This window comes from Trachemys scripta, chromosome 7, assembly GCF_013100865.1.
Source record: "Trachemys scripta elegans isolate TJP31775 chromosome 7, CAS_Tse_1.0, whole genome shotgun sequence".
In the NCBI taxonomy this organism is placed as follows: Eukaryota; Metazoa; Chordata; order Testudines; family Emydidae; genus Trachemys; species Trachemys scripta.
Window position 1 is genome coordinate 77,953,364 of NC_048304.1, and position 72,089 is coordinate 78,025,452.

A 72,089-nucleotide genomic window follows, 5' to 3' on the forward strand; every position below is an offset into this window, starting at 1 on the left:
TGACTGAGCAGGTGCAGAATGACCGTTTAATGTGCGTATGGCAGATTAAAAGCTCGCTGGCATTGCCTTTATGGCAGGTTAGACATAAATGAGGAAAATAGTCCCATAGTCATAGCAGCCTGTTGTATGCTGCATAATATTTGTGAGGCTAAGGGTGAAAACTTTCCCCAAGGGTGGAGTTGGGGGGAGGGAGGGGGCTCAAAATGGGATAGAGTCTAGGCACTTCTTTAAAGGGAATCGCTGCAAGCAACTGAGGACAAAATTGTAAATTCTGCCACCATTCTCCCCAGGCAAGGGTCATTGAAGCTGATATCTCACTCCTGAAGGTAAGCAAGGATGCATCTCCTGCATGCATGCAGCTTCAGACTGGGTCCCGATGCTGCTCGGCTGTGTGCTGCTTTGGCCCCTGCACAAGTGATTGCTGATTGGCGCGGGAAAACATCTTACAATGGGGAAAGGAGCAAAGCAATTCTGCCAACGGACCTTTGGCAGAGGATTGGCGAGTACCTCCAGGAAAGTCTCCTAGAGATCTCCCTGGAGGATTCCCGTGTGCATTAACACACTATTCTGTCCCACTCCATAGCCGTACAGGGCAATGTGAAGCATACGCAGATTCAGCTTCTCTTGTACATTTCTATCCCTTAACCTACTTCTAGCATATAACAAAGCAAAAGAAAACTCTACCTCATATAACCGAGCAGCATCAACTCAAAAAGATGGTTTACCAGAGCTCCCTTCTCCTGCATCATGCACTCTAAAGATGGAGTGCTGGAACTGGCTTGAACCCTCCTAGGTTGAGAAGAGATCCTAGCTTGCCGCGGTACTGGACAACCTGTCGCATCTCAGACTCCAACTTGACCTCCTCATCCTTGGAGCTTAGTCTGCTATCTCTAGCCCCCCAAGGTTTCTACAGAGCTCTTGACGGTGGAGGTGGGATCGCCGCTGACTATGGCCTCCAGCTCCTTATAGAAGTGGCAGGTCTTTGGCGCAGCACCAGAGTGACAGCTTGATTCCCTTGCCTTCTGGTACGCCTGCCTCAACTCCTTTATCTTCACACAGCACTGACGCGTGTAACGTTCGTAGCCCTTATCCAACATGCCATGAGATATCAGACCGTAGGTATCAAAGTTCCTATGGCTGGAGCAGAGTGGGGATTGCACGGCCTCCTCTCGCCAGAGAGCCAGCAGATCCAACAACTTAGGTGTGCTCCAACTGGAGAATGTTTGCTGCATGCATCCCCCACGGTCAGCTGGGAAGATGTGATGTGAGCTCTCCACGCCGAGCAAACAGGAAATGGAATTTCAAAAATTCTTGGGCCTTTAAAAGTGGAGGGGCAGATGCCTGTATACCTGGGTGCAGGGCAATTCAAACTGCTGACCAGAGCGGTCAGCATGGGCATTGTGGGACACCTCCTGACGGCCATTTACAACCGCATAACCAAGCGCAGTGACTACACTGACAGTTTGTTGATGTAACTTTGCTGCAAAAAGCTCTATGACTCATCAAGGTGGTTTTATTTTGTTGGCATAGCAGGAGAGTTTTGTTGGTGGAAGGAGCATTGTAGTGTGTACACTTCCACTACTTTGTCAACAAAACTATATAGTATAGACAAGGCCTTTTCCAGTGTAACTTATATCACTTAAGAAGCAATTTAAATTAAGCGGGGGGGGGGGGGGAAAGCTACTCTTACTCCAGAGTAAGAGTGTCTGCATAAAAAAATTATAACAATATAATTAAGCCAGTACACCTGGAAAAATCTCCTACATAGACAAGCCCTTAGAAGCAGCAGCAATAAGGGAACAGACTTGAGACAGAATGGACAAAGTTGGAAATGGCAAGAGCACACAGAAGTCTGACGTGGGGATATGTACCCCTCTTAATTAGATATTTATTCAATTTGTCAGCATATAAATTCACTAACTATACAGGAAAAGTAAATATCATTAATCCTTCCTGTCTTGGTAGCAACCTGGATTCTCCAACATTCTAAAGACTTTGGGTGAAATCCTCCTACTAATGTCACTGGGAGTTTTGCCACTAACTTCAATAGGATTTGCCCTCTTATATTTGGCAAAGACTGTCCCCTTGTGTTATGTGAAACATTTTGAATTCAGATTTTGTGTGCGTGGTGTCCTGGTGGAAGCAGTTATAGACTAAAGAGTGCTGCCACCAAAAATACAGTCTGAAAAACCTTGCATAATTAGCACAAAAAGCCCTTGATAATTCATGTAATGAATCAAACATGACAAAGTGTGCAATTTTAACTGGATAACTGCATGCCTTTGGGTTTTGTGGGGAGGAAAGATGAGTGCTTTGAACTTTCTGAGATGTGCAGGTATAAAATGATTATATACACCAGTAAGCTTCTAATTAATTTTATTGTAACTGACCCTCTCACAATATAAAAAGTCATTCTTTTTTTTAAATGCAAGAGTTTTTTAGGTCAGACTCAGATTGATTGATTTTTTAAGCCTGTCACTGTTTGTGGCTCTCTGCTTCGCTATCAACATTAGGTTATTTTCATTTTTCTTCTATTTGTCATTATTACTTCTCAGTTAATGACTGCATGCTGACTCACAAACTTCAAAATCATATCCAAAGTAGTAGTACTATTTTTAATTATTTGGAGTATAATTATTTCCTCTATTTAGGAATTAAGTCACTTCAATGTGAGCTGCTAGGTGCCTGGCACACCTCAAAATTAGGCCACCTAGACCCCTGGCCTGCTAATGGATAGACCCCCTATGACCGCACAGAGCTAGCTGCTAGGCTGAGGCCCTCCTCAAGTCCCTAAGAGCCAGATTCTGCAACAGGATCTGCACAGATGGATTCCTGTGCCCATGTGCAGTGGCGCTAGGGTGACCAGACGTCCCGATTTTATCAGGACTGTCCCGCATCCCGACCGACGTGCGGTCGGGACACTGGACAAACAAGCAATTTTGCCCTCCCTGGAGGGCTCTCGCCCCCCCCGCCCCCAACTCCACCCCGTCCTTCCCCCATTGGCTCCCTCCCCAAATCCCCGCCCTGGCCCCGCCTCTTACCTAAGCACGTGGCATTCCTCCTCCCTCTCAGGCTTGTTGCTGTAATAGCGGCAAGCCTGGAGGGAGGGGGTGGTGGCTGGCTTCCAGTTCCTGGAGCTGGTGAGTAGGGGCACCGGGCGGGCAGGGGGGCTGCTCCCCCAGGAGGGTGACGGGGGGGGCTCTGGACCCCGGCAGGGGAGGGGGGCTCTGGACCCACACGAGTGGCCATGTAAAGTTTATTGGCTCGGGGTGGACCCTGGCCGGCTCCTCGCCCCTATAAGGGGGTAGCGTCCACCCCTCCCCCCTTGTCCTGGCTCCTCAGCTGAGCCCCCCATCGCCCTCCTGGGGGAGCAGCCCCATTACCCCCCCCCCCNGCTGATAAACTTTATGTGCCCACTTGCGCGGCCCTGAGCCGCTCTCCCACGCCGCTGCCGGGGTTCGGAGCCCCGCACCTCTAGCTCCAGCGGCTCCTTCCCCGCAGGGTGGTGGGATATGCTGCATGTGCCCAGGGCCCTGAGGGCGGGCGGGGCCGCAGCACGGCCAGGGCCTGCTAATTCCCCCGGCACCTGCAAAACGGCTTTTTTTTTTTGCCCCCCCCGTTCCGATATTTCCTGTCAGTGATCTGGTTACCCTAAGTGGCGCCCTCAGCCATATGCATGCTACACCCCACCCTCAGCGTGTATACCATTGGCAGAAGGTGAGGGAAAGTGTCAATTTGCCCTGGATCCCCGATTTGAGTAGTGTTGCAACCTGGAGCACCAGGTCAGAACACTATTCCCTGAAATTTGGCTGGGTGGCTCCTCTATCATGACTTCTTGTGGTAATCCCTAGATGAGTGAGTAAAATTTTAAAATGCATTGTCTAACAGAACATGAACATGTTGCAACAAGCAGCAATGGCAATTAAATTATTAACTACAAATCAAGGTAATCAAAAGCTAAAGATATTTATTCTTCTTCTATTATTTATTTATAAATTATTGGAGAGAGGCATCTTCAAACAAGAAAAAGTTTCACCACCAGCACCAAAACCAAAACACCAAAGGAATAATATCCACGGGGGCGGAGGGAGAAATATTCTACTAATGATGATGTAGAGGGGCAGAAGGAATGTTAACAACCTTCCCCTTTTGACCTACACCAATAATAAGATCACAATGAAGCTTTGCAATGAAGAAGTCCATTAAAAACAATACAGGCCATACAAGGAAAGTATTCTGAATGGATAGCTTGTATGGACTTTTTCTTTTTAACTAGTTTGAGCCACAATTCAACTAGTTAGAGTAGTAGACTACATATATTATCTGTTCTTCATAGTATAACCATGTCATTATAATGGTATTTGACAAAGTTAAAAATTGAAGAAGGCACTTTCCTAGAAACTTATGGATACTCTTAACATTAAAAAGACACTCAAATGTTTAATCAGACTTTTCCATATAATAAAAATCAAACTTTGTAAACCACATTTTGCTCTTTTTGGTAAACATTCTATTAAAAAAATAAAATTAAAAAACCCACCACCAAAAATCAATTTACCAGTCATTATTTAACTGTTTCTCAAAAATCACTTCCTCTGGAGTCTTCAAACAGAAAGTTAATGAAGATCTGAAAACTACATTAGTCTTCAAAGAGCACAATATTTACCCTTCTACTTTCAAATGTTTATCTTGTAAGCTCTAACACCTGGATTTTTAACTACTGCAGGAAGCTGTAAGAGTAACAAACAAAAACACTGATCACAGTGGAAACAAAGCTCCCAAACCTGCCTCATCCTGCAAAAGGAGGTCAGACTAGATGATCACAATGATGTCTTCTGACTTTAAAACCTATGGAATTTGTTAGACACGTTTGCATAACTTTATTCACCTGAGTAAAGTTATGTGTGTAAGTGCTTGAAGAACCAACCCCAAATGGAGCAGTCATGACGACAACAAACAGCAGAATCCAAACAATTTTATGAAGATGGCAGGAAACACACAAAACTTTCAAGGAAATTGAGGGGTTGGATAATTGATGTTCCCCTGATTACAGGCTGCTAGCTGGATAAGCAGAAGGGGCTGCCAGAAGAAAATCACATTCCTTGAACAGAAGAATGAATCAATGGCTATAATTTACACTTTTTCAATCAAGCCCTTAGCAAGAGGCTATTAAAGAAAATTGGTAACCTCAAGAATAAGAGATAAATTACTGAATTAAATGCTAGTTAGCAAATGGGGCGGCAGAGAAAAGGAAGAATAAATGGATAATTCTCAGCTAAGAAAGAAGGCACAGTGGGGTGTCCCAAAGAACAGTACAGTTCAACATTTATTAACTGTCTGGAAGACAGTGGACAGCAAGGTGGAAAAGTTTATTAATGACAAAATTAGTCAACATAAGGATGGCGAAAGACTCAAGTGACCTAATGCATAAGAGAACAGATGGTCTTGTGGTTGAGGCACTGGACTGGGACTCAGAAATGTTCAATTCCCAGCCCTGCCACAGATATGTTGGGCAAGCCACATAGGCTCTGATCCTGCAAACATACACATGTTTAACTTTATACACATGAGCAAAGAACTGAGGTTTCAATCTCTCTTTGCCTCAATTCCCAATCTGTAAAATGGGGGCTTTGTTGCATCACAGAAGTATTATGACATCACTGGCAAACAAGGAAAGAGTCACAGGGAGGGCAGGTCCAGTTTTAGAAATATACTGGACTTTTTCCTGTCATGTTTATTAGGCCTCAAAGTTGGAACCCTGAGAATGCCTTGCTCTGGGAGACTGACCGCCAGGCCTCCAATTTCTCACTCAGTTATGAAAGTAGCTCATAGGGGCTTACCTGGCCTTCTTGCTCTCCTTTCAGAGACTTGCAAGGCTGGACTACCTTGGTTTATTGAAGAAACTGGGGCAACCCATACCCACTTCTCAGGGTTTGTGCCTACATGCTACACCATTTCCTCTTCCCTATAGCCAATACAGAAGGAGTTTCTGTCTGCTGCACTAGAAAGGACAATGAGGATTAACCTTGGAGAGGCTCTCCTATTTAAAACAATACAGTTTTTTCAATAAACAGTGAAGGATTAAATCCCTGAGTACTTTTGAGGAATTGGTAGCTGTATGATGTTGGTGGCAGATATACTGAACACCCTAGTTATTAAGGCACACTTCTATCTCTGACCTCCTTTATTCAATTACTTTTGTTGTGAGAAGGACAGCCATATCCCTACCTCACTGTTTGTGAAGTGCTCGGATATTACACCTGCAGGGGCCAGATGAGTAGACAAACAAAGGACCACCATACTATGCTGTCTTAATTTAGACTTATGCCCTCATGAGAGAAATAGTCATAGGGAGAGAGGAGCCAGGAGATCTCTCTTGCACAAAGCATATGATTAAATTTAAAAAAAAATGAAAAATGAAAAAAATGAAAAAAGAAAAAAAAAAAAAAATTAGAGCCATGCCCAACTTTTCCTGTTTCTAAAGAGCCTCAGTAAGCTCTCCTATACAGAAAAATATGAAACCACTTGCTTGTTTGGCAGATAAAAAGTAATTAAGTTCTGAACAAATTCTCAAATTTACTCGGGAAGAATCTCTAGAGATATATAAAGTTAATGATAAATCACTGCTATTGTTTCTGGTTTTGTCAAGTTAATTAACATTTCCCCATAGTACCATGATTTCTTAATATATGTTGTAATTCAATGAGTCTCCTCCAGAAGTCTATCTGCTTCTTTGATTCTTAGAGCGAAATAGCAATTGACTCACTTTTGATTTAGGTATTTACTGTTTTATTGTACTCTGAGGCTATAATTTAAAAGAGGACACTAAGGCTATTATGTCCAAAAGTTAACCTACACCTTTTTTCATACTACCAGTTTACAATGGCAGAATATTTTTTTCCTCTCTCTTCCCCATCATCCAAAATAAAATTAAATTGCAGTAGTGCCAACATCCTCTGCACAGGATGGGCAGTGCTTCTGTAAGCAAACTATGTACTCTGCTCCTTGAACTTAACCACAGCCCAAACATGATGTTCCAGAATATAGGAGGAGATGGGGGAGGGAGGAATTAAGTTTTGGATTACTCAGACCAACCCTGCCTTAAACTACTGTTAGATAAATATCTGCCATTTTGCTACTAGGCCAGCCCAGGTCATTACATAAAGGAGAGAGGTTGACTTTTGTGCTCCTCTGACCAACAAGCTCAGCACACTCATATGAGGATGGCTCTTATACAGTCTGGGCCTGACTGGCATCAATGATATTTTGGGGAGTGGTAAAAGCCAACATGTGCTATTGATCATGTCTTCAAAACCTAAGGTGTCTTATGATGCAAGTAAAGGAGTGTAAAAATTGAGTAGCTGTTCCCCCACGCAAAAATATTCCATGGGATGGAGAAAAAGAGAAAACAAATATTGTACTTTCATCTCAAACTGTTTTGAACATCTGAAGAACATATCAGTCTTCTGTTTGAAGGCCAGACTCATCTCAGCAAACAAATGACAGGCCAAAACTAACCTATAATTTTCCAATTTTGTTATGTCCATTCTTTAGCATGAAACACTCAGTTTGATTGTTTTCCAAATAACTTCCCCAGAACTGCAACTTCTTTATCAGGGATTCAACTCGCTCTTGCACATTGAAAACTGTTATATTGAGGCCTTGAAGAGACAAATTTAGGTCATTAATTCTTGAGAAAATATCTGCTAAATAAGCTAGGCTCTGGAGCCAGAAATTATTTTCCATACAGCTGGCAAGGTGGAAAGGGAGGCTGTTGGGGGGGGGGAAAAAAAAAAAAAAAAAAAAAAACCACTAGGATTTCCGTTCTAACCTCAAACAAGCACACAAGGATTTTACCCCTTGAGAGCCATCTAACTTCAGTATGAGTCAACACACAGTCGTGTATACTACCCATTTCTTCACAAAGTACATAAAATATTCTGGAATTTGTTGGCCATGATTTTATGAAATTCACCATTTTCACTGCATTGTCCAGCACTTCCTTCAGTCCCTCTGGCATGTGTTTTGTTGCAAGGGCTTGTCTATGGATGCTGCAATGAGTCCAAGAGACTTTTGATGCAACCTTTTTTGTTCAAGCTACAAATCCAGTATACTTCGCCGTCATTGATGTGGCCCCATCAGTGCAAATGCCTAGGCAACGAGACCAATCTATTTCCTTTTCTTGAAAATATGCATTAGTCAGATTGAAGATATCTTCTCCAGTTGTACGTTCTTCCAATAGTCGGCAAAACAACATGTCTTCTTCAACCATACCTTCATTCACATAATGTACAAATAGTAGCAAAATAGCTAGATTAGCTACATCAGTTGATTCAGCCAGCTGTACAGCATAATATGGACTATTTTTCACTCTATGTACAATTGTGGTCTCTACATTATTTGACATGTCATTAATTCTTTCGTGACAACGTATTATTGGACAAAGGTACCATATCAATCTTTTTTGCAGCCTTTTCTCCGAGCATGCAATGAACTACATCTTTTATACATGGACCAATCAAGCTCTCTGCTATGGTATGGGCTTCTGATGCTTTTGCTACTCGGTAGCTCACGTGGTATGATGCTTTAAGTGTATTTTCATTACCAGTTTTATATCGAAAGCAAATACTGATAATGTCACTTTTCTTCTCAGCTAATTTTCACTTGAAAAAATCAACAGGCTTGCCGAGTTGTGCAGGATGCCTAGTTTCTAAATGGTGCCGAAGTAGAGAAGGTTTGAGGCTGCTTTCAGAGTAACAGCCATGTTAGTCTGTATCCGCAAAAAGAAGAACAGGAGTACTTGTGGCACCTTAGAGACTAACTTAGAGGCTGCTGTTTGCTAGAACATCACCACAAATCACACACAGTGGTTTTGGATGTTCTTGATCACCAATGCATGTAAAGCCATATTTTATATAATCAGTGTCATATTTTCTTTTCTTTGTAAGTGACTTTCCAGGACCATCATGATCATTAGACTTAGATTTTCCACAGTGTGGACTTGAGGAAACACTAGCTGATTCCAGCATCTTTACACTTTCCTTTTTCAGCCACTTATCCATTGAACTGGTGTACAAAAGTTCTAATAAAAATAACAGAGAGAGACTGCTAACAACCAACAAACTAGAAACTGAAGCAAATCAGCACTCCAGAGAGAAGGACAATTTTTGAGACACCTTAACACTCCTACACTGGCTACAACATGCTTCTGGCTGGTTTGGCTCGCAAACAGCTTTTCTTCCGTCGAGGAAGGTGCCCTGGGAGGGACAAATTAGCTTGGACCACCCCCCTCGTTCAGCATAGCCCCCTGCTGACTACCCTGGATGCAAACTTCCCCTGCCTGACAAGGACAGGGATCTGAGCTGCCACCTGTACCCCGCATGGAGTGCTGGGGTTCTCCCTGGGGCTCGGGCTGTCTGCCCTGCAACTGGGTCCCAGCAGAGTCCTCTGGCTGCCATTAATGACATTTTTCTTGCAAACCCCCTGAAACGTTCTGCGAACCCCCAGGGGTTCGCAAGCCCCACTTTGGGAACCACTGCTTTAGAAGGATCACCAAAATTATCCCACATGCTTATACAATAATAAAATAATCTTTCCTTTTCCATCACAACAGGTTTATTAGCTGCATTTTGTTCCCGCTAACATTTGTTTGTAGCTTAAATGTACATTACTTTCAAAGATATAAGAAAATAGTCAACTGCCTGCACAGTTTGCTCATCCTGAATATATCTTAATTTGAAAACCAGTCTCCTCCCTACCAATTATTTCAGAAAGTCATCTAGCCTCTCCCATAAGAAATGCACAAGAGATTGTCCACACTGTCACTTCAATTTCGTATTCGTTAGTACCTTCCACTAAAAGAAGCTGCCACTAAAAGTTGTTCAGAAGTTCTAAAACAGAAGAATAATGCAAAACATTCAATTTTTGTTTCAGCATTGACATAAATAAGATGTATGAAAAACCTTAGGTCATTTAATACTACTAAATGTTGTTTGGTAGAAACTTTTCTTGCAAGTTCATACAATGCTATAAATCAGAATTAGATAAAATCAGTACCACGTGTAGATAAAATTATGATGCATACATCAGATGTTGTATGGAAATTCTGAGTAGCATCTCTCAACAGGCACAGTCCTAAGTATACCCTTAGGGAGTACCTGGCAAGAAATAATTGTCTGCATTTGTCAGCAACTACCGAAATATAAACGGAGATTATAGGAAGAACTATGCATACGTAATTGTAATTAATTTTAGTTCAATGTCATGGGGGATCAGAAGGAACTGCAGCCCTACAGTCTGAGTCTAGATTAGGTGTTTTTGTTCTGGAAATTAACAAAAATTTGCAAGATCAGAGTTGGCACCATTTGGGCAGAGAAGCAAACTGGAGGAGATTGAAGTGACCAGAGCATGGCTCCTGAAACTTTTTCCACTGCATGGAAAACATCTTAATACAAAAAGATTTTTATGGGATAGCCTATGGGAGAGGAGTTATCACTCAACAATTCCTCTCCATTCATAATCATAATACAGCTCTATGGTAGCTATAGCAGCTGCTTACATAGAATAGTAATATTAGAAAAATATTCAACGTATTTTAATGAAATTTAACACCTGGAATCATGAACCAACTGCACCAAGTCACTGGACAACAACAACAGGAAGTGCTCCAAGGACTAACAGAGGAGCCAGGACACAGTTGGGGAACTTCTGGACTATAACATTGCTACATGTATTTCACCTGATTAAGGTCTGCAGGATTGGGCCTTTTTCTGTAATAAAAAAAAAAAAAAAAAAAAGCCAAAAATACTGCACTTTTTCCTTCACAAATTAATTTCAAAAACTGAAAGCACCATTTGTAAAGAGTTTTATGTGAAATATACTGTACATCATGAATGACCACACTTTAGATAACATACAATGGTATACAAACAGTAATCTAGATCAAAATAATATAACGGATGGTCACAAGCGAGAAACAGTAATGTTACACTAGTGGATTACAAAGTTCAGAGAATAATTTGAAGGGCCAGGGGGGAGGGAGGGGGAAAAGAGAGATTGCCAGAGAACAGGAGACAAAAGGGACTTCCCAAAGGTGAGAAAAAACAGGTGGAGAAGATATCACCTAGAACAGTCCCTATGGAACTTTCGGTGGGAGAAAGATTGAGGCAAAGTTAGTGAAGAGACAAGGAAGAAAAAGAAAGGACAGTTCTCGTGGAAACCTGTATAGATCATACATTTCCCCCCCCCCCCCCCCCCCCCCCCGGGGATAGCTCAGTGGTTTGAGCATTGGCCTGCTAAACCCAGGGTTGAGAGTCCAATCCTTGAGGAGGCCACTTAGGGATCTGGGGCAAAATCAGTACTTGGTCCTGCTAGTGACGGCAGGGGCTGGACTCAATGACCTTTAGGGTCCCTTCCAGTTCTAGGAGATGGGATATCTCCATTAATTTATTTATTTTAATTGTGGGCCATACATTCCCATCTGTAAAATACATGTACAGATACTTTTAATAGAGGAATTGTCATTTCTTCTGAGTGTTCTGATGAGTACATAAATTACACTTTACTGTTCTTCATATCACCAGAATTCCTTGATGGAACTATAGTCCTTTAGTTCACATTGGCCTGTTCATTCAATATATCAAAAATAAAAACTTGCTATATTTCACAAAAATATACAAAGATTGTATATAAGCTACTACTGTTAAATCAATAATTTATCTTATATAACACACAAAATAGAGTTGAATTTATGACAATTTTTATATTACAAAATTACAGACTCCTCTCTTTCCCCACCCAGAGATATTTTTTTAAATCAAATTGCAAACAAAAGTACAGAAGTTTTTAGTTACACCTAACATTCACTATGGACCTTTTACAGATTTCAGGCAATCTACAAATTGGCTGAGGGCTGCACAATGTCCAGAGACCAGTATATAGGACAAAATGCACTATTGGTACTCACCTATCATAGTTCATTCCTTTTAAGGTTAACACTCACTTGAAACAATACCATCAAACATGAGTGCCACAAAAGAAATAAAAATATTTTATTCCTCCACTTTATTTTGAAAGAGATGCACTTTTGGAAACAAAAAAATTATCTTTTCAGAATACAATACTTGGTATTATAATGTGATAGGTAGCAACCAAAGCTGTTCTAATTGTGACTCTTAAAACCTCAAATACACATATAGCCCAGCCATACATGATTAATTGTATTTATTGGTGAGCTAATATAACTATGTTATATTCTCTCTCATACTGTGTAATAACCACTAAGAAAAGAATCCATTTTTTTGGTTCAGCAGCCTACAGGGTTCAAAGGATAAGTACATTTCTTAGAATAAACTTGGAGAGGTATTTGCAAATAAAGAAACAAATATTGATACCCAAGTAAATATCCTTTGAACTGCAAATTGTTGGACTAAGCAAAAGGGATAACACTGTCTTCATAAAAACTTATACCTAATAAATTAGTATTTGAAAGATATTCTTTGGAGATAAAAGATGTAAATAACATGGTCTGTGCCCATTAAACTGTGCCTAGAGACTCTTCTTGCATAGATCAGCACAGCAATGGTGTGTGGGTGATGCAAGGTTGTTCTGAAATCAAGAGGGTACGAGTCGAGCACTCTCTCTACATAGAGAGAGTGAATTTAGGAGGCTGGACTGTAGTTTGTGTCAAAAAAATCTTTCAGTAGTCCACTAAAAAGACCAACTCTTGTTCAAAACATGCCTCTTTTCTGACATCAGCCATCGTAAGTATGAAAGACATTCAGATCTGGGGACCCCCAACTTCTTGAAAGAAAGCAGAATATTTACAGTTAAGGGCCTGATTCAAAGCCCACTGAAGTTAGTGGAAAGACTCTCAGGGTATGTCTACACTACAATAAAATACCCGCAGCTGGCCCATGTCAACTGACTCAGACTCGTGGGGTGCGGATTGCAAGGCTTTAAAATTGCAGTGTAGAGGTCCAGGCTCAGGCTGGATCCTGGGCTCTGGGTCTCTGCGAAGGGAGAGGGTCCTGGAGCCCAAATCAGCTGACACAGGCCAGCTGCAGGTGTTTTATTGCAGAGGATACATACCCTCAATGATGTCAGTGGACTTTGGATCAATCCCTAAATACAGAGGCTTTATAAGAACTTGTGGGTGGGGAATCAAAGCCAGATTACCCCGCTTAGAGCAGTTCTGAGTGATGGTAACCTATGCCGGCTTTAGCATAGATTGGCCTCAGACACCTAGGTCCTTTGAAGCCCCAGTGCTCAGTAGTGCCCAAAAAATAAACAAACATTTTCCTCAAAGGTAGCTTGAGCCACAACCATTTCATTATAAAGTTTTAAAGCTGCCCACTTGATAATTACCTGAAACGTTAATTGTGTCCATATATCCTCAGGCAGACATTTGGAACTCTAAGTATTACTACCTTAGACACTGAAGATGCAATTAGATCCACTGTCTTGAAAGGGTTTAGTGCACTGGGACTCTGATTCAACAAAGTACATGCCTAGGATTAAGCATTCAAGTAGTCCCCATGCTTAAAGTTCAGCACACACATAAACACCTTACTGAATTGGGGCCTATTGAATCTGATTGTAGGATTGGAGCCTTAGTCTTAGCCCATTGATCTTCACAGGATAAAAATGATCATTTCATATTGATTTAACATGCAACATTTTAAAAAAAGAAAAAATATCATGAAAAATATGAGGCTCCACACTATATCCTAAAAGGAAATAGTTAGCATCAGGTCTTCAGATTGCAATTAACTATTTTAAGTATTAGCAAAATGTTGTTAAAGACCTGGATGACAATGATTAGGAAGATTATTCCTTTTTGCACAAACCCCCCCCCCCCCCCCACAAACAAACAAACAACACACAGAGGATAAAGTCTAAAGTTCTAATTAATCCAAGGTGGATAATCTTACAGTTTCGGTTTTAGTGGAAAGAGGCTTCAGAAGTTCTGGGCATGTTGCCAAAATTTTACATCTCCTTATCCCCACCCCCTCCCAATAGAAAAGTTTTGTTCAGCTAGTCAGTGTATAATACATAAAATATCCAGTACTGAAAATGAAAGTGTCTCTCCTAAGGGTAGGAGAGAAACAACAGTTAACAAGTAATACGCTATTTGTACCAGTTAAAAGAAATATCAGACCAAAAGGATAAGTTTCAGCTGACATGATGCAATACAGGCGAGTCTCATCTTATGCTGCAGTTACGTTCCGCTGTCAGCGCGTAAAGCAAAAATCACATATAGTCAAAATTACATTGAGTGTAATGGCGGGCGGAATCGCCCGCACTACAGGTACAGTATTTAAATTGTTATTTTTCTCTTTTTTTTTTTGGTTTTTGCCAACCGCGCAAAGCTGAATTCGCGCATGTTAAATGCGTGTAAGATGAGACTCGCCTGTATTTGTTAGAACAATAAGAAAAGTTCATCATGTTTCTGAAAAAATATGCAAGCCATATAAAAATTATAGTAATGCAGCAGTAAGATTTGGTGTAAGGAATTAGATCTGTGCACATCCAGTCAAGGAAATAAAGTCGCTGAGTAGAAAGGAGTTCCAGGGAGAAGTAGAACTGTCACTAATGTACTTGTGCACCTTTAGGCTGTGACTGCACTAGCATTTTTCTTCAAAATTTCCCACTGTGGCAGCTCCACCAGTGGTAGCAACAGTGAAAGCAATAGTATGGACTAGCTGCCTGTGTTTTAACTATCATCCTATTTAGCTCAGGGGTTCTCAAAACAAACTGTTTGGTGGCCTCAGAGTGTGGCCACCAACTCTTGCTGTGGCCGCACTAACAATTTTTCCTAAAATACTTAATTAACTTTAGGAAAAACCAATAAATATGCACATCTACATGTCCAAATCATAGTAATTTACTTATGTAGGGTTTTTTCAGACTCTGTAATAAAAATAATTTATAGTTGTCTCTATTCTTTACTGGACCTAAACAGAATAGAAACACAATTAAGGTTCTTTGCATGTTCTTGTCTTTTTTGTGGTTGTTGTTGCTTTTGCTTTTTTGGTTGTGCTTCCCCCCCTGCCCCCCAAGACTTGCTAGCTGGTAAGTCTTCTGCTATGAAAAGTGATATTTGTATATATATTAATATCACTTTTCACAGCAGACTTATTCAACCCCAGCAAGCCCTGGGACAAATTAAGCCCTGGATGGGGAGGTGGACAGGGAGGCAGTGGGGTCCAGGGATGATGGTGGGGGCAGTGAGCATAGGGTTGGAGCCTGGAGTCAGAGCCCACCATTGTGTGGATGAAGCCTGAAGCCCTGTGGCCAAAGCCTGCCTCCCCTACCCCCAGGAAAGTGGGGAATTCACCAGTTGCCTGCACCTCCAGCATTTGTGTCTCCGGAGGCGGGCAGGGCCCAACCGCTGCTGGCAGCCCTGGGAGAAAGGCCACTGCTTTGCGCCGCCCCCCCCCCATCACAGCCCAGATGGCTGTGGTGGCAAGAAAAGGCCCTGGCGGCCGCATTTGAGAAACAGTGACCTGGTCAGTACAGTTTAGATAACATGATGGAGGATGAACAGGAGTACTTGTGGCACCTTAGAGACTAACAAATTTATTAGAGCATAAGCTTTCGTGGACTACAGCCCACTTCACTACCAGTGGGGAGCGGCAGTGGTGTTAACAACAGATGGAAAGTATCTCTATTGTAGATTCAGACAGTCGGTTAATGTTTACATCCTGTAACCATGTTGTCTTTACTGTTTAAAAAATAAATAAAATAAATAAAGGCAACAACAAAAGAAACTAAATATTTGTTTAAAAACAAAAAAGCACATGTTGAAAAAGAGTTAGTTTACTGAAATGTAGTTTGTACGCTTAATACTGTAAATAACATATGACTGCTGTAACTGATATTTTCAAAAATGACTGTATTCTACTCTTATCATTAGAAAAGGGGTACAAGCATGATCAATCATCTTTGGACTCCATTCTTTCAAGCATAATTTGCACCAATATATTCAGGAATATAATTTTAAATTTAATCTTATGTACCTGAACACATTATAAATAAGATATCTAAAAATCTAAGGTGCATTGCCTATATATGCAGCAGAATTTTTTCCAAAATGAGGGGGGGGGGGGGAAATCGATCATTTTTGGAAGAAGTGAAGTCTAGTAGTTTAAAACTGGAATGGGAATAAGGGCTATTGGATTCTACTCCCAACTGTTGTGTGTATATTATAACAAAAAATGTCTATGTTCAAAAAACAGATGTTTATTATAGTATAATTTTTTTTTATAAATAAAATGCATCTGTGAACATCTAATTTCTTTATACTTCGGGTGGGAAAAGAAAGACTTCAATTATATTTCAATTGTTTTGTTTTAAATTTAAAAACCAAGTTCAAAAAGATTACAAAAATATGATTTGATACTGTATGAAAAATAGCCTCGACATATGGGGAACTCAACTCATTAGGAATGTAGGAGTCCTAAAAAGGAGAAGCTTTATGGTATTGCAAAACATGTACACCAGTGCACTCAGTTGTACTGTGTTAGTGCAGGTCTCCTTTCGATAAAGTGCAAGACTCCAAAAAAAGTCATTTTGAAGTAGTGCAGCCCACACTTTGAGAATGACCCTCTCCAGACCATCTCAGTTTATCACACTTTCCAGCTGTTTATTACCGTCAGGCGCCACAGACATATCGAAAAGCACCTTCCTCTCTCAGGATTACTCGCCATGCAAGTTAGGAGTAGAACACAGCACAGTCAGGTGCCACAAGTACTCCTGATCTTTTTACAGCACGGTCAGCATTTGATTTGAAAGAGAAACAAGCGTGAAGGAAAAGAGAAAGCCAGGATTTCCAAGCGCCTCCGTATTTCATTTTACTACAGTGTTCATTTTCTACAGCAGAGACACTAGTTCTTACACAGCAGCAAGTTCTTTTCTCACTTCACCCAGTGGCATCCAAGCCCCAGGCTCCAGTCAGTACCTTTCAGTCCCTAAGGCCGTTCATGATTCCCTGCATTTGCAGGTGTGAGCACCTTTGGCACACACCCGCCAGACCTGCGCTAACTACCCTCAGCGACTGCAACCGACCACCTCTCCCTTCGCGGATCACTTCGGAGTTACCCCCGTCCTGCCGGGACAACCGTGCTACCCCATTAGCTCAAATACCCCACTTCTGCTCGGCGACCCGGCTGGCCCTGCCAGCCAGGTGTGCGGCAGTCTCTCGGCCCCAGCAATGCCCCGAGCGGGGGGACGGGGACGCACGCCCAGAACAGAGCGAGAGGCGGGGAAGGGAGCGAAAAGGGGGGCCGCGAGCGATGGAAAGGCGCCAGGGGCGAGAAGGCAGCGGGCTCACCTGATCCACGCCTCCGCTCGCCCCGCCTGGGGGAGAGGAGGAGGCCATGTTGGGGGGGCTGCTAGGCGCTTTCCCCACCTCCCCTCCTGCTCAGCGTGGCTCCCACTTCGCAGTCCCTCGGACTCCGCCGCTGGCTCCCCAGGCTCAGGCTTTGCTGCCGCTGGGGCCGCGCCGCGAGCGAGAGCTGCCCCAGGTCACCGCCCCTGCGAGGCGAAGGGGGAGCGGCAGGGTCAGGTACCGCGGCCGCGTCGCCTGGGCCCGTCTCTCCTGCAGGGGTAGGCGCCCCCCGCGGTAAGTTTCCAGGCTCCCGAGCACGGGGCCGGCCCCGCCCCGCTTGCTGGAAGCTGGGCGCGGCTTGGCGCGCGGCGCAAAGGTGAAGCGCTCGGGGGAGGGAAAGGTGCGCGGCGCAGGAAGTTTGCGCGGGAGAGAGGCGCTGAGCAGAGGGGCGCAAACAGCAGCGCTGCCGCGGCCGGGCTGAGGCGGGAGCCAGACGCTCCTGGCGGAGGGAAGAGAGGGTGGCTCGATCGCATGTGCCCATTGCCAACCCAGCCGCAATGGATGGGAGAGGCAGAGAAGCGGGAAAGTTAGCAAAGGCTCGGGCTTCTTTGCTCAGTGGCCACTCAAAAGACAGTCCCAGCCCTGTAAGCTGCGGCGTGCTGTGGTACTGTTCCGAAGAGAGGCTTCAAAACAAAGCCCTGTACATTGCACAGCGCAGACCTGGCAGTAGGTCACCCAGCTCTGCCTACGGACAGACAGAAAGCAGCCCGAATCGGTGATGTGGAGGCCGCCGGCGTACAGTCAGGGGGTGGCAGTAGTTACACCTGGTCATTTGAAATGGAGACAATGTTTCAATTCTCTTTGTTGATTGTCACCCGAGGTAGAGTGGCTGTTCAGTCAAAAACAAAAGCACATGGAAATAAAACCCTGCTACAATGTACCAACTTTCTTTGCTGGATGGAGGGGGAAGGCACAGTCCACAAAAGCATCTGCTTAGTTAATAGAAGCTATTAAGGGCAATTTTTTAAGTGGACGGTTTTCCTTTTGTTGCTGCAAACTGACTACAAAATTTAATTTACAGTCCCCTTTTTTGCACCTGGAAAAGAGCTGCAAGTGAAAATCTGAGTTTTTTGCTTGGGATTACTGTATTATGAAAGCAAACCAGGCAGTTACAGGTGCAAGCATTCACAATTCTACCCATAGTTCTGTTTTCATGATGCAACTTTTGTGGGCACACCTTGAACCCATTTAAAAAAAAAATTTCCTTTGGGAAAATTTACTCCTTACTTTTTAATAGTGATTATTGATTTTCCACTATAAATAGTATGGTGATTAATACATTTTCTGTAAAAGAAAATTCAAGCTCACAGTGCTGGAAGAGTAATGTGAAAATATTTAATATATTCTAATGTATTGCTATCTAATCAGTAACCAGTGTTTATGTACAAAATTAGCTGATATTTGTTCATAATATGTATGATGTAGTCTGAGTCATGGTCTGGAAAAGTTTATCAAGATTAAAGGATATAAAGCACAAAGCATAGAATTACATACCGAAAGTGGTGCCTCTGTTTTAAAACATTCACTTAATTTGTTGTTGTTTTGAATGATTATGCTTTTAAAAGTTCCAAATAAGAGATTTTTAAATTAAACTCAGTAATGTATTGCATCATAATCAAATATATATAATAATGTACAAGTAGGGTATGACGATGCAAGGTATTGTAAAAGCTACAACTGAAAATAGTTGTGCTGTGGATTTGGATCTCTATCTTGTCTGTTGCATTTTCTTGTTCCTCCCAGAGACTTGGTTCTGGTGTTCCAATTCATTTCTGGGTTGTATTACAGGTTTGTTCCAAAGATTTTTAAGTTCTTTGGGATAGGCACCAACTTTTTCTTCTGTGTTTGTACAGTTCCTAGCACAGAAAGATCCTGATCCATGACTGACTCCTGTGTGTTCTGGTAATACAAGTAATTATTAAGAAGTATTAACAGTGATACAGAGTGTAAATAAACAGTTTACTTTATTAAGCACTAATTTACAGTGGAATTTTGTCACAAATAACCTAATTCAGTAGTCCTCCACCACCTTAGGCCAGAATCCTGAAGACATTTATGCATTAAGTCAGTGAAGCTACTGATGCATGTAAAGTTAAGCACTAAGTGGAAGTGGGTGTGGGAAACTGGGTTTTTTGGCTGCTTTCTTTTTAACTGCCGGTCCTGTCTACCCAGCCAAATGAACAGTATTGAACCGTAATGAATTATATAGGCTGTCTCTAGACTATAGAAATGAACCATTGGTAATTGACTGGTAGGGTTGCAATGGTAACAAACAGCACCAGTACAGTGCATCCACATGTACTAGACTAGAGTATACACTAGCACTCTAGTCCATCGCTTATTTTCAGTTGTGTAAGCTTGATATATTGTGGTCTCAGAGCTTGTCTACACTTACAGCATTGCAGCTGTGCCACTGTAGCGCTTAGTGAAGATGCTACCTACCCAGATGGGAGAGCTTCTCCTATCAGCATAGGTACTTCACCTCCCCAGAACAATGTTGACAAGAGAAGAGCTACCATCAACATAGTGCTGTCTATACCAGGAGTTCAGTCGGTATAACTGCATCACAAGTATCAGAGGGGTATCCATGTTAGTCTGTATCCACAAAAACGAGAAGTGGTTTTTTTTACCCACGAAAGCTTATGCCCAAATAAATCTGTTAGTCTTTAAGGTGCCATCGGACTTCTTGTTGTTTTTGCATCACAAGTGTGACTTTTCCACATACCTGAGCGACAAGTTCATAATGTAGACCAGGTCTCAGATTGTCAAATTAGTGTCTTTCCACCTCAAAAAAAAAAATCACTGTTAGTGTCTGTCTTTCATGAGCACCAAAATAATCTTACACACACACACACACACACACGTTTTTACCCCTATCGTACATGTATATCATTGGACAATAATATCACACTTAGGGAAAGAGGTGCAAAATGAAAGCATTCAGGATTTAGTTGTCTTATTTTCAGATTATGAAATAAAGTAACTTTATAATTTATTTATATAAATTAAAGAAGTTATAATCTCTTCAGATTTATAAGAAAAACCTGTTTCCATCTTACCTGCAGTGTTCATCGGGACTCTGCAATTTTTGTCAGATCCACATGTGCTAAACCAGCAATAAGTAGACCAGGGTATAAGTTTGCTTATATCCAAATCAGCTAAATAGATCCCATAGATTTTCATATCTCAGTTGGCTCATCTGGAAAAACATGCATCCATTCTTGGCAGCTGGAACTGTACCTTGGGGGAAGGAAAAGTTCACTTCCCTTATTTCAGTGAAGGAATATTTAACCCAGGCTATGCCAAACACTGTATGGGATTTATACATGCTATCATAGTGCATTTGATCCCACACAACATTGTCACACGGAGTGTGGTGTATAAACATAAGACAAGAAGTGATGAGCAGGTCAAAGAAGCAGGGAAAGCCAATCCTGCGATTATAGGAGCTATGCTGCACGGTTACTGAGTTATTCCTGCCTAAAAGAAGGAGAGGAGTTTATAGCTCAGCACTTTATTTAAAATATATATATATATATTGCACTTAACCCTATGTCCACCACATCTGCCCTTTAATTTTTACCCTGAACTCCCAAGAATAAGACCAGGTCTCTACTTAAAAGTTTTGCCAGCATAGCTATGTCAGTAGGGATGTGATTTTTTTTTACAACATAGCAATGCCAGCAAAAGCACTTGTGTAGAAGCCATTATGCTGGCAAAACTTCCATTGACCTCCATGGAGCCAAGATTTCACCCTTGAGATACAGATACATGAATAAACTAAGCAGGCAAAAACAACATTTCCTCTAATACACATTTAATTTATTTTAAATTAGGACTTTGTATGTAGTATTTTAATCAGTTTTAATTTACTTGTGTTATTGCCTGGCTTCTCCCTGGATTAGCCCGGTATATACTAGTGGTTTTCAAACTTTTGTACTGGTGTCCCCTTTCACATAGGAAGCCTCTGAGTACCCCCCATATAATAACCTCACGACCCCCAGTTTGAGAACCCCTGGTATATACTATAATCACAGTGTAATGTACAGTGTAGTATGTACAGTGAACTACTCAATGCTCTTTCTATCTGAAATTCAAATCGTTTGGGATAAGTTATAAAACATTATAAATTACATTTTAAATTTAAGGACATGGGACTAAAGTTGCTTCTTTCCAGCTTCCATCCTTTTTGCTTAATTTCATACCCTTTTCAGGAAATAGATTATTTTTTCTTGTTTTACTGGCAAGCTGTGAAAAAGCTAGTACAATACATGAAAAACAAAATTTGATATCAGGTACTGTCCCTTCATAGCCAGAGGCACTTCATAGGTTAAATTAAGCAATTAAGTGATACCTGAGCTATACATTAAAGAAACACCAGTACTTAACATGATATTGCTTTCCTAAAATGTAGGTTAGGCTCTGTCTACACTACAGTCTATGTCAGCAAAACTTCTGTCACTCAGGGGCATGAATATTCCCCATTCCCTCCCCCGTCCCAAGCAACATAATTTACACTGACATAAGCATACTTGTGCACAGCACTACATCAGCAGGAGAACTTCTCCTGGTTTTTTTATGCCAATGGGAGAGCTCTCTCCCATCAGCACAGAGCACCACACGTCTTCACCACACACGCTGCAGGAGCACAGCTGTATCAGTACAGCTACGATGCTGCACTGCAGTATGTATAGACATACAAAAATACAGTAGGAGAGACTTAGGGTATTATGACTTACTAACAGCAGTGTTCTTCTCTTTCTAACTTATTTTAAAGGGAAAAAGCAATTGGTTGTGTTTCTCTCCTGTTTTAAGTACAGTGAACACAATCTATTTTAAATACCCAAATTAGTATTCATAAATGAATCAAACTTGTTTAAACCACATCATTATTCAAAGAACAGAATACACTTCTCTTTACTTTACAGAGATGCCATTGCTGAGGAGAATATAATTAATATATAAAAGACAAGACTATATTGACTCTTGCAGCTGCCCTCTAGTCAGAAAATAAGAGAGTTGTTCAGAGGATTACATTGGATTCTTATCCACAGATACAACTCCCATACTATAATTTGGATATTGGTATTATGGGTTGGATCATGCATTCCTTGTGCACCCAAATTTTCAACTAAAGTTAATGGGAGTTTGATGTGCACAATTTTAGTATGTTACTATTTCCCATTTATGTAACCAAAATGGCAATTAATATTAAATTTCCAAGATGCTGCAAGAAATTTTACATATGTATTTCTGTTGAATTTAATGGAAGCAGCCAGTCTACCATCTTATGAAACACTTAGAAAATGGAATTAAACCTCTATTTCAAATCGTGGACCTGGTGTGAACAAGTTCAATGCTAGATCCTTTTACTATCCCTTCAGATACTTTTGACAGTGATGCAATCTTCTCTCAGTGTTACTATATTTACAGTTTGCTTATGGTAATACTCAGAGTGTGGTACTTTTCTGGCACTTTCCAGACAGAAAAGAGGGCATGGTTCCTGTCTTAAGGACCTCACAAGCTAAGTCTAGACAGACAAAGGTTAGGGGAAGTGAAACCAGACTAGCTTGGAAGGGGTGGCGTGGCAGGGAAAACAAGAATTCTGGTTCATGACAAAACCTGAGGATTAGGAGTTTGTTTTCATTCAGACTTGCTACATCGTATAGACCAAGACAAGCAGACACAAGAGATATTGACAACTGCTAGTACCTTGGGTATATTGCCACAAATGATTGCATCTGGCACATGCAATCCGTGTGGGGGGACGTCTTGGGGAGGACATGACGCAGTCTAGGCTCCTAGCCCTATTCTTAAAGATACCTGGCCAAAAGGAAGTCAAGAATGTCTGTGCATCATGTCCCAAATGCCAATTAATGGCCTCTAAGGGAATCTTGTGGGCTCCACTAATACCCCTCCCCTTGGTGGAGGCTACCTTTGAAGAAGTTGAAGTTACAGGCCCCCTAGAGAAGAGCACCTCTCGACTTCAGCATATACTAGTCATCATGGACTGTGCCACTAGATACTCAGAAGCTATACCACTCCAGTCTACAAATGCTAAGATCATCATTAACGAGCTGCTGAAGGTCTTTGTGCGGGTAGCGTTTTCCAAAGAGGTCCTGACGGACCAGGGGACAAATTTCACATCCTGGCTGATGAAAGAAATTTGGGAACTATTAAAAAAAAAAAAAACCAAAGCATTATGCGCATCCATATATGCTCTAGTAGAAAGATTCAGACACTCAGAGGATACTCAAGAGATTAATTGCCCAGGATCCCTGATACTGGGAACAACTATTCCCAGCCTTACTCTTTGCCATCACAGAGGTGCCCCAAGACTCAACAGGATTTTCGCACTTCAGACTGCTATATGGATGACAACCAATGGCCATGCTCGACCTAGTATGGAAAACCTGGGAAAGCCAAGCACAGAAAGCTGAAAACATATTGCAGTATGTTTTATAGTTATGCAAGAGACTGGAGGCTATGGGGGCATACACTAGAGAAAATCTCAAAGAAGCACAGGAATAATAATGATAACATAACAAAGGGGTGTGGATGCATGTCTTTCAGCCAGGCATCAGAGTCCCATTACTTCTTCCAAGCTTGGAATCAAAGTTAGTAGCCAAGTGGCAAGGCCCTTATGAGGCAGCAAAGAAAGTGGGGACTGTGGACTACTTGATCAAACAACCAAGGAAGAAAAACAAACCACAAATTTACCACATAAACTTATTGAAGCCCTGGAAAAAGCCAGGTAAAACCTTTTCATCACACCGAATCCTGAGGAACTGGTACTAGGACTCCAAGTTAATGACTGCCTAAAAGAAAGCCCAGTACCCCTTGGAAAACTTAAACCATAAGCAAAGGGAATGGGCACTCCAACTGGTGACCACTTTCCCACAAGTATTCTCAGCTCTCTGTAGGAAAGTGTTCTTGACTCAGTATCTCACTAACACAGAGCCCCGTAAGGTAACATGGGAAGGGCTCCGACCAATCCCCAACAAGTTGAGGGGGGCCATCGAGAAAGAGATCAAGACCATGTTAGAACTTAAGGTGATAGAAGAATTCTAGAGGGACTGGAGGAGACTTTGTGCTGGTCCCAAAGCCGGATGGCTCACAATGTTTGTGTGTCGATTTCAGAAAAATGAACTCAGTTTCTAAATTTGATGCCTACCCCATGCCACAAGCCATGCCATGAACTCCTAGACCAACTCGGAGAATCCCAATATATCACCACTTTGGATATGACAAAAGGGTGTTGGCCGATCCCCTTAACACTGTATTCCCAGGAGAAGACAGCTTTTTCTATGCCACTCAGCATATTTCATTTTAAGACCATGCACTTTGGGTTACATGGCGTGGCAGCCACTTTTCAACATTTGATTAACCGATTATTCCAATAGCACAATCAATATGCAGTTGCATGCTTGGACAGCATAGTTATCTATAACAAGGATTGAGATTCTCATCTAGCTACTGTTCTCCAGTCACAGAGAAGCTGGGTTAATGGCAAAGCCCGCTAAATCTGCAGTTGGAAAGGAAGAAGCCTGTTACCTAGATCACTGAGTTAATGGAGGACAAGTCCGCCCCTTAGTTCATGCTTTACAGGAATACAAGATCCCTATGACCAAAAGGCAGATGCGTGCCTTTCTAGGCTTAGCTGGCTATTACCACCAGTTCATACCTCATTTTGCCACCATATAATGTCCCTGCTAACTGATCTAACTAGGGACACCACCCTTAGGTGGGTGCTGTGAACACCCACCAGCAAAAGTGCCTTCAAAAACTCAAGGCCATACTTTGCAGACACACAGTGCTATATAGCTCAAATTTCAAAATGGAATTCAAACTACAAATAAACACATCGGAGGTAGTACTAGGGGCAGGGCCGGCTCTGGCTTTTTTGCCACCCCAGGCAAAAAAGCCTCCCGCCACCCCCCACCGGGGAGCACGGCAGGGGAGGACAGCGAGTCCAGCCGGGGCCCCGCTCTCCCCGGCCGGCCGGAGCGCCAGGAGGAGGGCGGCGAGCCTGGCCGTGGCCCCGCTCTCCCCAGGTGAGCGCCACCCCTCTCCAGGTGCTGCCCCAAGCACATGCTTGGTAGGCTGGTGCCTGGAGCCGGCCCTGACTAGGGGGTAGTCCTTTCTCAAGAGATAGATGGAGAAGAACACCTGACAGTATATAGCTGTAAACTCTTCTCCACAAGAAAATATACTCAGTGATAGAAAAAAAAAAAAAAGTACTTGGCTGCCAAATGGGCAATAAAGAACCTGCAGTACTACCTCCTAGGAAATGAGTTCATACTAGTTACTGATCATGCTCCCATGCGCTGACTAAATAAAATAAATAAAAGATAAATCCAAGGATCATGAGATGGTACCTGTTGCTATAGCCATATGCCTTTCAGATGCAGCACCGGACAGGAAGTTTGCATTACAGCCTGATTTTCTGTTCAGGGAAGTAGCCTACACCAGCCAAGGCTGGGCCTGGGCCTTGGCCTTGCAGGGGAGGATATGTAATGGGAGTCTTCAAACCCCATACTGAGACCTAGACAGTGGGGAGGAGAGTCTCTCCTATTTACGAGCTAGCAGCTTGATCACACCCCCATGCAGCTGCCAGAGCTGTCAATCATGGATGCAGGCACCCACAGCTGCAACCAATAGAGAAAACAAGACCTGCTATAAAGGGGAGAATACAGAGAAGGAAATGGAGACAGAAAGACCTGGGATAGCAAAGGGGTGATAGCCTAGTATAGGACTGTCTCCAAGAAAACAGCCAAGAGATTGCAAGTCCTAAAATTGAAGGACAGATAGACTTAACTGGAGAGGAGGGCACAGGAATTGAGCTGACTGAGAATAAACTTGGGAGGATCAGCCAGGAGAAGCAGAGACATCTCAAAAGATCACACAGAGAGATACTGGCAGACTCCCTCAGAATTTCACCTGTCGAAGATACTTTTGCAGTTTCAGGGAAGCCAACCCACCCCCACTCAATGCTATGGAGACAGGTGTGCCCTTCTCCCCAAAATGGTATTTAACAGTGAGTTAAAGCAATAATCTGACACCTTTATTCACATTGACATTAGCACAGAACTTGGAGTAACTGCTCTCCTCACACTCTCCCTATAGAGTAATGGGACAGAAGGTACTTGGCTTCCTGAGCAATACATTGACCTGACGACATCATGGTACTGGTGTATTTGAAGTGCAAGCACCAGGATGTGTCAGCAAACCTGCAAAGGAACTAGAAAATTGCAAACCCTGCTTGAAAATGAATTTCTCACTGAGGTTTCTAAGTAATAGAACTTTATATTTGAAAATAGTATTTTCAAGTTGCTGGTATTCCTTTAAAATGTTACAATATCCATAGTCGTCAGCCTTTGATAGTGTAATTTTAGAATTATCAACACTACCAATAGGCAAGTTGTGTACTTAGGAGTCTGAAGCCAGCTTCATCACCACTCAATATAAAAAACAAATGTAATTTTGTATTCATATTTATCATTTGTCTGTACTACCCTCTAGTGGAGTTCTGAACAACCTATCCAGAATGGCCTCATTTCCCTCAAAATAATTCTACTACAGAATAAATGACTATAATGTTCAGCTATGCTTTTGTTTGGAAAATAGACTATAGGTGTCCAGCTTTTTAGGTAAGGGCTCTGACACTACACTTATGGAATATTTCTGTGAATTCAGCACTCCTGGTGTCCTATACGAAGAACATGGCAACATTTGTCAAATTCATCCTTAATAATAATAGTTTTCACTTTTGTCGTCTTTCATCTGAGGATCTCAAAATACATTCTAAAAATAGTCTCATAACTACTCACTGAGGTATGTATTATACCCATTTTACAGATGGGTACTGTGACATTTCCCAGGGTACAATCTGGACAGATGGACAGCTGTGTCCCCTCAGTTCTCCAACTTGGGGTACCTTTTATGCTGCTTCACTCGTGAGAGCAACAACTCCTAACACTGCTCACATACAGCCTTTAGGAGTAATTTACATGCAAGCTATAATGTCTGAGCTAACCACTCCTGAATTACATACAGGATGACACCAGCAAACTCGCAGTCCCAGACCTTTCCCCCAGAAATCTGCATCCCGTACTGCCTAGCTCTCTCCTTCTGGACAATACAAGCTCATAGAAAGTCAGTCATTTCATTAATAGAAAATGAAATGCACAAACCCTGTTCCCTCAAATGGAGGTTCTCGAATACTTCAGTCCAAACACACTAGTTTAGATAAATCAATATGTGACGTCTGATTAAACTATAATTATGCAAACCATTGTTGCTATCACCGCTATATAATTGCAGCAAATCTTATAAAAAAAAATAGAACTTATGGCCAGAAAGGGTTAAACAGCTTACAGGCTAACTAACCCATAGCTGACCTTTAAAGACATGTGGAGAGATAATGGTTTGTGGTTTTGTGCATTTACATATGTATGGGTAGTGGTCAACAATGTAATCAAAAGTCCCTGTCTATGCTGTATTCTGATAATTCAGAGATCAAAAGAACATCCTAGCATTTAAATGAATTGTAATCACAGGATATCTCTGTATGCATCTCTCTTTGAAATGTATAGCGAATGGCGGAGGATCAGGCAATTGTCTTATATTAATTTGTATAGCTAAGTACTGGTGATAGACTGCCTAATGGATAAATTGCCTTCTGTTAATCTGAGTGAACAATTAACAAAGATGCTTAGGAAATGAGGTCCTATTGTTCCCTGAGGGACTCCAACTTGTAAAAGAAGACGTGAAATTGTACAAAAGATCCTTGGGTCCTGATCCTGTTTATCTCAGATCTGCTTAAGCTTCATCGGGGGAAGCTTGAGTCACAAGTTGAGATCCTAGTTCTGATTGGACCACCCTGAAATATAAACATTGGACTATAACCTATGAAATATTTCTGAAAGAACTGTTTGCAACTACAAAGCTTACCCTCTCTGCTATGAATCTGAACCTCAAGAATTGAACGCATGTCTGTATATATAGTGATCTTTTAGCCATACTATTTTCTTTTTTTTAAAAAGTGTTAGTTTAGTTAAGAATTGGCTGTATACATGTATTTGGGTAAGATCTGGAATATTCAATAACCTGGGAGGTAATGTGTTAGATCCTTTGGGATTGATAGAACCTTTTCTTTTATATGATTAAATGAAGATTTTCAGAAATCTTCATCATATTTGACTTGGGTACCAGAATGGAGGCCTGAGGCTGGGTTACTTTAAGGAAACCACGTTTCTGGGCAACCAGTGAGGTAATAAATAAGCTGTTTTATGCTGTCTTGGTAAAGCTAAGTATTGAAAATATTCACCAGGTTTGGAGATTATCTGCCCCATTCTTTGCAGTTCACTCTAATTGAGTGACTTCAGCTGGCCCCCCACTGGGACCCCGGTCACACAATAAAACAAGTTTATTAACTGCAGAAGGAAAGATTTTAAGGGGTTATAAGTAATAAGACATAAAAGTCAGAATTGGTTACAAAGAAAATGAAAAATAAGACTCAAATTAATACTTAACTTAGCTAGCTAAAATGAATTCAAAGCAAAGGTCTTTCTCACCCATATTCTTTCTGGAGTCTCTACCAGCTGGAAAGCCTCCCAGCTAGGACCTCTCCTCCAATTCAATGATGCTTCCTTTGTCTTTCAAACATTGTAACTGCCATTAAGGGAGAGAGGTGATTTGCGGGCCTCTTTTTCATTTTTATCTCTTTTCCTTCTCTTTGAGGATTATCTCCAGCTTGGGTTTATGTGACAGGAGGTCTGGGGAACCAGGAACCCCCAACAGTTTCATTGCTAATATGTAAAGTTCTCACTGAGACCTTTCTTCCTGCCAAAGAATGGCCATTTAACAGGTGATAATCCATGACAGTTCATTTGATTATGCCGACACCTGGTTGTGCCGTTTGTCTCTGAAAAACTGGTTTGTGCCTGTTTTCCTAAACTTGGATTATGTCTCAGTAAAGTCATACAGTAAAATCTTATAACTTTACATACAATGTTGCCATGCACATTTTACCAGGACAATAATGTTTAGCAGATTATGAGTTTTCAAATGATCACTCACAAGGCATACTTTGCACAAAATGTATCAGTCATGTAAAAAGGGTGAACATGGGGTACAGTCTGTCACAAGTACCTTTAGGGAATCAGTTAAAATAAATTTATCCCAAGGCCATATGTTGAATCGGTCGATAATAAAATCCATAAATCCTAACTACTACCCTATTGCTCTTGCTACATTCCCCACCACACAATATATTAAGATAACATAGGAACTAAATGATTTTAGTCTTGCACAGTTGTACAGCACCTTATTTAACTGTTATGTAGGCATAGGCTCTGACTCCATTGGAACTAAGTATGCCAGTGACCTTTTATACAGTCACATTATTTACTGTATCAACTTTAAAATTGTCTTAGTGAGTCCCAGCAGTATTTTATAAATCAGCACACTTGAAAGAAGAAATTACGAATTTATGTTTTGCAGGTATTAATATCTACATCTAAAAGGCTTACTTGATTAAAAAGAGCAACTGCAGCTACACAGCCTAGCTTAATCCCAATATGACTATATCTACCATACCATGCAAATAGCCTACTGTGTTATCTGAGCAGTTATCCATTTAACCATTTGCACTGCCTTATGGAAACTGATTGCACGTTTATTATGTCTTCACATTTAGATAAGGTATGGGTTAAAGGTTTTTGATCTGGGCACCTGACTTTGGTTTACTGCACACAATATTTTCACACTCCCTTACATTGTAGCACTATTTACACCACCAGCAAAGATGATTGGTGAAGTGAAACTGACTGACTGAAGTTCACTGAAATTACAGCAGGTGAGATGGAGATGGAGAAACTGAAAAATTTGTAGACCACAGTACTTTGCTTCATATTACACACTACAACCAAAAGTGTAGGACCTATAATTTTCCCAGTGGTTCAAGACGTGACTTTTTTGAAAGCAAGGACTAGATTCTCCATTGCTCTGCATCTTGTGTAGTAATTTCCACCAGTGCAAAATGGGCATAACATTATATACTCCGAATTATAGCATTTTATACCCACTTTTCACTGGTCTAAGTGACTACATCAAGTGAAGGGCAATGGAAAGAATCAAATTGTAATTTCTTGCAATACCCTAAAATAGTGATACTGTGTGGGGCAACTTCAAACTTACCAGATTATGAATTCAGCTGCATTAGCCAGCACTTAATTTGAGGTTATTCCCCTCCACTGTCCAAGGCACAAGATATCAGGATGTATCATTTCTTTTCCAAGATGAGCAGTCCCATTCTTTTTAATCTCTCCACATATGGAAGCTGTTCCATGCCCTTAATCATTTTTGTTGCCCTTCTCTGTACCTTTTCCAGTACATCTTTTTTGAGATGAGACAACCAGAATTGCATGCAGTATTCAAGGTGTGAGCGTATCAAGGATTTACATAATGGCATTATAATATTTTCTGTTGTATTATCTATCCCTTTCCTAATGGTTCCGAATATACTGTTAATTTTTTTTGGGGGGGGGGGGGGCTTGACTGCCACTGCACATTGAGCAGATGTATTTAGAGAACTATCCACAATGACTCCAAGATCTCTTTCTTGCATGATCACAGCTAATTTATTCCCCATCACTTTGTATGTATACTTGGGATGATATTTTCTTGTGTGCGTTATTTTGCATTAATCAACATTTCATCTGCCATTTTCTTGCCCAGGCACCTAGTGTTGTGAAACCCCTTTAACTCTTGGCAGTCTGCTTTGGACTTAACTATCTTTGGATCATCTAAAAACTTTGCCACCTCACTGTTTACCCCTTTTTCAGATCATTTATGAATATGTTGAACAGCACTGGTATCAGTATAGATCTTTCGGAGACCCTGATATTTCCTCTCTCCACTGTGAAAACTGACCATTTATTCCTATCCTTTGTTTCCTATCTTTTAACCAGTTACTGAACCATGAGAGGACCTTCCCACTTATCCTATGACTCTCTACTTGATTAAGAGGGTGAGGGACCTTGTGAAACACTTTCTGAGAGTCCAAATACACTATATCCCCTGGATCACCCTTGTCCACATTCTTGTTGACCCCCTCAAAGAATTCTAGTAGATTAGTGAGACATGATTTCCCTTTAAGAAAGCCATGTTGACTCTTCCAACATATCATGCTCATTTATGTGCCTGATCATTCAGTTCTTTACTATAGTTTCAACCAATTTGCCTGGTACTGAAGTTAAGCTTACCAGCCTGTAATTGGCAAGATTACCTCTGGAGCCTTTTTAAAAAAATTGGTGTCACATTAGCTATCTACCAGTAATACAGAGGTAAATTTAAGCAATAGGTTACATACCATAGTTAGTAGTTCTGTAATTTCATATTTGTGTTCCATCAGAACTCTTGGGTGATTATCATCTGCTCCTGGTGACCTATTACTGTTTAATTTATCAATTTGTTCCAAAACCTCCTCTATTGACATCTCAATCTGGGACTGTTCCTCAGATTTGTCACCTAAAAACAATGGTTCAGCTGTAGCAATCTCCCTCACATACTCTGCAGCAAAGACTAATGCAAAGAATTCATTTAGCTTCTCCACAAAAGCCTTGTTTTCCTTGAATGCTCCTTTAGCACCTTGATCAATGGGTGGCCCCACTGATTATTTGGCAATCCTGCTTCTGACATACTTAAATATTTTTTGCTGTTAGTTTGTGTGTCTTTTGCTAGTTGATCTTCACATTCTTTTTTGGCCTAATTTCTATTTTTACATGTGACAGGTGCCAGAATTTATGCTCCTTTCTATTTTCCTCAGTAGGATTTGACTTCCAATTTTGAAAGGATGTCTTTTTGTCTCTAACTACCTCTTTTATTCTGTTGTTTAGCCATGGTGGTGGGTTTTTTTAATCTTCTTATTGTTTATTTATTTATTATTTGGGTATGCATATAGTTTGACCCTCTATTGTGGTGTTTTTTTTAAAGTTTCCATGCACCTTCCAGGCACTTCACTCTTGTGACTGTTCCTTTTAATTTCCATTTAACTAGCCTCCTCATTTTTGTGTAGTTGCTCTTTTTGAAGTATAAATGCTACCATGGTGGGTCTCTTTGGTATTCCTCCCCTACAAAAATGTTAAACTTAATTATGGTTTAGCTATATTCAACCTCTTGGACCAGATCCTGTGATCCATTTAGGTCTAAACCTAGAATTGCCTCACCCCTTGTAGCAGAGAGGACTTGCAATTGCTGATATGGGGAGAGAGCACAATTTAAAGATTCTGGTGGTATGCAGTGTGGTTCAGGGCAGGTACTCAAGAGACAAAGGGGTCTGATTTCTAGAGGTACTTTTGATGTAATGTTTTACAATACTTTGTAATAGCAGATGGACACTATTCTAAAAGAAAGCTACTCCTGACATAGGGACCAACTGCCTCTCTACCTGGGAGAGGGGGGTGCTTAACCCACACTCTGCCCCAGACCTGCCTCAACTCCACCCCTTCCCCCAAGTCCAGTCCTTGCCTCTTCCTGCCCCTGCTCTGCTTCCTAGCCCTGCCCCCACTCCATCCCTTCTCCCAAAGCCCCACCCTACTGCCCCCTCCCCCAAGCATGCCCCGTTGCCACTCCTTCCCCTCCCTCCCAGCACCTCTTGCACACCACTGAACCAGCTGATCGCAGCATGCCGGAGGCGCTGGGAGGGAGGGGGAGGAGTTGATTGGCGGGGCCGCTGGCGGACAGGAGGCGCAGGGGGCAAGGGGGGAGCTTGGCTGCCAGTGGATGCTAACCACCCACAAATTTTTTTCCATGAGTACTCCAGCCCTGGAGGTTTACAACCAACTGTGAAACTTGGAAACTACCTCGTTGGCAGCACAAGTGTCAGACTTTAAGATCCAAGGGAAAGACTGCTGCAGCTGGTCCTGTTGAGATCCAGGAAGTGGGCGAGCTTCTGCCCGCCCACTGCTAAAGGACCTCCTCGCAGCCTAAGGGGAGGATCCACAGGTCCAGGATTCTAAATGACTGCAGGGGACAACTAAAGATATAACAGGAATGGAAGTAAGGGCTAATTGAAGGGAACCTGACGGGGACACCGAGCAGAGAACCCTGGACAGTGCCCACTGATCCTCGAAGCTGTCAAGAGAGCCAGCGGACACCGCCCAGAGGAACTCTGTCTGGATGCGTGAACGGACTGAGAAGCGGAAATAGGCCCCCACAGTTGCAGGAAACCCCATCAGCCAACCTCCTCTCCCTGGTTTTGTAGATGGCCATTTTGGCCAGGGCTAGGAGGAGGTTGACAAGGAGGTCCTGCGACTTTGTGAGGCCATGGATAGGGAGTCTAGATGAAAAGATGAAGGGAAAAGTGCAACCAAAAACGTAATAATATATCTAGGAGGAGCCGGAATCGGGGTTGTAACCTGGCGCACTCCAGATATACATGCGCCAGGGTCTCCCTCGTGCCACAAAAGGGGTAGGTGCCTGGGATGGGAGTGAACCGCGCCAAGTACACGCCCATGCTCACGGCTCCATGAAGGAGCCCCCAGCTGATGTTGCCAGTGGACCTTGGGACCAAGTTGGAATATAGGCTGGCCCACCGGGACTCCTCACCCTCCAGAGGTGGCAGGAGGTTCCGCCACTTCGTGCCGGGGCAGGACACGAGGGTGAGGACATGAAGAGTGTGGAGCCCGAGAATGTACAAATGTTTTCTTGGCGCAGTCTGGAAGCAAACTGGCTGTAATTCATGCAGCTGGCTCAAAGTAAAGCGGTGGGATGAGTGGGTAGGTCCACGGGGCAGGGACCCGATGAAAAGGTCCAGAGGGTCTGGGGTGTAGGGTGGTGGAGCATGCCCTCCCGCAGGACCTGGTCGAGGAAAGCCCGAGCAGTAGGCGGTAAAGCAGCCCTAACCTCCTGAAGTACACGCCGGGAAGTATGAGGGCTGGAGAGCCCCATGCGCCAAGCAAACATCAAGGGATCCAGCCAGTCTCCCCAGTCATAGTCCAGGAGGTCTCAGACTCTGGTGACTTCTGCCAGGACCAACCTCTGGCACACCGAGGGCGACTCCGCCACGTGCACATGGAGCTGGGGGTTGTGTAGCAGGGGCTCCACGAGGAGATCCACCCTCAGTGGCCACCACGGACCTGGTCACAGAGAGCAGTTTCCAGGTCATGAGGAGGTCCTGGTAGAAGACTGGCAGCTCAGACAGGTCTCGTTGAAGACCTCTTGGATGGAGATAAAGGAGCTGCCAGTTGTATCGGAGCCCTCGGAAGCAGCACAGGAAAGCGTGCGCCAGTATGCTCCACGCCGGACTACTTGCACCATAAAGGAGCCTCTGCAGGGCCTGGAAGCGAAAGACGTGGACCTGAGTGCGCAGACACTTCAGGCTCTGTCCTCCCTCCTCCAGGGGCAGGTGGAAGACCCCTGCAGAGACCCAGTGCACTCCTACCCAGAAGAACTCCAGAATCAACGTCCGGAGGTTGGCCAGGAAGCCTGGGGCCGGGACCAGGGTGTTGAGCTGGTGCCAGAGCATGGACAGGAATAGCTGATTGAACACCAGTGCCCTCCCTCAGAGGGAGAGGTACCAGAGTAGTCCTGTCCATCTCCGGAGCCACTCTGCCACCCTACCCTCTAAACCTTGCCAGTTCTCTAGCGGAGATGGATGCGTGGCAGAAAGGTAAGTAAACACCAAGATAGAGCAGCGGACCTGTGCGCCACCAGATGGCCTGAAGCATGGGTGGGAAGGAGCTCGCCTACCACCCATCCCTGACCACCAGGCCAGAGCTCTTGCCCCAGCTCACCCAGGTCAAAGAGGCTACCGAGTAGATGGCTTGGCAAGTCTCCACCCATGCCAGGTCACCTGGGTCCTGGACCATGAGAAGCACGTCAGCAGCGTACGCTGACAGGACCTGCTGCAGCTCTGGCTCTCACAGCACCAACCCCGTCAGTCTCCAGCGCAGCTGGTGTCAGGGATTGCTCTGGGCAGGTAAGGAAGCCAGTGCCTGGGGAGACATGTGAAAAAGGGAGAGAGCTGCTGCACCTGAGTTGCTTTCTGGGGCAGGCAGGCGGGGAGCGGCTGTTGAGTAATGTGGCGAGCTCAGCACTAGCTGTGTTATACAGAGCATGGGGGACAGGAGCTGTAGGAACTGGCAGTAAAAGCGTAGAGTGAGCTGCATGCATGAGGGTTAAGGAGAGGCTGTAGCTGTGAGGGAACCACTCTGAGCCTGCAGGCAGCTGGGCCAAAGCCAGCTGTATGTGGGAACCAGATGTGAGCTGCACTCCTACAGCCAGCTATGTACTGGGGGGAAGGGCAGGAGCCATCTGTGTGCAGGGAAGATGGGAATGATAGGGTGACCAGATGAGAGGAAGAAAATGTCGGGACACATGGGGGGGAAGAAAAAAAAAAAAAAAGCAAAATGTCACAAAATATCGGGACAAATTGCATCCCAACCAAGCATGGGTCGGGACGCAGGGCAAACGCCTAAATGAGGAGCTTGGCGCTGAGGGCTCGCACCAGCTATGTGCATGTGGGAGGGGGCAGGAGCCAACAGCAGGCAGGGGAGGTGAGTGGGAGAGAGGTGCTGTGGATGCTGACCAGAGCAGCAAGTGAGCCTGGAGCCCAGCTGCCAAATGCCCTACCCCACCCAGGGGGAGCTCCACAGCAGGTCTGCCCAGCCCAGGCCTGTGTGAGGAGGGGAGAAGTTGTCTATACATTTCATATAGCAGCCAGCTGGGGAGGAGTCAGATGTCTCCAGTGGATATAAACCTTGGCAGAAATTGCAGGGGGTGGACATTACCCACCCCACAAGTCACTTCTGCCTTTTAGGTTCCAAGACTATCTGCGGCAAGAAGCAGTCATTAATGGTGTTTAGAAATTTAATCTCTGCATCCTGTCCTGAGGTCACATGTTCCCAGACAATGTGGAGATAGTTGAAATGCACCATTGTTATTGGGTTTTCTGTTTTTCTAGCCTCTCTAAGCTTTCTGAGCATTTTACAGCATGATGACCCTTGCAGCTCCTTCTGACCTTATGGTTCTATGATTCTATGTGCCAAAGGATGGTCTCAAGGAACGCACATAGATGGGTGCATCAGTATAAACAGTCTGCAAGCATTTTACTGAGTGACAATATTGTCCAACTTTAGGGATGCTGCAAAGATCACAGATTGGGAGGTGTCAGATCCTGCACTGATGAGCATGATAGAGGAAAGGATCCAGGGAATATAGCTGGCATCTCCATTACTAATTTGTTGCATTTATCTGGCCTATGACTGAAAATTTTAATTTCACAAAAATTACAAAAAGTATAAGGCAGATTGATAATGTCTCATTGAAACACCCAGGAAAATCCTTCATCCCAGAAGGAGCAGACTTTAAAGACTCTTTTTAAATAAAGCCCAAAGCAAAGAGCCTTGGCACCTGTAAATACTGGTGGAAGTACCAATAAGACTTTCTTGAGTATTGAAAGGACCCGCCCACGTTACAATACCTGCTCCTTGCCTTTGTATTAGAAATCAGTAGGACGCTCAAAAGCATTTTCAGGTTGACGAGCCCAGCCGCGCTTCTTCCCGGAGACCGCCTTTCAGCTTGTGTTTGGCGCCTGCCCAGGGGTGCCTGGTGATTGGCCGCTTTGAATATCTCGGCGCGACGCTATTGGTGGAGCGGGGGCGGCTTGGCGCGGTTAGTTCGAATCGACCCCGCACAGGCGCTTGCAGCGTCCTCTTTCCGAGCCTCGCTGTGTGGGGTTGTTCCTGCAGCAAGGGAGGGAGGTGAGTGACTGAGCGAGCGGCTGCTCGAGCCGGGGCCCGCTGCGTGAGGTGAGGTGCAGGGTCGGGTGGAGGTGCGGGGCCGGGGGCCGGGCCGGGGGGGGGGGGGGGGTGGGGCGGGGGGGGGGGGGTGGGGGGGCGGGCGCCTCTCCGCCTGCTGAGCCCTCTGGGCAGAGGGGGCTTGCAGGAGAGAGGGGGTTTCTAGCCGGGAAACGGGCAGGAATCCGGGGGATCGGTCCCCCCGTGCTGAGCGGGGGATGGGCAGTGGGTGAGGAAAGGGCCCCGGCCCCACCGGCAGGATGGCGGGCTGGAGAGCCGGTGGCTGGCGCTGGGCCGCGCAAGGGCGAAGGGAATCGCCTCCCTTTATTTCCGTGCAAGCAGCGAAAGAGCCGGTGGCGGCTGCTAGGGCGATGGGCACTGGCAGCTGTCTGGCAAGGGCAGCCTCTGTGTCCTCCTGTTTCACCGCGTGCCTCTGGTAGCTCTGCAGCGTCCGGCCTGCCCGGGGCTAATGGCAGAGGGAACTGTTAATAAGATTAGGAGTAAATTGCACCTCCGTTTCATAGGTTAAATGCACCCATATTAACGAAATGTAGCGGTAGGGATGTGTTTAAAATTTTAAAATCCACTCTTTCTTTTGAAAGACGCTAAATCCCTGGCCTTACTTGTAACCACATCCGGCCAACGAGGCACGGATATTTTGAACAAAAAAATTAAGCTCTCTAGCTCATACCATGCGAAGGTAAACAAACACCACAATCGCTGACAAATACACCAGACACTAAGTGGAGCACCCTAAAACTAACACACTTCTGTCTGAACTCCCTGCTAGTAGATAAAAAGTAATGACCAAATACTGTTAATTGACAGAGATTAGAAAGGGGAAATACTTTAGTTTGTCTTCTTTGAGCATTTGTTTATAGTCAGCTTCACTCTTTCCCTGCTCCTAGAAAGCTTCCTGTGTGTGGTGTGTTTTTCTAATACAACAGCACAGAAGAGCAAGAGTTAAATTAGGAAAATGTAAATAAAACCATAAACTGGCATTAGGATTCCTGGGCAGACATAGCATCGGAATGACTGCTTTAAACTGTCAGATTGATAGTGCATCTTCAAACACTTTCAGTTTTTATAATCTAACTAGTAACATTATTTAAAAACACTATATGAATGTTAATGTGGTAACTTTGTATAAAAACACTGTAGGAATTCATGGTATATAGACACAGGATGGAAAGGCCTCTGCCCCAAAGAGTTTTTCTTTTACTGTGTTCTCATGTGTTTGTAGTAAAATTGTCTTTGGGCAGTATTACTTACTTTTTAAACCCACCACCATCACCTGAATTAAAGAGTTGGGTGATCAGGTTACCAACCTCATAGCCACCCCAAGACATTCTAATAAAAAAAAAAAAAAGTCTTCCTCTAGAAGACTTCAGAGAATGAGGCTGTCAAACTATGTAGAAATTTATTTGAGAGCCCTTGAAATAACTTGTGTTAAGGATGTACTATTACCACATCCGTGTGAAAAAAAATCTTCATTTCATTGTTGTAGTAAAGTTGTTTGAACAGTACTCACTCATGAGCCTGATTCTCCTTCCCCATCTACAGATTTAACTGTTTACTTCATTATAAAATTGTATCAGAGTAAATCAAGTACAGTAACTCCTTGCTTAACGTTGTAGTTATGTTCCTGAAAAATGCGACTTTAAGCAAAACGATGTTAAGCAAATCCAATTTCCCCATAAGAATTACTGTAAATAGGTGGGGTTAGGTTCCAGGGAAATTTTTTTCACCAGACAAAAAGCTATATATTCTATAGATATACACACAGTATAAGTGTTAACAATTTAATACTGTTCAGAGCTATGATGATTGTGAAGCTTGATTGAGGTGGTGAAGTTAGAGGGTGGAAGAGGGAGGGATAGTTCTAGGGAATGCCCTAAATGTTGAACTAGCACTCCGCTGAGCCCTCAAGGGTTAACACATTGTTGTTAATGTAGCCTCTCATCAAGGCAGCAGGATCAGGAGGGAGGGGAGACAGCATAGCAGACAGAGAGACACACACCTTGTGTGTGGGAGAGAGAGAGATGCACACTGCCCCTTTAAGTAAGCTGACCCACTCTTAAGTGCATTGTCTTTTTAAGTGGATCAGGAAGTTGAGACAGCAGCTGCTGCCCCAAGCTCTCTCTGTCCATGTCCCCTCCTTGCTCTATATGGAGAAAGGGTAAGCAGGGTGCAGGAGCAGGGGGGAGGGGACACCCCGACATTAGCCCTCCTGCTTTGCCCCCTGCACAGCAAGCAGGAGTCTCTGGGAGCAGCTCCAAGGCAGGGGGCAGGAGCAGCACATGGCAGTCGGGGGAGGGACAGCTGAACTGCTGATTGAGAGCTTGCTGGGCGGCACTAGGCAACTTAGGGGAGCAGGGAGCTGCAATGGGCTGCCCTTCCTACAAGCAGTGGACAAAGCAGGTGGCTTCCAAACAATGTTAGAAGGGAGTATTGCGCAATTTTAAATGAGCATGTTCCCTAATTGATCAGCAACAAAACAACGTTAACCGGGATGACTTTAAGTGAGGAGTTACTGTAAATGCCAATAATGATACATTAAATCCTTTCCAAACTTAATGTCTCTGCTTAGCAGTGTCAAATGAAATGGTTTGAGAAGTTGTACAGAAAATTACACGTGACATCCTCATCATGTGTTTAAACTCATCCCAGTATCCTTCCCCCTCTACCTTCACCTTAGTCTAGGATAGTAGTGGTGCTTGAGGTTTTTACTGTTGTGACACGTTCTTTTCAAAACAAATATGTTCAGGGCCTTACTTTACTGTGTATTAGAGAAAATATTCATATATCTCTATTGAGTAAATGTCAGATTATTAAAGTATAGAAGTACAAGTTCTTTACTGTGAGTGAATTGGATGAGTTTGGGAAAGAAGGAGACAGGACCATTGGGTGAGTGCATTGTGGGGAGCAGTCTTGGGGCAGCCTCTCCTATGCTTCCCATTATTCCCTCTTCACTCCCAAATCTGTTTCACTCTCCTCCCTACTGTTGAGGTTCCTGCCTCCTTCCTGTTCATTGTTTGTTCCTCCTGCTGGTGTCCAACCATTTCACTGCCCTTGGTGGTAGCACTGTAAAGTGCTGTCAAATGCAAAGCAAAAAAAAAAAAGAGAAAAAATTGACCACCACCCCCCCACTAACTATTTACATACAAAAACTGCAATTTTTCTTTTTTGAGGGCGTCTCTGACTATTTCCATTTGTGGTGTAAGCCTGCCCTCATATCAGCAATCAAAAGAAACTAAGGGTACGTCCAGACTACCCACCGAATCGGCAGGTAGTAATCAATCTATCGGGGATCGATATATTGCGTCTAGACGAGACGCGATATATCAATCCCCGAACGCACTCCCGTTGACTCCGGAACTCCACCAGGGGGAGCGGAGTCTATGGGGGAGCCGCAGCTGTCGATCCCGCGCTGTGAGGACCTGAGGTAAGTCGAAATAAGATAACATCAACTTCAGCTACACTATTCCCGTAGCTGAAGTTGCGTATCTTACATCGACCCCTCCCTTCTGCCCCCAGTGTAGACCATCCCTATGGGGTGGTTGGGGAGCCACTCTCCCATTTATATCTTCTGACCATGATATGAGAGGAAGGGTGACTGACCCCTGTGGACATAACTAGAAAATTCCCAACTCACAGCTCTCAAGTGTGAATGTGCAGAGGCAACACTCAAAGAACTATAGTTGTTTAACAGTAACTTCTTGTCTCGAGATCACTGCATCCCTGTTATGCACCTCCACCACCTATCCTAAAGCCTTACGCTGTTGTGAGTGGTTGGAACCCTGAATAAACACTGGTTGGGGGTTTTTTGCTTTGTTGTGGAGGTGTGAATAGTAAGGGAAATGTCTTCCCTGCTACTTTGTCATAACTGAGTTGGATGAATCCAAGTTTAAGCAGGATACAAAGCTCATGTGCACATTCAGAACCTTCCCAAACTAATATAATGTCTCACTATATAATGTATATTGGTGTCCTGGGACAAGCCATATATTCAATGGCCCCTTTGTATTCTGCTTTAGGATAGCAGCTACTTACCTCTGGTTTTGTTGTCTCTTCCCCCTTCTCCCCCCCTCCCACCTCCCCATTTCAAGGTTAGTCCTAACAAATAGCAATGGATGACTACACAAAGATAGAGAAGATTGGTGAAGGTGAGTAGCACTTTTTTGATGATCCTTTGCACTATGTAATTTGACTTATCAATTTGTTAAACACTGAAGGAAGCTTATTCTGCTGCTATGTAAAGTCTTAGTACGCTTAAGCTCCTGGATGAGTCTGTATAGATCTACAAAGTGAGATCTGACAAGATGACTCTGTGGCTCATCAAAATGAGTGCACAGGTGCATTCAAGCATCTTGGTATGGTGCCAATGGAGTAAGTGCAACCTCCTACCTGTGGTGTCAGTTGCCTGCATTCATGTTGAGGATTATCTCTGCGCATCTCCGATTGTATTCCACTCCTAACCCTTAGAGTGGGAGAATAGACTGTAGGCTTTGATGTCTGCCTCTACAGTTCAAGACCTTTTGGCTCCCTTAAAATTTGATGCACTGGTTGTCCCACAGATTGTGCTGTGGCATAAAAGCAGTTGTGTCCTGTTTACATTCTCTTCTGGGGGCACATGTAGAAGAAAAGTAGTATCAGTTTCTGTGATATCCTGGCTCTGGACTACATCCTGCCCATGGAAGTGGTATGATCTGATATCTTTCATTTAACTATGAAGACGCTAAGTCAATGGCACTGCTGTGCAGAAGTAACGTTAGTCTCTTGTAATGCACGCACAAAGCATGTTACTGTGGAAGAAGATCGCTTTTGTGCTATGTATTGAATTCCTCTGTGCAGGTATTATCCACATTCTTTGTGCTTTAATTAAAGTTAGTTTACGCAGTTAGGGATCACTTTATAAAGTAGAAGATTATGTAGTCTTTCCATAAACTCCAGATTTTATGTAGACTTGAGATTTTGCACCAAGTTCTTTGGCCTAATGAGACTTTGCAACAAATTGTCTCGGGCTTTATGAGAGAGAATGGCTAAACCTAGAGTCTATTCACTTTTATAAATCTGCTTGTTATGGGAAATCACTGTTGTAAAACACTTACATACTGTACTGTATGAAGTTATATGCCTTCTGAAGTATTACAGGTATACAAAGATCTTTAAAAAAAAATATGGGTTTGTTTTCCTGTTAAAGAACTTTAATCTTTCGTGTGTATCAGCTCAATTTAAAAAGCAAAGAACTAAAAATGCTTCAAGAAAAGTACGAAAACAGGCCACCTTTTAACAATATCTCTTTGTACAACTTTCATTTTAGTGTAACAAAGCTAACTTTATCATGAACTAAAGTACAAAAATCCCAGTTTAAAACAAACTAGCTTCCTTAAAATTTAAATACTCTCTATATGGCTCAGAATTCGACTTGTGGAAGTAATCCCAAAGTTTTAATCTGGCTTTCCCAGCTGCCCAAACATTAATGGCACTATCCATTTCTGGCATGCAGCACATAAAACATCACTGATAGCGTAGATACAGAAAATGAATAAAATGAAATACTAACCTTATCCAGATTGAAGTGTCTGGTTTCACTGCAGTGATTCTTTATATAGAACAAAGCTTTGTTTCATCTGAAATGACTAAACATGACTTGATCTGTTCTTAAAAGTTCACAGTGTGGTTTAGTGTATGCCAACTTTTTTTTTTTTTTTTGGTCAGGTACCTATGGTGTTGTATATAAGGGTCGACACAAATCCACAGGCCAGGTGGTTGCCATGAAGAAAATTCGACTAGAAAGTGAGGAAGAAGGTGTTCCCAGTACAGCAATCAGGGAAATTTCTTTACTAAAAGAGCTACACCATCCCAATATAGTCTGGTATGCATGCAATATTCTCAGATTTAAGCCAATTTCTCTGTTGGGAAGGACTCCCTCTCTCTTCCCATGTCAAATATGATTACTAAACACTCTAGTGAAAGAGGAGGGTCTTGCTTTTGCTTCAGACTGAATTTCTCATAGCTACAAATCTTCCATACAGCCCCCGATAATTTTTTTTCCTCTGCATGTCCTTATTACTTAGTGTCTTTCTGCTCTTCTTCCCTCTCCCTCCTCCACCCACCACTTTGGGAATCTTCCAAGATTCTCATTTGTCACTTTGGAATCTCTACAGCATAGCTATCCTTTTTCCAGCTGAAGAGAAATGGAAATCAACTAGATGAAATTCAATATGGACAAGTGTAAAGTATTTCACATAAGAAGGAAAACTCAAATGCACAACTACAAAACAGGGAATAACTGGCTAAATGGTAGTACTGCTGCCAAGGATCTAGGGGTTATAGTGGATCACAGATTGAACAAGTCAACTATATGATGCAGTTGCAAAAAAGGCTAATATTCTGGGGTGTATTAACAGGAGTGTCATATGTAAGACACAGGACGTAATTGTCCTGCTTTACTTGGCACTGGGGAAGCCTCAGCTGGAATATTACGCCCAGTTCTTGGTGCCACATTTTAGGAAAGATGTGGACAAATTGGAAAGAGTCTAGAGAAGAGCAACAAAAAATTATAAAAGGTTTAGAAAATCGGACCTATAAAGAAAAGTTAAAATTAGGCATTTTTTTTTCCTTTGGGTGGGGAACTGAATGGGAACCTGAAATCTTCAAATATGGTAAGGGTTGTTACAAACATGATAGTGATCAATTGTTCTCCATGCCTACTGAAAGTAGGACAAGAAGTAATTGGCTTAATCTTCATCAAGGGAGACTTTTAGGTTTGGTATTAGGAAAAAGTTTTATAACTATTAGTATAGTTAAGCACTGGAATAGGCTTCCAAGGGAGACCCATGGAATCCCCATCATTGGAGGTTTCTAAGAATAGGTTAGACAAACACCTGTCAGGGTGTTTGGTCCTACTTCAGTGCAAAGTGCTGAACTAGATGAACTTTTGAGGTCCCAACCCTACATTTCTATGATTTTATGGCTCCCTTCTGGAATCCGTTTATGCTGCCTTTCTTCAGTGAGCCATGAGGATCACCTGCTACTTCAAAACTGCAAGTAACTTACCTAACCCTAGTGACTGACCACTAACGTGGTTTTGCTTGAGTCCTGGCTGTCTGAAGGGTTTGCTTTGTTTTTGCAGCAGATATTCTAGCATATATAGCTGTTTGATGGTGCACTTTCAAAATTAGTACAAATCTGAGAGTTGTAATTAAAATATTGGATATTGGAAATCTTTGAATTTATAGTAGAATTGCTTGACCTTAGTAAACCATTTAATATATTTTGCCTCTAAAATATTCACTTATTCCTCATAGGGTATACAGATCCTATTTGGCTTAACTGGGGCTTTAGTTGATAGATATGCTCACCAGTTAAGATTAACGATGTCTTTTTGTCTTGTGTGTGGGTTCAAATCACAATCCACATTGTGTGTTCTTATTTTTGAAGAGGAGCATAAAAAACGCTAAATTAAAAGTTCTATTTTAGGTTCTAATCTTTCATCGAGCTGTCTTTTGGAGCCCCACTGAAATAGGAGTCTGTTTCTGTAGAGCTCAGGGAGATTGGGCCCATAATATAGTAATTTAGGCATTGATCAAACTCCTACAGAAGTAATTGTCTTCAGTGAAAGTTGGATAGGGCCTTTACTTATTTTCAAAAGTTGCACTATCTACTACCTTGTTTCTCATTTTTAAAAAGAGAGACACTCAAAGGACAGGGATCTGCTTCTCTCTGCTTCCCAGAATCTTTTTCTGGATGACGTTAGAGCACTATTTTCTCCTGCCTAGAAGACTGAATTCTTAATTTCATGTTGGCCTGGCACTACCAGTTTCATTAATAATTTCACATGTGTCTGATCTCCCAAACTGCACTGAATCTCATTGCTTGAGACTGCAGAGAGGCTAAATAACCCTGATTTGTGCCAGCTCAGATGAAAGCCAAGTGACTTTGTGACAATGTGGAGGAAAAGCCTCAGAGCTTGGAATTGCTTAGCATTTCCCCAGCTGAGATTCTTGGAAAAGTGCTTGAGAAGTAATGTCAGCTTGCATCTGTGTAAGGCGTTCAGGGGAGGTATAGTAGTGAGTTAATGTATCATAGATATATTTTTCATTAGTCTTCAGGATGTGCTTATGCAAGATTCAAGACTGTACCTCATCTTTGAATTCCTTTCTATGGATCTCAAAAAATATTTGGACTCTATTCCATCTGGCCAGTATGTAGATTCCATGCTTGTTAAGGTAAGGAGTCAATATAGTAACTGTCACTATAAACTTCCTCTTGTATTTTAAAGATATATATGGAAAGAGCACATTATCTGTCGTTTGTTTCTTTGTTTTTTGTTTAAATAATACTTCAAACTACATGACTGCTTTTGATGTTTCTTTCCTTTCACTCCTGAGGAGGGGAGACTCGGGAACAATTTGCTGGTATCATTAAGGAGTGGACCTTCTGAATCTTAAATCTGACACTTTGTCTAGTGTACTGTCAAATTTTTTTAGATGTATTTCAAAGCATAAAAATGACTTAGTTCTAATACAAGCATTTTAATAATAAACCTCTCTTACATCTCTTTTTTGCCTTGATCATAACAATGTTGCCTTCATGAAGAGAATTTTGTAAAGTTTACTTACTGTTTTCAACGTTATGGCTCTTAACTGACCATTTCTATAGTGTGTCAACTCTAGTGGCAGATCTGACATTAGCAAATATGCAGAACAGTAGTTTGCAGTAAAGGTAATTTAAAAATTTTCCCTTCTCTTATTTCACTCCTACAGAGTTACCTGTATCAAATCTTGCAAGGTATTGTATTCTGTCATTCAAGAAGGGTTCTGCACAGAGATTTAAAGCCTCAAAACTTGTTAATAGATGATAAAGGAGTAATTAAATTAGCAGATTTTGGACTGGCCCGAGCCTTTGGGATCCCTGTCCGGGTATATACACATGAGGTAAGTGAATTGCAATGGCTTTTTTTCCATAACTGACACAACTAAGGCTTGTAGGCACTGTGATAATAAATAACTCACATTCCAGTTCATGAATCGTTTCTTTGAGGAAATGCTAACTACTAATATGAAGTAGCTAAAAAGATACTGTCAACTAAGAAAATCATTATTCTGAAAACTTTATCTTAAAATTACATTTCAAAAAGATTACTATAACAGTGAGACTACTTTTTCAATTTCAATTTGTGCATTTGACAGTGGTAGCTTCACTGTAGTCATGTCTCTTTTTTACTCTGATAGATACGTTTTGGTAAGTGTGACAACAGTGTGGTTGTAATACCACAAATGGTGGGAGTGAGGGATGAATCTTGAGAGTAGGTGGTACTATAACTTTTAAACTTACTTTTTCAAGTTTATTATGTCCACTTACCCTGAGGTGCTCTGAACCTACAACACCTAAAAAAAATCAATGGGATTCTGCCACGGATCACAACGAACATACAGAGTTTGACTGTTTCTGTCAAAATGCTAACAAAAATACTTAAATCTGTTTGTTCCTTGCTGATAAACATGCAAATATATCCACTCCTCAAAGAGACCAGGATGTAATTATTGCAGATATTGATTTATTTGGAATAGCACTAAGTTCCACTTGTTGTAGTTTAGTTGGCAACAGTTCTGGTTATATTTTATTAAAAATTAATATATTTGGAACAATTTTCCCTCTGGAAGATGAGGAGCCATACTTTTGTACAACAAGCTGTAAGATTTAATGCAACTATAAATTACAAATAAGAATTTCCTTGTGCAATAGGTAGTGACACTGTGGTATAGATCTCCAGAGGTGTTGCTAGGATCTGCTCGTTATTCAACTCCTGTAGATATCTGGAGCATTGGTACCATATTTGCTGAAATTGCAACTAAGAAACCACTCTTTCATGGAGACTCTGAAATTGATCAACTCTTCAGAATCTTCAGGTATTTAACACTAAATCTTTAAAATCTTTGCTAAATACATAGCGCAAAGAATGCTTTATGAAGCTATACTCTGCACTAACATTCTAATAATGCATTACAATTGCTCGAATACAAATTATCAGCTCATTGCTTATTCTTGTGTAGAGCTTTAGGGACACCCAACAATGAGGTGTGGCCCGAAGTGGAATCCTTGCAAGACTATAAGAACACATTCCCCAAGTGGAAACCTGGCAGTCTGGCGTCTCATGTCAAAAACTTAGATGAAGATGGACTAGATTTACTCTCTGTAAGTGGCTTTTTCTTCAAAGTTTTTTCTTAAGGAGGCTATTGGGGGTTAAAAGTACCTGGTGTCTTCTAAGGTATCTAAAACCAACTTAATCCAGCTGGGTACAACTATAATGCAAAGGTGCTCAAACTCTGCAATAATAAGGGACATGCAGGCAGCTTGCTAGGAGTTTAGTGTGCCTAATTAGCACACTTTGCTATTCATCAAGGAAGCAGAATGGATAGCAAACTTTGGTCTCTGGACTATTAAAATAATCTCTTGATCTCACCTTCATAGCTATCGGTAAGCAGGAGGGCAGCCAGAGCTTGTTTTATATTAGTGACTCAGAGACAACTTAAACCTGACGTTTTAAATACTTCCGGGTTGTACATTGAATTCCTAGTTTCTTGGCCAAATTACAGTTTGTTATAGCATTCTATTTATCTTGAGTCATCCTTTAGCTTGCACTTTTCTGAATAAGATCTATTGAGTGTTTTGTTTGCACCCTTACCTCTGGGCCAAAAGATTCAGCTTCTCTGCCATGTTTGGACTTGTTCAGTTCTTTACACAACAAGAGGAATTCATAGCCACCTTGTGTTCTGATCTTGCAAATTATGCTGGGGCCACCCTGCTCATTACTTGGATGGTAATCAGGTGTGTTTAACGAGCGATGTACCTGCTGATGGAACTTTTAAAGTTATATTGAACCAATATTTGGTTTGTGGAATTGTACTGCTGGAATTACGGCTTTTTTTTTTTTTTTTTTCCTTAAGGAAACTTCAAAACCATTTGTACATTTCGAAACCAATTCCTCAGTCTGTCATACTTAAAACTGCAAGCCCAACCCTTCCCCATCCTTTACAATCTGTAAAAGACTGGCTTATTCTCTTGGGGAGAATGGGGGGAAGACTCCTGCCTTTTTCTACTTTTTCATATGGAAAATATCAGGTTCTCATTTGCCTCTTTGGAGGGCCTTAGCAAAATCTTTAGAAATCAATAATGATGTAACCTAGGATTCTTGGACAATTTTAGTAAACTTGGCATCCTTTATTCTCTTAGTGGGGATGAAAGGCTGCAGCTCAGGTTGCAGCCCTGTGTGATGTAACTATTCATAGCCTCCTGGGATTTTTCTCCCCCTAACAAAGAAGGGAGGGAAGACCTGCATTTCAAATGGCGGGGGAGGGAACCAAGTGCCAACTTTTTCCTGAAGCTTGAGACATTGATCTTAATACCTCTGTGGAACAGTAAAGGTGAAACAAACTTTGTTTCACGGGACTTGGCAGTGGTAGTGTGTAGTTCTCCTACAAATCCCTACTATAGATTCGCTGCACCAGTATAGCTTAAATTGATATGAAGTCCTTGGTCTTCCCTCACTTTTTTTTTTAGGATGACCTGTGAGCACAAAAACATTAAATGAAAGAGCAAGGGTGATGAATCTTTAACAAGGGCTTCCTTTCTCTGTAATGTCATTAGTAATAGAGATTTTTAAAATCTCTCTTGTGTGATCGGTATTTAACTAATTCTGCAATCATCAGTCTTCCAGCTTAGAGTACTCAGACTTCTAATGTAAAACAAGCAGAACATAATAATGGAGGGGCAGCCAGTCCAAATTTGAGTGAGTGGCGTTGTGACTTGGCGCATGGGGTCGCAGCACTCTTTGATGCCAGGATTGAAAAATACTGCCCTGAAAACTTAGTGGATATTAATGTATGTGTTAAAAGGTTTCCTAGCCTATACACCAGGGGTAGGCAACCTATGGCACACGTGCCGAAGGCAGCACGCAAGCTGATTTTCAGTGCACTCACACTGCCTGGGTCCTGGCCACTGGTCTGGGGGGCTCTGCATTTTAATGTAATTTTAAATGCAGCTTCTTAAACATTTTGAAACCTTATTTACTTTACACACAACAATAGTTTAGTTATATATTATAGACTTGTAGAAAGAGACCTTCTAAAAAGGTTAAAATATATTACTGGCACAAGAAATCTTAAATTAGAGTGAATAAATAAACATTTGGCACACCACTTCTGAAAGGTTGCCAACCCCTGCTATACACAGTTAGACAGCAGGATCAAAGCACCTCCCCCACAAAAAGCAAATACAGTACAGCACTGTATTAAATGTAAACTACTAAATAAAGACAAAAGATTTGACCAGGTAAGGAAACTATTTCTGTACTTGTTTCATTTAAATTAACCTGGATAAAAGCAGCATTTTTCTTCTGCATAGTAAAGTTTCAAAGAGGTATTAAGTCAATGTTCAGTTATAAACTTTTGAAAGAACAACAATAACATTTTGTTCAGAGTTATGAACAACCTCCATTCCCAAGGTGTCTGTAACTCTGAGGTTACTCTGTAGATGTTTTTTTCCCATAAGTGCATCAACTCCCAAAATTAACTAATATAGGTTGTCAGTGTTCATTAGAAAACCCTATTTTCAGAGATGTAACTGAGCTGTAACATGTTGTTTAGGGCTAAAACATGATACACAAGTTCTAAAGCCAGAAGCAATATTTACATTTCTATTTTATAGAACTGTTTTTAGCCAAATGAAGTTCAGGGCTTGGAAATTCAAAGTGGGAGACCTCCCAATAGAGACAATGATTACATTTTAAAAATATTCAAGGACTTGCTGTCTTGAAGTGGGTACCTTGACCCTCCATTATCCGTCTGTCCGTCTTCCAGAATCTGAATGGACTCTTTTGAAGGCAATACTCCTTGTCTTCCTTGGTAACATGGGGAGAGAGAGAGAAGTTGGGAGGGCAGTGGTAGGTGGAGCTTTGGGATTTCCCTATCAAAAGCATACCTTTTAACTGAAAAGAGGATACAGCAAAGGAAAGACCCATGCCCTGCATAGGCTTATCTTAGTTTTGGGACTGGCATACTACAAAGTAGTCCAGTTGAGTTTAAGTTTTTATCTAACTTGAATGGTTCCTTATGTGGCCTAGAAGGCCCTTGAATGCCATCGTAACTAAAATGCTTCCTTTTCTCATTAGTACTAAAACTTGGGGGGGGAGACTGTATACGCTGTATGTAACATCTGTGCTGAATCTTTAATCTTTGTTCTATTGGAGAAAAACCTTGCCATTTTCTCAGTCTTAAGCTGTTTACAAAAAATCCCTCGTTTGTCTTAACCCCATCTACACTGAACACACTTGCATACCTCTCAAACTGAGTTTCACATTGTATTTGCGCATATGAGTGAGCAGTTAAGAGTATTTTATATGTATTAGCTCAAACATTGACTGTCAACTTCACATCTGTTTAAGAATACTGAATTTAGGGAAACAAACTTGGACTATTCTGCCTATTAATGCACTTCTTAAAAAGCGTGGAATTCTTGATAACATCCTGCAGGGTGTAATGCTGCATTATCAGGAAACTAAATCTAAGGCAAAGGCTGCCATGAGGTACCCAGAGTTACTTTTAAAACCATGCTTAATGCAAATAGGTGAACTACCAAACCTAGTGGCTTGGTTACTAAACCAGAGGGCAAATGAATGCATTTGTCTCATATTTTGAAAGTTCTAAGAAGTGCTGTATTTAAGATGTAGGTTGAAATACCTTTTAAACTGAAGCTTTCTAGTCAAAGTGAGCTTGGAAGTCCTTGCATATAGGAGAACTCCTCTTTCTATTTTATTAAAGTATTGGCAGATAAAGTTCAACCATGCTTTACAAATAACTAAGTTCATTTACATTTCATAACTAAACTATTTTTATCCCCAGAAAATGTTAATTTATGATCCTGCAAAAAGAATCTCTGGCAAAATGGCCTTGAACCATCCATACTTTGATGACTTGGACAAATCCAATCTTCCAGCCAATCAGATTAAGAAATTCTAATTCACCATTGGACTAAATCCACCTGAGTGGTCTGAACAAAATAATTAATCGTGACCTTTTTTTACTATTGAGTCTGTCTAATTTTTTTTTGTTTTTTGTATGTCTGTCCTTTCTGCTCTAAAACTGCAGCTGTATTTAGCGTGTCCTGGTTTAAATATTACTTAAATGTAAATAAATATTAACCTATTATTAGTGCTGAATTTAAATACAATGCAAATCTTGCTGCTATTAATGCAGTTCACTATTTCTATAAATAAAGCTTTAAATCCCCCACTCTTTTGCTGGATTCTTTCTGAACCACAGATGGGGGAGTACCCAAATGTGAAATCTCAAGATATTACAATTCCGTTGCTTTGCTCCTCATTCGTTACTAATGAGGTAATACCCCCACGTAAGGAATTCAGAGGTAGGCCAGTGCTGTTGCTGGAGACTCTAGGACCAAACTGCCCTTCAGCTAAGGCAACAAGATTTTCTGCCTCCAGTAGTGTAATTTCTTCTGACCATTTTGTTTTAAAACCTTAATTTTTATTTGGTTTTGGGCAGTTGTAACTTCTCCCCTTGCTTTGGGTAGATAACAATGTGGTGATTTCAACCATATGGATGTGGTGCTGCAGGACCTCTCTGTCAGACTCCTCTTTCCCCACTCTGGTAATGCAAAGTTGTCCTACAAGCACCTGGCTTAAATCTCAGCCATATTCCCTATGTGTGGCAATATTTACAAGCTCTACAGAAAGAGAATTATGACTAGCATGTTCCCAGCCAACCCTCCCACTGCCAGGATACAGAGCTCAGTCAGACTAGCATGTCAGATTTCCACCCTAGCCCGAAGAGCCAAGACTCCAATACAAAAAAGCCTGATCAGGAGCTTCTGAGGTTTCAGGGGGAAAGTCTCTGAAGATGAGAAATCTATCTATCTATCCAATGAGGGGCTCCATTCCCTCCCTGGACTGGAGAGGGAAATCCCAGATTCTTTAGTTTAAGGGACACACACACACACAGACACACACGAAACTGAAGTGGGTCCCAAACCCCAGACTCTGGGACCAAAAAGGCAAAAGGAATTAGTATTGTAAATGAACACATGGAGTGAAAAATAAGATATTGAACCCCTTCTCCTTTGCCTCTTCCCCCTGGGGAGTTCTGGACCTTTCCTCCTATACAGAGGTTCCCGCAGTGTTTGTATCCAAGGGCTTGTCTTCTCTACCGCATTACATTGGCACAGCTGTATCAATGCACTAAGAAGCGTTGTGCTGATGGGAGAGCACACTCCAGTTGGCTTAATTACTCCACCTCAAGGAAAAGTGGAAGTTGTGTTGGCGGGAGAGCATCTCCTGCTGACATAACATGTAGACACCGCTTCAAGTCAATCTAACTTGCATCACTCAGGGGAGTGACTTTTTTTTCATACCCCTGAGCGATGTAAGTTAAATCGACTTAACTGGTACTGTAGACAAGTCCAGAGTTACTGCCCTTCCATAAGCCTTCACTCCTGTGCAAGCCTGCCTCAGCTTGCAGGTGCAGTCTAATTGGGATTGTGCTTGTCTGGCTTTCAGCCCAAAGACCCTTACTCTGGCAGGGAAAGGGTCTCTGATTCTGAAAGATGAGGAGGGGTCTCCATTTCACCACTCTCCTGCTCCAAAGGCTGGCTCCGCATTAAAGCCTTAAGAGCACTTCAGGAAGACTGACCAGAACAGGTACATGAAGATTCCACTCATGAAGCTGCATCCTCAAGGGATTACAGCGAGGTAAGTGAGAAATTCCTTCATATGTTCAAAATGATTCTAATCTACTGAGTAAAGCCCCAAGTGATATTAGGTTGCTCCTCTAGTACAGGGTTGGGCAAACTACAGCCCACGGGCTGGAAGCCACAGCATGGCCCCCCTCCGGGGCTCCAGCCCAGGAGCAAGGTCAGGGGCCACTCTACGCAGCATGGCCCCCCTCTGGCTCCTACGCACTCCAATGGGAACTGCAGGGGCGCTAACTGCAGGGGGGGGGGCTGCCTGCGGACAGGGCAGTGCACCGCAGAGCTACCTGGCCATGCTTCTGCGTAGCAACCAGAGAAGGGACGTGCTGCTGCTTTCGGGAGCCGCTTGAGGTAAGCACCACTCAGAGCCTGCACCCCTGATTCCCCTCCTGCCCTCCAAACCCCTTGATTCCCAGCCCAGAGCACCCTCCTGCACCCCAAACCTCCAGCCCCACCACAGAGCCTGCACTCCAATCCCAATTTTGTGAGCATTCATGGCCCGCCATATAATTTCTATTCCTAGATGTGGTCCTTGGGCCAAAAAGTTTGCCCACTCCTGCTCTAGTACTTGCATGCTAGCTGGTGGAGGGGTGGGGGTGGGGGTGGGGGAGGCAGGTAGCCTTTCATTCTCCTGGAGACCTCTAGCAAGCTACTGCCACAGTCAAGGTGTGTACCAGTACCCCTTCTCTGTGTGGTCCCCAGGCCAGGCTGTATAGTGTATTAACTCCCTTTTGTAAACAGCCAGAGGAAGAAGTACTATGCACGCATCTCCCAGAATCCTACAGACTTTTCTAGGACAGAATGTTAGTCAGTGGCTTGCAAGGAAGTAATTATATGCTCCCTTTCAAGCATTATTGGATACATGTTTTCCCATCAGTGCCTCCTTTTGAGGGAGTCATAAGATCCAAATGAGGATATCTGATTAAACCAAATGTTAAACTAAAATGTTCATATAAAACCCAATTTAATCCTGGTGCAGCAGTAACTTCCAGTGAAAGATGGTCTCCTTCAGAAGGTGACTTCCTTCCAAAAGACCCAGTGATGACAGTACAAGCCAATGTCAAAGCCTCTGCTATAGCCTTTCAGACCAAATGTTATTCATATAGTTTCAGTCTACACTTAATATTTAAATTGACCCCAGCTCTGTCGCTCAGGGATGTAAAAAAATTCACACCACATGCACTGTAGTTCATCTGACCTAATCCCTGGTGTAAATGGGGCTAAGTTGCCAAAAGAATTTTTCCATTGGTCTAGCTACCATTGCTTGGATTATCTACATCCATGGGAAAACCCCTTCCATCAACATAAAAAGTATCTACACTCCAATGCTACAGCAGCAGAGTTGCTGCATAGACATGCCCATATTTAGCAAGGACAGCCTACTTTGTGGCAAAGGAGTAGTTCCTTATTCTTGGTTGGAGGCAGATGTCTTGGGTTCTGTGTTGGTCAGACCCTTGATGTGATTTGTGACTAACAATAGGGTCTAACTTGGCTAAAAGGAAACAATGGTACACTCAAGAATGTTTATCCTAAATGGACGCGTAATGCATCCATTCTTACGTGTGAGGAGCTGTTGGTGTGAAACATTTGAAAAAGCCTCAACCCTCACCGCCAAAGCCAGCATAACAATTCAGGGATATCCAGGAAGGGACTATCCCTCTGGACCAGAGGAGACTAAGGAAATCTCAATAATTTTTTCTTCAAACCAAGAAGATTCTTAGTACAAGAAAGACAAAAAGCATTTTGGTATAAGAGCTTGCAATTTCTGTACAAGACTCTTTCTTCTCTGCACCCATCTCAAGTGGCTGGGAATAGTCACAGCACGGCACATTGTCCATGCATAGACAACATGCTAATCAGTACCCAGTCAAAAGAAAGAGAACATAACTTGAGAGATGCTGTAAGGATTTATATACTGTTCAAAATCAGAGAGCTTTTGATTCCAATTGCTCACAAGAAGTCAAAAACAGACAGAACTGTGACTATAATTTTACCATAATGGTAACAATTTAAAGCTCCAAAATTTAATTGCATCAATCATTTCTTGAGTGATTCCCAGTAGCCAGTTATCTCCAAGGGCAAGGAGTGCTGGTGCCATGCATCAGCTTTCATCCCCGTGTGGGGTTTTTAAAATGCACCTGAAGGAATTCCTTGAGTTCACAGAGCCATACACATGATGCAATGCAAAATTACAGGTCATTCTCAGATCACATCTGAATGCCCTTTTGTGGGCAGGTAAATACAAACAACCCAACTTTCACTCTTGCATATTTCCAATGGAAGCAAGCGTATTTAGGCAACACATTTTGAAAATCTCATTGTACACATCCTTTTAATTCAGTGGTTCTCAAACTTTTGTACTGGTGCCCCCTTTCACATAGCAAGCCTCTGAGTATGAAACCCTCTCCCCCTTTATAAATTAAGAACACTTTTTTTATATATTTCACACCATTATAAATACTGGAGGCAAAGCGGGCTTTGGGGTGGAGGCTGACAGCTCATGACCCCCTGAGGGGTCTGGACCCCCAGTTTGAGACCCCCTGTTTTAGTTCATTTTTACACTTCTATCAGAGTGTTTCTTTAAAAAAAAGCACCAAAGCATAACTCACAAACTTGGCATTAGGGGAGCAGAACACTGGTCCAGTGAGTCCAGTATCTTCTCTATGGCAATGACCAGTAGCAGTTGCATCAGTGGAAGGTGCAACAAACTAGGTAGTAGACAATTATGGCACTCAGAGGAAGTCTTCTTATCATTGAGGCATGATTATCTTGTATCCCTTCCAAAGTCTCGGAGTAACCAGAGATCAAAGGTCCTTAGCAATGCAAATAATGTCCTGGGTAGAGAAGAATCTGCTATCTTTGAAGACAATTCACATAAAGGATACAGAAAAGAGGGAAAGGGAGAGTTGAAGTCCTCCTAGTATTCCATTGGTCTAGAAGGTACTTTGGACTTGCTAGACAGCCAAGAATCCCACCTTGTACCTGTAGGAATCTCCAGACCTCTTGAAGCAGTAACTCCTTATTTCAGACCAGGAACACCTACAGAGAATAGCCTGGGTATCAGAAAAGAAGCATGGGTTCTCCATTAGCTTCTGATGCCATTTATGTTCCAGACAGACAGAACTCAAGGCTATTTCATTCATTGATCTGATCCAATTTATGTTTCCAGTGTGAAGGGAACCAGAAAGCTCTTTGGAGTAGGGACTACCCTTGTCATTTGTGTAGAGCCCACCACAACAGGGCCCTGAATTCTACTTGCTATTGTGTTATAATAATAATCCCCAAGTTCTGCTGATCGCAGCTACACTAGAGTTTCTCCAGGAGGTTTAGTTGGAATCCTACAACTAAGCACCTTAGAAATCTGAGTACTAGACATAATGGCATTTTCATAGAAATGTAGGGCTAGAAGGGACCTCAAGAAGTCGGTCAAGTCCAGCCTCCTGTGCTGAGGCACAACCAAGTAAACCTAGACCATCCCTGCCTGCTGTTTTCCAACCGGTTCTTAAAAACTTCCCATGATGAGGATTCCACAACCTCCATTAGAAGCCTATTCCAGAGCGTACCTATCCTTACAGTTAGAAAGCTTTTCTGATAGCTACTCTAAATCTCTCACTGTAGATTAAGCTCATTACTACTTGTTCTATCTTCAGTGGACATGGAGAACAATTGATCAGTCCTCTTTGTAACAGCAATTAACATATTTGAAAACTGTTATCAGGTTCCCCCTTTCTTTTCTCAAGATTGAACATGCCTAGATTTTTTTTTAACCTTTCTTCATAGGTCAGGTTTTCTAAATCTTTTATCACTTTTGTTGCTCTCCTCTGGACTCTCTCCAACTTGTCCATGTCACTTCTAAAGTGTGATGCCCAGAATTGGACAGTGTACTCTAGCTGAGGCCTCACCAGTGCTGAGTAGAAAGGGACAATTACCTCTCATGTCATATTACAACACTCCTTTAATACATCCCAGAATATTAGCCTTTTTTGCAGCTGCACCACACTGACTCATTCAATTTGTGATCCACTATAACTCCAAGATCCTGTTCAGACTTATTCTCCCATTAAAGGTTCTTTTCAATTCCAGTCCTGTCCTCCAAAGTACTTGCAACCTGTCCCAATTTGGTGTCATTTGCAAATTTTATAAGTATACTCCCCATTCCATTCCACTATCCAAGACACTAATAAAAATATTGAATAGTATTGGGCCCAGGACTGACCTGTGTGGGACCCCACTAGATCCACCCTACCAATTTCACAGCAAAGCATTGATAATTACTCTTTGAGTTTGGTCTTTCAACCAGTTGTGCACCCACCTGATGACAGCTAGATGAAATTACCCTAATTTGCTTATGAGAATGTCATATAGGATAGTGTCAAAAGCCTTACTAAAAACAAGAAACATCACATCGACTGCTTTTCCCTAATCCTAAACCAGTAACGCAGTCAAAGAAGGAAATAAAGTTGGTTTGGCATGATTTGTTCTTGATAAATCCATGCTGGCTATTCCTTATAATACTATTATCCTCCAAGTTCTTACAGATTGATTGTTTATTCCAGTATCTTTCCTGTTTTCCCTTCTCAAGTCCTCTGGTACCACATCCATTCTCCAGGAGTTCTCAAAGATAATTGGTAATAGTTCAAAATTTCTTCAGCTCGTTCCTTAAGTACCTAGAGGTAATTTCATAAGGTCCTGCTGACTTGGATACATCTAACTCATCTAAATATTCTTTAACCTGTTCTTTCTCTATTTTAGCTTGCATTTCTTCCCCCTTGTTAATATTAATTGTGTTGTATATCTGGTCACCATTAACCTTTTTATGGAAGACTGTAGCAAAATAGGCATTAAACACCTCAGCCTTCTTGTCATCAGTTATTAGCTCGCCTTCCCTGCTAAGTAGAGTACCTATGCTTTCCTTTGTCTTTCTCTTGCTCATAAAGACCCTCCTCTTAATGAGTTTATCTAGCCAGGGACATAAAGGCATTATGTGTGTTTAGCTTTTCTGATTTTGTCCCTACATGCTTGTGCTATTCTTTTATACTCTTGCTTAGCAATTTGTCCATGCTTCCACTTTTCGTATGATTCCTTTTTGATTTTCAGGTCATTAAAGAGCTCCTGATGGGCCCATATTGGCCTCTTACTATTCTTCCTCTTTTTCCTTTGCATCAGGATAATTTGCAGTTGTGCTTTTAATACTGTCTCCTTGAGAAAGTGCCAGCTCTCCTGAACTCCTTTTTCCCTTAAAATTTCTTCCCAGGGGACCTTACCTACCAGTTCTGAGTTTGTCAGTCTGCTTTTTTGAAGTGTTCTTATTCTGCTGCTTTTACTCCTTCCTTGTATAAATGACAGATTGTATTGTCCAGGGGGATGCTGGGCAGTGTTCCCTCTATTTTTTTCCATCCAGGTGTGGAATGAATTTTGTTATGTGCACCATATGGAGGTAATGTGCGGATGTGCGCCACCAGTAGAATCCAAAAACCTAGATATAATCTATATTTTTAAAAAGTTACCATAGGGATAATTACTCCACACAGTGTGTGTGTGTGTGTGTGACAGACACTCTCACTGTGTGAGACAGAGACGCATGTTGCCCCTTTAAGTACTCTGCCCTTTTAAGTAGATCATCAAGTTCAGAGAGCAGCAACTGTAAGCCAGCTCCCTCCATCCTGAGCCCTGTCGTGTCCTCCCCCTACTGCTCTGGAGAAGGGGTACAGAGGTGGGGGGAGAGGGACACCCTGACATCAGCACTCCTCTCCTCCCCCCCTCCCCACTCTGCACAGCAAGCAGGAGGTTCCTGGGGGCAGCTCCAAGGCAGAGGGCAGTAGCAGCACACAGCGGGGGCGGGGGGGGGGAACACCTGAACTATGCAGCACTTGATAGCCTGCTGGGCAGCCATGCAGCTTACAGGGAGCTTAGATGCTGGGCATACAAGACACATTTCTGGGGCAAAGTCTGAGATGGAGTTTGCTGGTGTTTCCCTGTAATGTAATTCATGAGTGGCTGGCTATAGCATTCATATAGTATAGCTGGGAGTGATTTACATGCTGGAGGCTGTGTGTGATGAGACCAGGAGTGGTGGTTCTCACAACGAAGCAGGGTAAAAGGCACCACTGGTTGGAGAATTGAGGGGTCACAACCTTGATCTCTTCTGTCAGTTAGAGTGGAGAGATTACTGTACATATTGTATTTACTTTTGTAAGTTTGGATACACTGCTGTATGTGACTGACAATGATCACTGCATGTGAAAGGCAGTGTAAGTTCATCGCCACTGATGTCAGAAAATATTAGGCTCAGACAGTAAAAATCATTCAGCCACAGAAAAAGAAAATACATTACATTGATTTACTGTTGATTGTTTTAGTGTGCAACTCTGATATGTGGAAGGGTTATTACTGTCTTTACATGTGGACCACAGAACCAAATCCTGAGAGGTCCCGAGGATCAGCACCTTCATTTAAAATAAGTGGAAAAGTGAAGTGTCTGGTACCGCTTCAGATTTGGCCCACTGCAGCTAATGATAAGACTCTATAGCCCTGTGTTAAATGTAACTGGCTTGTTTTTATTGCGAGCCAGACACTATCCATACACAATGCAAGTGCTGAGATACAGTATTGATTTTGTCCATAAATTGAGCACATCAAATTGGATGGCAGGGTTTTACTGATTCATACATTTTAATAGCATTTTTTGACAAATGAAATGTACTAAACCAGCAATTGGAGATGGGCTCAGCAGGCAACAGCCAGCATGTTTTTCTAGCTGTACACAGAGACTGTCTTCAGTTTTCAGGTAATCATTGGTATCATTTCAGAAGTGAATAAAAGTCAATCTATTTAAAATGGAATACATTTCTACTGAATGCACAGGATGTACAGTAGGTATAGTGTAAGTCATCTGCCACCTATCCGTTTTTTGAAGCTGTTGAGTCACCAGGTGTATGCAGTAATAATATAACAATATTTTGGCCTTAAAGACTTTCATTTAAAGATCTCATGGCACCTTACAAATATTCATTAATCTCCATGATTCCTCTGTGAATTTTGTAAGAGACATGGAAGGCTCACATCAACCAATATTTAGAAGTAGCAAGCTCTTGGCTGGCACATAGCTCCCTTTTAACTGCATAGGCATCCACATTCCACGTGGTGGCATGGCTGCAAGCTACTAACATCTTCCACTGGAGTGTAGCATTGGCAAATTGAAAAATGTCCTTATGGTAGAGAGGGAAAACTGAGGCACAAAGAGGTTATGTGATTTGTCCAGAGTGTCACAGCAAGTCGATGGCAGAGTCCAGAATAAAACCAAAGTTTCTGAAGTGCCAGACCTGTGTCCTGTCCCTGATCTGTCTCCTCTCTCATTATTAGTGAGTAGAGGAAAGAGGCTTCCTAGAGGTGGGTTTTCAGGAGAAATGTGGGAAGTCTTGATGGACAGGAAGTAAGAGACTGCCCCAAGCAGGAAAGAAGGTAGGAAGCCAAAAGTACAAAAAGGCAGAGCAATGTAAGATGAGAGGCTTCGGAGGAGCATAGGAAGTGAGTGGGAAAGGAGAAGGAAATGTCTTTATTCACTCTAAACTTCTTCTGATAAAGAATGTCTTCAGCTTGAGACTCTTGCTTTCTTTGTTATGGTCCAAGAAATTCCTGTCTTGTCTCTGAATCAGTCTGTAAATCTCTGACTTTCTACATCACCACTGTGATTCAGGTCAACAAGTGGTAGCTTAGTTGTCTGTTGTCCTCAGGAGTTTTATTGGGTCTTGCAGATCACTAACTTCTGGAAAAAAAATACTCACTTTTATCTTTTCATCTCAGATATTATGGTGATGAGCATGGGGTAATTTTTTTGTTTGAATTATAGTAGCAACTAGTGGCTTCAACCAAGGTAGTGTTTGATTGTCCTAGGCCCTCTGCAAACATAATAAGAGTCGGTCCCTGCCCAGAGAGCTTAGTGTACCTAGAGGATAAACCAAGTTGGATATCTTGTGAGACCTACTAGGGGGCACTCTGAATCTGAACCAACTGCTAAAGGGAACAAATACTTTCAACAGTGGGTGTAACTGCAATTAGAAAAAGGAAAGAATATTTACCATATATGATAAGACCGAATTCAGTAGAAAACCATTTAATTTACAGGAAAATGAAGAGGCAGCTGTTGCTGTGCTACCTGCCACTTTATACTTAGTGCAGTTTAGTGCTGCAGAGAATAAGGTTAGGCTAATGATGTGTGATAAGGGAGATGTAGGTTAATGATTTAAAAAAATCCCTATTAAATGCTAACCTTATGCAGCTCCTAAAAATTAAACTTGGAAAATGTCCCCTTTGTACAAATCAGTTTCTAACTGAACGTTGAAGTAATTATTAAATTAACTAAATTAATAGTTAATTAGGTAGGAGATGGGAGTAGGGTGACCAGACGCCCCGATAAAATCGGAACCGTCCCGATATTTAGGTGTTTGTCCCGCGTCCCGACTGATTTTTTGCAGGGATGCAATTTGTCCCAACATTTCGCTGCGCCCAAAGTTTTTTTTTTTTTGCTCCGCCGGCAGTAGTGCCCCCAACATCTGTCCCGATATTTTCTTCCTCTCATCTGCTCACCCTAGATGGGAGTGGCCTAAGCCCACCACTCAAAAGTATTTAGGGAGATTCCTATTTTTGCCTAGGATTCACAGCTGTGAACCCTGTTCTTCAGTTAGATGCCTAAGCCTTTCCCTGACCTGTAGTCCAGTGGTTACAGTACTCACCCACAATGTAGGGGACTCTCCCCCCTCCTGATGTGATGTAGCGATTTGAACTCCCATCTCTCAAGTAAGTGCCTTAACCAATGGGTTATGGGATATTCTGGGGTGGGGGAGCTCTCTATCTTTCTTGGTGAAGCTGTTCTATTGTATACAATAGTCATTGGAGGAGGACCTTCAGTCTCTTAGGGTATGTTACACAGCAAAGAAAAACCTGTGGCTTGCCTGTGCCAGCCAACTCAGGTTCATGTGGCTGTTTCATTGGTGTATAGACTTCTAGACTTGGGCTGGAACTCAAGCTCTGGAATTCTCCCAACCCGCAGGGGCCGAGAGCCCGAGCCCAGAAGTCTACACAGCAATGAAACAGCCCCGCAGCCCAAGCCGACTATCACAGACCTGCTGTGGATTTTAATTTTGCTGTGTAGACATACTCTTAGAGTCATTCACTATCCTAATGACTAATTAATTATACACAATGGAATGGCTTCAACAGAAGAGACAAAGAGACTGGCACCAAATTATCCTATGACTGGTGGTTAGGGCACTCTCCTGAGTGGTGGGAGATGTGAGTTCAAATCCCTGCTCCACATCTGGCAGAAGGGGGGGATTGAACTTTGGTATTACACATCCTGGGTGAATGCTCTAACCACTGGACTATTGGGCCAAACAGGGGTGGAGGGATGGCTATTCCTCCAAGGGTGTTGTTTTGCATGGAGCCCAATCTGTTCAGGCAGCCTCTGAGGCCACCTACTGGATTGGGCCTCACAGGCAAGATAGGCAGGGGAATGAATGTTTAGTTTGAGGATCCAGTTGGAGCTTAAGGTGTGAGCTAGGAACCCAGGCATCAGGACTGAAGCAGCTGTGTGCATGCCCAGTGGTAGATTTGTACGTGCCTGGGGATTTTATTGGCAGAAACTTAGGTGCTAAAGAATTTAGGCACCTATAGGGTTAGGAAGCAGCTGAGCAGGAATTCTGAAGATCTAAATTCGGACTTGACTTAAGCATCTAAAGTGGCAGCTAGGTGCCTAAATCCCTTCGTGGATCTAGCTCTCAGAACCCAGAACAAGGGAGGGAGAGCAAAGTGGACCCTGTGAACACTGCTGAGCTTGCATACTGAAGGTGCGCTTCTCTTTGGGTCATTTTCTTCAGGAAACAGTTACTATGGTAAGCAACCATTTTCTTCTAATGTTGGCTTTGTCACTACCTCACTGTGTGAATTAGAGCACTTAAGTAGGGCCCAGATCCTCAAAGGTAGTTAGGTGCCTAACTCCCATTGATTTCTCTGCCCATTTCCAACCCCTCCTTTTGTAAAGTGGGGACAACAGAATGTACCTTCTCCACAGTGGCAGTATGAGGATTAGTTATTGTTTGGAAAGGGTTTACATTATGCATTTTTGAGTGACACCTGCCTTTGTTGTAACTACACAGGGACATGTTCTGTGGATGTTTAGATTTCTTACACACATGCCTGAGAAATAAGTTCTCATCTGTTATATTTTCTTTATCTGATTTTAAAACTGCAATCTGAGGACAAGGGATTACAATTTTCATGAAGAATCTCATCAGGTTGAGGGGCAGGGCACCCACAACCTCCATGGACTTTCAGTTGGAATCGTGAGTGCTCAGCCCCTGTCAGGAGCAGGCTGGGGAATTAAAGCAATAATAAGTAAATGAAACAGAATGCATTTTGTAAACACTGTAGAAAATGGACAGATGCCCGAGAGATCTTAAAATATTTAACATTCTGCATAAAGAAAGCAGTATTTGTAGCGAAATTCTTCCTTGAACATTGTTGCCTAACACATGGTGTTCTCAATGGTAAAATAAAATGAAACAGATTTCCAAAATGTGCTTTCTGGTTGCTTTCCAGAAATAGGTATTTATAGTTTCACCAGTTTAAATCATATATAGGGTTGGTTGGTTGGTGTTGTAGGTAAGTGTAATGAAAATGAAAGCAACAAAAACAGGAAACAAAAGGCTATTTTGAATGAACTATTAAATAAAATATAATTAATAAATCCTGAACTGTTATTACAGAAAACCACTTATACTTGCTCTTTTGATCATCATTAACATTTCTGTTTTGTGTGTGTCTTTCTTGACCACAAGATGTCACTGTAGTATCTAAATATTAATGACTTGCTAAATTGGGGAGGTGGGGAGAGAGAGGGGAGAAAGAGGGATTATCAAGCTCTTAGGGCTCTGTAAAAAATTGAAGAGTATTTATTTTCTGGTGGGCAGCCAGGCTGAAAATACTCTCTGAACTGAAAGCTTTTCATGAAACATCTGGACAGTTAAATTCTGCTCACTTCAAAGACATCCAGCACCATACTGACATACTAAATTTTTTTCTTCAGAGAAGAGTCACTTAGGCTAACATTACAAAAACATCTCTAAAGCCTCAGCAAAACACTTTAAAGATAAAATTAATTATCCAAATGACTTTATTTAATATTGTCATCGAAGTGACAACTGACAGTCTCAGTAACACCAGATTACTGATTGTCCAGTGGCCAGTCCTCCAGTGCGTTTTATGGAACTCAAGAGTGAGACCTACAGTTTTTCTGTTCTGTGTTTGTAGTAGTACAGTGTACAGAACACATGCCTTTTCTCTTGTTTATTGCTCTGTAATTTTCTAGGCTTCTCTTAAATGCAAGGCCAGATTTTGAAATGGTGTAATTTACACCAGCTGAGAATCTGACCCTGAACATTTGTTTTAAATATTGTTTTGTTTATATTGGTTGAAATTTACTTTATCTAAAGACAAAACCTTCTGGCTAGCAGCAGAAGCAAGTAAGATACTTCTCAGACGACTGGATCCTCCGCTCTCTGATTCATGGGATTATATGGACACATACCTTGAAAAAATATCTCTAGTACTTGTGAATACATGAGCAATAGTTGGTTTTACAAAATATGTAGTGATGTGAAAATACTTAACTGACACAAGTTAACACTAACATTTTTCAATTCATCCTATCAGCTTGACTCAAGTGCACAGGTAATAAATATAGTAGGATGCATACTTTGTCTTCTAATTGTTCTTTGAAATGATAAAATTATACACTGCTTGTCACTTAACTATCCTATAAGTCTTTGTAATATGGACTTGCTTACGGTACATTTAACACACAACCAGTGAACAATACACTATGGGAGACTGTTAGTTCACAGCTGTATATTATATGTCATCTGTATTTCATAAGGGGGCCTTCAACAGAGGACATGTTATAGCAACTGGAAAAGCATTAAAAAATATCTCAGTGTGTGTGACAGAGAAACATGAAAACATACGTACTTCACAATGGGTTTCTAGGTAACAAACCCAAGTGTGGATACTGCATGCACATAAATGGAGAACCCTTCTGCAGAGTCCATCACTGTCTCAACCCAATTACAGAAGCACAGTGGGACACCTCACATGGAATGGAAGTTTTGACACAGTGAGGACACCTGGATTTGGCCCCTAGGGTTCCCCTTCAAAATAAAAATCATCAGCCTTTTTCCTTAACCCAGGCTGCACTCCTAACTAACAGGAACTGTAAATTTCACAAGCTGCATGTTCAGTCTAGCAAGGAGAATCCTGCAGTCATAATTAACTGACAATATGCAATTTAGAGAGACAAGGTGGTAATATCTTTTATTGGACCAACTTCTGTGGGCAAAAGAGACAAGCTTTGAAGCTTACATGGAGCTCTTCAGGTCTGGGAAATGTACTCAGGGTGTCATAGCTAAATACAAGGTGGAACAGATATCGTTAACACATGTTGCAACAGACCAGTGGAGGTGAAGTGAACAGTTAACACCTCTTCAGTCATAATCCCAAAGGAGGGTTAGTGGGTTACAGATTGTGGTAATGAGCCATAAATCCAATGTCTTTATTAAGTCCATACTTTTTTGGTGTCTAGTAGAAAGAATTATGAATTTAAATTCCCAGGCTCATCTTTTGAAGGTATTGTGCAGGTTTCCTTTGAGGACAAAGACAGAGGTCAGATATGGAGTGATCTTTTGGTGATGTGATGTTTTTGTCTTTTATCACTTTTCTGCAGGAGTTCATTCAAGAGAGTAGTGATTATCTCATTTCTCCCACAATAGTTGTTACTGGTGCATTTAGTGCACTGGATGAGGTACACCACGTGTTGTGATAGGCATGTATAGGATCCAAGGTTCTTGAAAGGTGTATGGTAGGAGGTGTTGATCATCGTAGCAGTGGAGATATGTTGGCAGGGTTTTCATCTGTTGTTCTGACAGGGGCTGGTGCTGCTTTGAGTTAATGTGTTCTAGTCTGTGGGGAGCTTGCTTCTGCTGATGAGCTTGACAAGATTGGGAGGTTGTATGAATATGAGAAAGGGGATTGGGGTAAGATTTCTTTTAGGATGTGGTCCCCCATCTCATATGGTTTATAATTGTTTAATGATACCGCACATGGGTTCCAGTGTCGGGGGCTAGATGACAACTAGGGATGGGCTTCAGAGTGGGTTTTATTTCAGTATTGAAGCAGGTTCTCTCAGGTATTTGAGTGGCCTGATCTACAATGCGAGCTACTTCTCTGGTGGAGTGCCTTTATTTGGTGAAGGTGGTTTTAAGCATGTTAAGGTACCTATCCAAGGTTTTTGCCTCAGAGCGTATTCTGTGGTATCTGAGTGGTTAGCTGTAGATAACAGATTTCTTGGTGTTTGGGGTAGTTACTGGATTTGTGAGGTACATGTGGTGATCTGTGGGTTTCTTGTATATAGTTGTCTGTAGGGTTTCATTCTTGTTTATGGTGTCCAGGAAGTTGATGTTGGTGTGGGAGTGTTCCCCAGAGACTTTGATGTATGGGTGGTGTTAGTTGAAATTGTGGTGGAAATCTATGAGGGAGTTTAGGTTGTCTGTCCAGAGGATGAAAATATCATCGATGTATTTCAGGTACATCGTTGATTTCATGGTGCATTTCTCTAGATGGATGAGTTTAGTAATGTATTAGGGGTGGATATGAGTGCTGTCCTTGTCAATTTGAGGGAGACAGTGATTCAGTCATTATGAGGGAGGTTGGGGTGTAGGGAGGTGACATCCATGGTGGCAAGGATGGTGTTCTGAGGGAGGTTGTTAATGTTGCACAGTTTCTGGAGGAAGTCAGTTGTGTTCTGGAAGTAACTGGCCTTTTGCGTATTGAGTGGGTTGAGGATACTTTCTAGTAGTCCTGATATTCCTCTAGTAAGAGTGCTGTGGGTTTTCCTGGGTTCCCTTGTTTGTGTATCTTGGAAAGTGTGTAGAAGGTCCCTGGGGTGGTGGTGTCTCTGGGGTGGAGGTCTCGTAGGGGATGAGGTTATAGAGTTTCACTTGGGGTTGTTTGGAGAAGGATTTGATGATATCCTTAAATTCCTGGGTGACTTGTGGTGTGGGGTCTTCTTTGAGTTCTTTATAGTAGATGGTATTAGAAATTGTCAGTTGGCCTCACTGACGTAGTCATCATGGTTGGGGACTATGATGGTGCCCACTTTGTCTGCTAGTGTGATCATTACCAGGTGGTTGGATTCCAGGGACTACATAGCTGACCTTTCAGTGATGGAGAGATTGTGGTGGATGTGATGCTTGTTAAGGATTTCACAGTCAATTTTTTTTCCAGAAGCAATCAATGTAATGATCAAGTATATGGTTTTGTCCGCTGCGGGGCATCCAGTCCAATTCTTTTTTGTTATGACTTTTGGTGGAGAGATGGGGACCTGTAGTTGGGGGTGGTGGTGTCTTTGTTGTGAAATAATTCTTTGAGGTGGAATTGTTGAAAGAATTTTTCTGGTTCTCCACATATTAGTATGGTATCAGATTCTGTGATGGGGCAAAAGTTCAGTCCTTTGGAGAGTACAAATAACACCATTCTGGTTAGGGGTAGTCTTGATAAGTTGATGGGGTAACACATTAATGCTAAGATGGGTCCAAACAAACCAAAACCCCAGATCTGAACAGCCCTAAACTTTCAGGAAGTTAGGATCTTTAGCTCATCCTGGATCAATAATGAGCCAAACCAAAACTCCAGATCCCAGTGCCAATGAACTGTGGGAGAGTTCACACTCAGAGTTGATCTTTGCAGCTTGGGCCCATCTCTCGAAAAGACATTCCAATTAATCTTAAATGTGCCCATTTAATCAGGAACACAGATGACACAGTTCCCTTGCTCCATGACTACATCTTTTCCCTACTGAACAATACACCCAGGCAGGGACCAACCCACAGTCAAAACATTTACAAGGCAAAGCCTTCCACTACAGAAGTAATATTTCTAATGTGAGAGAGTAATGACATATCCCTATTACCACTCTGTCCCTTTGTCATCCTTGCTGTATGTGACACAGACTAGAACAGTCCCTTGCAGAGCAGACTGATCACATTAATAGTAAGACTAGAGAAAGAGAACAGAGACGTTAATAATTTGATCACACTTCAGTGAAGCGAAAAAACTTTTTTTTTTAAATATATCTATAGAACTAATTTCCTCTCTGTAAATTGCCATCCCCAGTACAAAACATTTGAATACATTCTGGCTCTGACACTAGAATTTTAGGATTAAAAACACATTACAAAGATTAGTAAATTGCAATATGAAACTTTCTTCTCATGATGTGTCAGAGGCTGCATGAAAACATTCTTTCTTAGGTAAGAACAATCTTGGCTTTAAGAGGAGAAGGTTGCTGGATAATAAAAAAAAAAGCACTTTTATTGTGTTTTTCATCTTCAAAGCTCTCACAAACATTAACTACTTTAATAAACCCTCCAAACCTTTATATTGTCATTTGATCTGAAAGTAATTGAGACTATTTCCTAAAATGTATAGTCCAGTTAGTTATTTTCATCAGAAATACACTTTCCTTTGCAAAGAAAAGATTTTACTTTATGATCTCTCTGCCACTCCTGTGCAGCAGTACAGCACAAAATGTTACTTTTGTTTAGGTTCTATACAAATGGTGTTTATTTGATTTTTTTATTTGAATAGCATAATGGATTTAAAAAATATACACTGAATATTTTGAAGCCTGGGGAACATTCTCCATCAGATAAATATATTTTAAACATTTAGGGCCACATCCTGAGCTGCTGTAATTTGGTGTGCCTCCATTCACCTCTATGAAAGCTAAGCTAACTTACACCAGCTGAGGATCTGGCCCTTATGGTTTATGAGTGCAATCATACAATGACTTCTACATGGCCACAGGGCTCTGTGTGTGGCAAGCTCATTGCAGGATCTTGGCCTTCCCTTTATTTGCAGAGTAGGCCAGCTTTGATGATCACATTTGTAACCTACATCATAGCTGAAACCTCAACAGAGCCAGATAATAAACTGTTCAGCATTACCTCCAGCAGAGAGCAAAATAAACACATTCCTGCAGCGTGATTTCCTCGGCTAGAATCAAATTTCACATTAAGTAAATCTAGGAAGTGACAATGCATTCCATAAAAAAAATGTTGTGGCAAGCAAAGCTTCTTCAGCAGTAACCAGAAAAAAACAATCAACCCCCAAACTGAGCTTTCGGCGTCTTCAAACTAACTGTCAGTTCAATAACCAATCCCCAGCCAGCAATTGTTACCCTTCAGTCATCCTGTGTGTTTCACTTGGGAGCACCCTGGCCTACATTCTGCTACTTCAAATCTCTTGGAAATGAGATGACATGTTACTATATTTTGACCCCAGCTTGGCAGGAAATAAGATTATTGCTGAGGGACAAAGAGCCAGGAGTAAGTATGCTGAAGTTCTTTGCTTCACAGAATCAGTTAGTTGTGGAAGACTGAATTAGCTAAGTAAAAAAATCTTAGACTTTTGTACATTATTCTGGTTCCTCCCTGAATTCAAGTTCTGTTAAAACTGTTTATTGCTTCTATTTTTGGTGTTCTCACCAAAGGCTTTTAAACAGACCAGTGGAGGAATTAATTAGTGTTACCTCTCCCACACACATGGTGGACTGTGAACAATGCTCACTGTAAATAGATGCCCAAGCTTAGCTATTTCTGGGAAAGAAGCTTTATGCTGCACAGAGCTGCTCTGGAGGCCCTGAGAACTACTGAAGCATACAGATATCATATGAGTATGGCTAAGTCTACACTGCATACTTCTTGTGGTGGCGTGTAGGGTATGTGTAGCTACACACTGCAGTAAAAAGCAGGCTGCATCCACACTACGATGTGTAGCCTGTGTCAGTGAAAGGCTCTGGCGGGGGGGAATGAAAGGGGGGAGAGGAGAAAGGCTCAGGCTGTTCCCTGCTTCTGGAGTCTTTCACTCTGCTGGGAAAAGGTTCTCACAGCTTCCCACTACTGAAGCCTTTCCTTGCCTCAGGGGAAGACTTCAGCAGCAGGGAGCTGTTGGGCTCTGGCAGGCCCCTGTTGTGGAGACTCTCCCACAATGTGATAGGGAGACTCCAGCAAGGGGAGTCAGAAGGAAAAGGCTCTAGGAATGGGACACTACACTGCTAAAAACAGCAGTGTAGACAACCAAGACATAGCACTGCTTGGGTGAGTGGAGAACCCTATAGATACATTAACTAATCGCAGCAGGTTCTTGGTGTCAGGAGCGGCGCCAGGATTTTTGCCACCCTAGGCACCAGCGCTCCTCCTCTGAGCATTCAGGGGGCCTGGGGTCTTCGGCAGCAGGGGTCCTTCTGCTCCGCGTCTTCGGGGCACTTCGGCAGCGGGTCCCAGAGTGAGTGAAGAACCCGCCACTGAATTTCTGCCGAAGACCCGGAGCGGAAGGACCCCGCCGCCACCAAATTTCCGCCAAGGACGGCAAAATGCCACCCCCCAAATCCCGTCACCCTAGGCGACCGCCTAAGGTCGCCTAGTGGAAGCGCCAGCCCTGCTTGGTGTAATGGATAGACAATTATTTGGAGAGTTCGGGTTTAGATAAGCATTCACAGATTTGGATGCTTGGTTCACGCTTACCTGAGATGTACATGTTGTCTTTCCATTACCCCTACAAATGTACTACTCTCTCCTACAAACAATCCCCTCTAAAAAGCCCACAACCTTCCCTCTACTTCATCTTGTCTTCTTGTACTAGGAAAAGGGTCTTCCAGGAGCAGCTAGGAGGTCCCTTGCTGCCTCCTGGAACTTCAATTTATGGCTGCTGTGCCTGATTCCCCTTTTGCTTCCTTCTAATGCCAGTCAATAAGTATCAACCTCAGCCACACCTACATGATGGTTTCTTCTTGGCTGCAGGTGCCCTGTCATTCCCTCTTTCCTTACCCATTGTATAGTGGTACAATCCTAAAACACTCCTGAGGGCTCCACTGTCAGGGTAAGATATCTACAGCAGTATTGCTAAATGTAAATTCCAGGTCATGGAATCATAGAATTCACCAAAGCTTGGACTGGGGCTAGACTACACTATTGCAATAAGCATAGCCCTCCCCATTCTCAAAATATCATCTTGGGAAGGTTCAAAGAGTCCTTCAGCTCCTCAAGAATTAAACTTATATTTCAGGTTTATCTGTGGGATTTTGGCACAGTGGCTTGCACAGCAGGCCACATTTCAAGCTGTCAGAGTTAACTCTGAGCAAGATACATCAGCAGTGTAATGACCTGATGTGAAAGTAAGCTCATTATTACTGCTTTATAATTATAATTAATTTAAAAGTTTCTTTCCCCAAACTTTAAGACAGATAGCACATGATCACCTTTAGTTCTGTAAGGCTGTCTGACCAGCTACCAGGGCCAGACTAAGGCCAGTGGAACTATAGGCCAATGCCTAGGGCCCCAGCTCCAGGAGTCATGTGATTATGTCAGATTCTCAGTTTTCATTTTAAAAAAAGTAAGTTTTTAGTCCACATGGTTGCAAAGGAAAACTTAAAGATTTGGACTAAGTGTAACTGATTCAGGGTTGTCTGCCAAATCTGCTGAGAGGATAAAGCAATAACTCAGAGTTGTGAACTGCCCCTGGCATTCCAATCAGATGGTAACTCCAAGATTCTCACGAACACATTCCCAGCAAAGGATTCTGTGTGGCAACAGGAGAAGATTGCAGTAGGCCTGGCCTACCTACCCTAGCAGATACCCTTGGGAGACACCTCCTGTCTCTTTTGGGGCAGGGGAGAATGGATCCCTGCTGTGTTTGAGCGGAGAGAGAGAGAGAGAGAGAGAGGCCTCTGCTACTGAGGGTAAAACAGTCCATGCTGCTATGTGTCTAAGAGGGAGCTCCCCGATAACAACCCATTCCCAAGTGGGAGGTGGAGGAAGGGGAACTTTGGGTCATGCCGAAGGCTGCAGATAGCTTTAATCCAGCCCTGGCTGCCATAAGTGTACATAGACCTAAAATCCATAGTAATAAAGACCAGATAATTCCAACAATTACTTCTGTTCACCTGTTGCATTGCCTTGTATTAACTGAAACGTGGAAATAGCTACTTCTGTTTATTAATGTTATGTATCTGGAACCTTGCA

At 42.4% G+C, this 72,089-nt stretch overlaps 1 protein-coding gene and 1 long non-coding RNA gene across 5 annotated transcripts; one reads left to right on the top strand and one right to left on the bottom strand.

The window, feature by feature from the left end:
• Nucleotides 1-18,662: 18,662 nt before the first annotated feature.
• Nucleotides 18,663-36,958, bottom strand: LOC117880801. The gene is made up of 4 exons (XR_004646622.1): nt 36,876-36,958; nt 20,449-20,629; nt 20,115-20,174; nt 18,663-19,288 (listed from the first exon to the last, which is right to left on the bottom strand). It is a non-coding gene; the product is annotated as an uncharacterized LOC117880801 (long non-coding RNA).
• A 98-nt stretch (nt 36,959-37,056) lies between these two features.
• On the top strand, nt 37,057-51,488 carry CDK1 (cyclin dependent kinase 1). Of its 4 annotated transcripts, none has more exons than XM_034777276.1 (8): nt 37,057-37,155; nt 41,301-41,357; nt 42,913-43,069; nt 45,302-45,425; nt 45,963-46,133; nt 46,945-47,108; nt 47,253-47,394; nt 51,099-51,488. In XM_034777276.1, the coding sequence occupies exons 2-8, from the start codon at nt 41,321-41,323 to the stop codon at nt 51,213-51,215; spliced, it is 912 nt and encodes a 303-aa protein (XP_034633167.1). In that variant the 5' UTR covers nt 37,057-37,155; nt 41,301-41,320; the 3' UTR covers nt 51,216-51,488. The 4 variants fall into 4 exon arrangements, with proteins under 4 accessions (XP_034633167.1, XP_034633169.1, XP_034633168.1 ...); XM_034777278.1 differs by having other exon boundaries at nt 37,071-37,155; nt 41,306-41,357; XM_034777277.1 differs by having other exon boundaries at nt 37,072-37,203; nt 41,306-41,357.
• Nucleotides 51,489-72,089: the final 20,601 nt, after the last annotated feature.

What these genes read in the sequence shown, in the direction of transcription:
- CDK1 (XM_034777276.1), top strand. Translation starts at nt 41,321, where the DNA reads ATGGATGACTACACAAAGATAGAGAAGATTGGTGAAG. An exon ending in TAGATTCCATGCTTGTTAAG is followed by an intron (nt 45,426 to 45,962) that starts GTAAGGAGTCAA and finishes TCACTCCTACAG; the next exon opens with AGTTACCTGTATCAAATCTT. An exon ending in TCCGGGTATATACACATGAG is followed by an intron (nt 46,134 to 46,944) that starts GTAAGTGAATTG and finishes CTTGTGCAATAG; the next exon opens with GTAGTGACACTGTGGTATAG.